Here is a 72,089-nt window from a genome sequence, read left to right on the forward strand (position 1 = left end):
ATGAAAGGTTGTTTGGGTAGTTTCTATGGAGATAAACAGTGACATCAGAGCACATGTATATAGCGCCAAATCACAACAAACAGTTGCCCCAAGGGGCTTTATATTGTAAGGCAATGGTGTGGTGGAAGTTACATTTACAAGGCCAATAGTGCCCGTAGTTAAAGAATCACCCGAATACGGAACATTACCGCCACCAACTGGACTGTAGTGTTGGTCAGGAGGGGCCGTCGGATAATGTGCGCATGCGTACAACAGAAAAGCGCCCACAATGATTCAAAATAAATACTTTTTTTTTAAATAAACATAAAATTTAAAAAAGAATTAATCTTTCAGTTTTCTTCATAAAAACATCTAATATTTAGATCGATGTGAACAAATAAACACAAAAGCTGACGTATCTGTCTCCGGGTCATAGGTCGTTATATCCCATGATGCCACGCACCCGTAGGATGCGCTATGTGAAAACGAGGGTGAGCTTGAAGGAGGAGCGTGTCACTTTCGTCTGTTTCCTTTACTTTGCATTTACGTTTGTGTTATGGCGAAATACGCCCTTTTTGAATTCTCTGAGGAAGATGGCGTTGAAGTAGGTGAATTCAAGTGACTTCAAAACCACGAAGAGACTGCAGAGGTATGTATTATGTTACGTTACATCACACAATAAGCGAGAATAGAGTTCCGAGTGCGCACGTGGGCTCACGAGTAGGAAAAACTCGGCTCGGGATAAATGCGACACGCTGCACCGCCGCCGCTTAATTCCGCAAAGTGGTTCGGTTCCTCCGCGCCCCCAGCCGAGTACCGACGCTGCTCTTCTGTCGTGTTTCCGTAACGACACGGAGCCGGGCATTGTTTCAGGAACGAGAAAAAAATAGTCACTTGCCCAGTTCCGGATCACTGCTTAGTATTTGCGCCGTCGTTTCTGGTAATCAGCGTGAAAAAAACTAATACTTGGTACCAATGGAAAGATTGATGTTTTGTCTACAAACGACCACAAGCTCGACCGGTTCCAGCCGTCCTTGTGATCAGCAGAGGAATCAAAACATCCCGGTGTCTGCGATGTGCGCGCTTTTTCTCTCTCACTCATTCCTGCAAGTTTGAAAGTAACGATGTCCAAGACGTAGCAAAGGTGAGTTAGCCATTCGGTGTTTTTGGTTCTAGAGTGGGAAAATACTTACTTGGATAGAAAATGTCAGTGTGTTATGTCTTGCTGTGTATTTATCTCCGACGCGAACATTTGACGGTTGTGGATCACTGAAGCAGCAGCCTGGTGTCAATACTTGTGATCCGTGTGTACTTTGGGGCTCATCTCAATATCACGAATGGTCATAATTCATTTTATTGTGTAAAATATTTGTATACATCACTGTATATAACGACACATCATAACATAATAAAAACAGCTATTAACAATTTTAAAATCTGGTGGCATTCATTATAATGTAATACAGATCATATAATTTGCTTTAAAAATATCTGGCATGAATGTGGGGGCTTTTACTTTTTAATTCGGGAGAAATCTCACCTCCACATTTCATTTTTTGCTTGTAAAAACGTATAACGGTGCCTTGCGAAACTAAGTAAATTCTCATTTAATAAGTATAATTTATATAATTTTGTGTTCAGAATGCATTCTCATAGATAGTGTGTATCATTCTGCATTAGAAGGGCTCCAGCCAGATGCCAGGAATGACCCCAAAGTGACACAGAGTGTCGTGATCCAGAACTGGGGAAAGTGATCCATTTCTGGCAAATATTTGCACCACACATAATGTGGCTTCACACTGTAAGTAGAAGGGCTACCCCATCCAGACTTTTTCAGCGAGATAATACCCAATACAACAATACCCAATAAAGGACATTCAGTTGCTTTACGGCTCTGTATACCGGGACCTTTTAAAAAAAAAGTGATCCGGAACTGGGCAACCGTCTGTATATATAATAAAGTGTCGATGTTCAACTCAGAGCAGCGCGATTCACGGCCATTAGCATGCGCAATCCTGTGCTCTGCACGCGCACAGTTGAGCAGGCCCGGTCCAGTCCAAACCAGATCAACCGCCGGGAGAAGAATAAAAGAATACCCGCGATTCTCTCTCTTTCGCTCAAAAATGTTTTTGTCCCCCCCCCCCCCCCCAAAACATAACCACACAATCAAATATTTGCGTTAAAAGTGGGGCTGAAGTGGTGCAGCGGTGTGAAGTAGCGCAGCAGCGCCCAGGACCTCACATGAACATAATGCAAAGTTCAATGTATATTGGTCTACATGTCTAGAACGACACTATCACTATCTAACAGTCCGCAAGTTAATTAGGTATACCAAATATGGGATGAATTGAAAACATATATATAAACATCACGCACTGTGGCAAACATAATAATAGCTGATAGCTACTACCAGTACCGTGAGTGCTCGGAGTAATTTACAGTATATGTGGCTTGCACTGATGTCACTGATTTCCCACGATCCTCTCTGTTTCACTAGTGTCCACCATGTTTAACCCTCTGGGGCCGACGCCGTCATATCCAACGGCTAAGACCAAGCGTTACTAAATTATAAATAACTTTTGAATGATATGAGATAGAAACGTACTGTTTTTTGCTGAAAAGTTGGACTTTCGAGCCAGCCATCGGCCATCTTTGTACTCCTCTTAGAAGCTGTGTGATGATGTGTGCAGTGCGAGTGTCCAATCGGAATTGGTTCACCGTCACATGGTTTTCCAAAGTCCAATCGTAGGGCAGATTTACCTCACGTGAAAAGCCAAAGATCGTTTTCAGGAGTGATGTGTTACTAGTTGGCCCGTTTGAATAGCCCCCTGGGTGCTCCAGTGAGTACATACTATTAGTACATACTCAGTGCGCCATTACGCACAGCGATCGGTGAAAGCAGTAGCACACGGAGAGCCTCTGACAATCTCACATGCTCAAACAAAGAGTGTGTAACTGTCAGGATTGCTCCACTAGTTTGCATGTGAATGTTACTGGATAACTGTGTTGCTTTCTCTGCGTAAAGCACTGTTTACCATATCAATGGACAACAAAACGCATAGACCATTTTGTATATATTGTTCAAAATGTGCATTTGTGTTTATTATTGTGTTCTTGTACAATCTTTCTCACAAGACTTCAAATTATCTTTATAAAGTGTCAAACAATTGCTTATTATAGTTTGCTGTGTGTTTTGAATAAATGTGTGGAAAATTATTTTTCGCTTTATTTTTTTCCTTCCTATTTTTGATTGTAAACCTTTATTACACTTATAACTTATTACTCAGCGTGACTGGAAGCCACACCCTCACAATCCAACGTTACCCGACGCCAATTTATGATTCCTGCTGTGTTCCATTGTTTCTGAAGTGTAAATCACTCAGGATTGTTTTTATACCGTGTACACAATGCAGTAAAACTACACGCTCAAAAGGGGCACAGAAAAAAATGCTGATTGCAGCCTGACTGCTGCTGCAGCACAACTGTGTTTATAAATAAAGTCCGTAAAAGTCCTCCTCACAGACTGATTGCCGGAGACAGGACATGTCCACATCCAGTAAAAAGTCCAGACAGCTCCAGTCCACTCATGGACGATTTGTTCGTGCGCGCACATGTGAACAATTAAAGGAAAAAAAAACTGGCGGCTGCTGCAACTCCTTGCTCTCCCCTCAGACTCTCTCATCACTGTGTTAAAGGGCAAAAAAGGACATAAGTCCTGCTCACAGACTGACTGCCAGACACAGGACATGTCCACATCAAGTATAACTCCAGACAAATATAAACTAGAAGAGAAAGGGGCGGCGTGAAAGGGGCTTAATAAGACCTCCTTCAAAACTAGTTCTGGACTTGGAAACTCATTTTACCATTGAATAAAACATACTCCATCTGTTTGCAACGATTGCCCTATTTATGCAAGGACACCCTCCTCCATTTTGTCATGTACAAGTTCCTGTGTCCTGTTGATTGGTTGTTTACTAACAGCACAAAAGATAAAATTCATGTTTTGTAAAACCAGGCACGTACAGCACAATTAAATTCCATAGCATTCATTCCTACTTTCCTATGTGAGTTCCATTACAAAATATAATCGCATTATGTTACCCCTAAGGTACAATGTGTGACTACATAGACCTCATCAATAAATTAATTTAAAATGCCCAGAATTATATATGTAATATTTTGTTACTTTGTGTTTCTTTTCCCTCAGGTTATTGTTAATTGGCCTTTAAACAAGAATTTGATGAAGAAACTTGGGAAAGAAGATATCCACTGGAAGAGTCACCAGGCAAAAAACTGCTGCGCATACATTCTGAAAACTGGTGGTGAGTTAAGTATTTTCATAATATATGACCAAAATGGGTGGTTCTAGTTTCCTTACTAGCTTAAGTTTTATTTAGGGGGCATCGTATTCTTTTTGGCCTTATTTAGGGATAACATGCTCCAGGAACATGCTCCTGGCGGAAGCAGCCCTGAGGCCAGGGCTGCCCTTTGTCACTGGTTCTGTTCATTATTTTTATGGACAGAATTTCTAGGTGCAGCCAGGGTGTAGAGGGGGTCTGGTTTGGGAACCACAGAATCTCGTCTCTGTTGTTTGCGGATGATGTGGTTCTGTTGGCTTCGTCAAATCAGGACCTTGCGTGCACTGGGCGGTTTGCAGCAGAGTGTGAGGCGTCCGGGATGAAAATCGGCACCTCCAAATCCGAGGCCATGGTTCTCAACCGGAAAAAGGTGCTTTGCCCTCTTCAGGTCGGTGGAGTGTCCTTGCCTCAAGTGGAGGAGTTTAAGTATCTCGGGGTCTTGTTCACGAGTGAGGGACGGATGGAGCGTGAGATTGATAGACGGATCGGTGCAGCGTCTGCAGTGATGCGGTCGCTGTATCGGACCGTCGTGGTGAAGAGAGAGCTGAGTAGGGGGGCAAAGCTCTCGATTTACCGATCGATCTACGTTCCGATCCTCATCTATGGTCATGAGATTTGGCTCATGACCGAAAGAACGAGATCGCGGGTACAAGCGGCCGAGATGAGTTTCCTCCGCAGGGTGGCTGGGCGCTCCCTTAGAGATAGGGTGAGGAGCTCGTTCACTCGGGAGGAGCTCAGAGTCGAGCCGCTGCTCCTCCATGTCGAAAGGAGTCAGTTGAGGTGGCTCGGGCATCTTTTCCGGATGCCCCCTGGACACCTCGCTGAAGAGGTGTTCCGGGCACGTCCCGTTGGGAGGAGGCCCCGGGGAAGACCCAGGACACGCTGGAAGGATTACATCTCTCGGCTGGCTTGGGAACGCCTTGGGGTTCCCCCGGAGGAGCTGGGGGAGGTGTGTGTGGATTGGGAGGTCTGGGTGGCTTTGCTTGAGCTGCTGCCCCACGACCCGACTCTGGATAAAGCGGAAGAAAATGGATGGATGCTCCAGGAATAAATGGTAAAAGAAAATAAATAATAATAACAAAGTAATGAAAAAGTTGCAGTAACCCCCAATAACCATACATTTTTATAAAACTTAAATACTTCTCTATTAAATAAAATAATTAAAAAATACCCTCCTAACATTTATTTTTTTGATTAATAAAAATCATGAGTTTTTGTATAAATTACACAGTACTTTATTATTGAGCGATTGTCGAGATCAATTCATGTTTGCTACTAATTTAAATTGTTTCAACTGAGATAACTGCTAATTTGCATATCAACAAGGTCATTGACCTTATTACTACTGTTGCAAGTTTAAATGCCAATATTATATAGAGTCATTGTATCTTAGATGTTTAAAAAGCTATGTGTATGTTTTGATTATGGTAAGCTATTAGATATATTTACACACCTGAGATTGCTTGTTAAGTATGCAAATTGGTCTGAAATGAAGAATTTTTGACATTTTCGACTCATTATGTTACACTTGGGTTGAAATTTTTACAGAAGTAAGATAGATATTTAGATTTAAAAAAATGCAAAATAATAAATTTGGCGAAAATAATTCAATTTCGCATCCTAATACCTTAAAGAATTAACCCTCTGGGGCCGTCGTTGTCGTATACGACGGCTGGGACCAAGCTTTACTTTATAACTTTCTAATGACATGAGATAGAAACTTATTTATTTATTTATTTTGCTGAAAAGTTAACTCTGCGGACTTTCGATGCACCATCGGCCATCTTTGTACTCTTCATAGAAGCTGTGTGATGATGTGCGCAATGTAAGTGTCCAATCGGAATTGGTTCACCGTCACATGGTTTTCCAAAATCCAATTGTAGGGCAGATTTACCTCACGTGATAAACCAAAGATCATTTTCAGGAGTGATATCTTACTACAACCCCTGGCAAAAATTATGGAATCACCGGCCTCGGAGGATGTTCATTCAGATGTTTAATTTTGTAGAAAAAAAGCAGATCACAGACATGACACAAAACTAAAGTCATTTCAAATGGCAACTTTCTGGCTTTAAGAAACACTATAAGAAATCAAGAAAAAAAAATTGTGGCAGTCAGTAACGGTTACCTTTTTAGACCAAGCAGAGGGAAAAAAAATATGGACTCACTCAATTCTGAGGAATAAATTATGGAATCATCCCGTAAATTTTCATCCCCAAAACTAACACCTGCATCAAATCAGATCTGCTCATTAGTCTGCATCTAAAAAGGAGTGATCACACCTTGGAGAGCTGTTGCACCAAGTGGACTGACATGAATCATGGCTCCAACACGAGAGATGTCAATTGAAACAAAGGAGAGGATTATCAAACTCTTAAGAGGGTAAATCATCACGCAATGTTGCAAAAGATGTTGGTTGTTCACAGTCAGCTGTGTCTAAACTCTGGACCAAATACAAACAACATGGGTAGGTTGTTAAAGGCAAACATACTGGTAGACCAAGGAAGACATCAAAGCGTCAAGACAGAAAACTTAAAGCAATATGTCTCAAAAATCGAAAATGCACAACAAAACAAATGAGGAACAAATGGGAGGAAACTGGAGTCAACGTCTGTGACCGAACTGTAAGAAACTGCCTTAAGGAAATGGGATTTACATACAGAAAAGCTAAACGAAAGCCATCATTAACACCTAAACAGAAAAAACAAGGCTAAGGAAAAGCAATCGTGGACTGTGGATGACTGGATGAAAGTCATATTCAGTGATGAATCTCGAATCTGCACTGGGCAAGGTGATGATGCTGGAACTTTTGTTTGGTGCCGTTCCAATGAGATTTATAAAGATGGCTGCCTGAAGAGAACATGTAAATTTCCACAGTCATTGATGATATGGGGAGATGGCTGTCATTACATCATCAATAAATGCACAAGTTTACGTTGATATTTTGGACACTTTTCTTATCCTATCAATTGAAATGATGAATTAATTTTTCAAGATGATAATGCATCTTGCCATAGAGCAAAAACTGTGAAAACATTCCTTGCAAAAAGACACATAGGGTCAATGTCATGGCCTGCAAATAGTCTGGATCTTAATCCAATTGAAAATCTTTGGTGGAAGTTGAAGAAAATGGTCCATGACAAGGCTCCAGCCTGCAAAGCTGATCTGGCAACAGCAATCAGAGAAAGTTACAGTCAGATTGATGAAGAGTACTGTTTGTCACTCATTAAGTCCATGCCTCAGAGACTGCAAGCTGTTATAAAAGCCAGATGTGGTGCAACAAAATATTAGTGATGTGTTGGAGTGTTCTTTTGTTTTTCATGATTCCATAATTTTTTCCTCAGAATTGAGTGATTCCATATTTTTTTTCCCCTCTGCTTGGTCTAAAAAAGTAACCGTTACTGACTGCCACAATTTTTCTTTCCTGATTTCTTATAGTGTTAAAGCCAGAAAGTTGCCATTTGAAGTGACTTTAGTTTTGTGTCATGTCTGTGATCTGCTTTTTTTCTACAAAATTAAACAACTGAATGAACATCCTCCGAGGCCGGTGATTCCATAATTTTTGCCAGGGGTTGTAGTTGGCCCATTTGAATAGCCCCTTAACTCCTCCAATGCGCCCTGCGCCATTACGCACAGCGAAAGTGAAAGCAGACGGAGAGCCTCGCATGACAATCTCACATGCTCAAACAAAGAGTGTGTAACTATCAGGATTGCTCCACTAGTTTGCATTTGAATGTTACTGGATTACTCTGTGGCTCTCTCCCTCTGGCGTAAAGCACTGTTTACCATATTTCTGAGGTGAGGGAGAGGGGCCACTCCTCAGACTGGAGCATAAACGCATAGACCATTTTGTATATATTGTTCAAAATGTGCATTTGTGTTTGTTTGAACTTTTTTGTTGTACTGTCTTTCACACAGGACCTCAAATTACCCTTATAAAGTGTCAGAACAGTTGTTTATTATAGTTTGCTGTGTGTTTTGAATAAATGTGTGTGGAAAAAAAATTTTCGCTTTACTTTTTCCTTTATTTTTGATTGCACTTATAAAACACAACAAAATCATATATATTATGAAAGAACAGGTTGTCCTGAAAACAAGAGACATAAAACTTGATTGTGGGATGCAGGGAGAGCTGTTAACAGCAATAATAAAACATTTATGCCAGGTGAGTGAACTGTCCAAAAAATGCCCTCGGACCCCAGAGGGTTAACATATTCATGTATCTTCTATTTCAGCTGATCTTCCAAGCTTGCGCCAAGCTGCAAATACGTATGCAAAGAACACAAATGTATGTTTGCAGACACCAAACCAGAAAAGGGTGAGAGTGAAAAACCCAAGATTTGACTCATCCTCAGAAGATGAAGATGATCGTCCACTATTGCAGGTACTGTTTTCTATATTTGCTTTAACTTCTTGAATCAATGATCTGTAAATTTCCTCCCTCAAATAGACACCCTCATTGTATGTGAAACAAAACAAACGATACTTGTGCCTATTTGCAGCAATTTATCATCATGGTATTTAAATTTACATGCTTTCATGTTCTGCAAATTTCACCACTATCTCTGTTGGGAAACTGAAAATAAGTTCACAGCATTTGTGCAGTTTTTGAAATACTTCTGGAATTTGATGGTGATTTTGACAGTGCACGCCCTGCAGTAACATTGCTCTCTTAATGGCAGTGTAGGGATTGTTTTCTTCATGAATATACTATGATAGTGTCTGTGTATGGCCTTGTCACATGTGTATTTCACTTTGTAAATGTTTCATGTATGACTCAGAATAGCATTTTGTCTCTGTAGATTAAGAAGAAAAAGAAAATGGTTTCAAGGAACAATGATGAAGAAGAGCTGGCAAGAGCTATAGAGAAGGAAATGAAAGAGAAGGTATGTATAAAGTAATATAATGATTGTTTCCAAGGAATGGTGTATTAGTAAATAGAGATAAAGTACATTTACTGCCATGCTTTACATGCACATCATATTAAACTGTTCTTTTTACCACACATGTACAGACCCTAGCGGCTTCACAAGAAGAAGAATGTATTTTGAGTCCTGATGTAAGCTATATCTACAATTCTTATTGTTCTTTGCTTGCTTTATTTATCATCACAACTCTGTTTATTTTCAGTAGGCTTTAATTAATCATGATTATTATTCTGTTACAGAGTGAAGATGATGATGAAGTAATGGACAAGAGCATTCAGATTGCATTGGTGACACCTCATTGTCCTTTTTAATTCATATAAAACACCCAGTGGCAATAGTGTCACTCATTTTAACTTTCTATAATTATTGAACAATCTGCATTTATTTACAGCTGGAAGAGAAGGTCAACAACCTGACAAAAGAAAATGCTAGACTTTTGGCAAGAAATAAGCGGTTGCATTTGGCGCTTGAGATTCTGAGAAGTAAGTACAAAATGTCCATGTGTATTCTTGATCAGTGTTGTGCAAGTTGAATGAATGAATACGTTTATTCAGCACGCACATGAACAAAATACCAACCTAAACTCTTACTAACATAACAAATCAAAAAACAAAAGAAAATACAACAATAACTCAAACAATTTCCCAAATTGGGTGCGCCCGAAAGGGCATGGGCTGAAGCAAATGCTTATAAACGCCCACCCCGTACACCAGTTACTATACACAGTTAAATACACTCAAAACGAGATAATCAGAAAATAACATAACTGAACAGAACAATCAAATATATGATGTGCAAGTAAACAAAAAGAAAAGAGAACCACAAAAACAGTTAGCTTAACATAACATACTTTAGTGAGAAATTGCATTATTTTTATAGAGCCTTTAACACCTACCAGTGAACCATGTGATTTAATACAATCTGCACAATTAATCCATATTCTAACACCTTTTACAGAAATACAGTGACTTTTAACAGTAGCTCAAATCTTTCTTCTTTCAAATCTCAGTGTTCCTCGCAAATGATAACTGGACTCCCTCATTTTAAACAACTCCTGAACATGTAGAATCAAAAGATTATTTTTAACTTTGTACATGATCTGTATTGTAAAATAATCAACCAAATCTTGAAATTTCAAAATACCCAGAGAAGCAAACAATTGGTTTGTTGGTTCGTAATATGGTTTTTACATATAACTCTTATAGCCCTCTTTTGTAACAGAAAAACTGAATTTGTTTTGTGTTTCCCCAAACTTTAATAGGTCATATATGGGACAAGTAATGAATGATACAGCATGACCAACGAATGTTGGGGGAGAAAATAATGTGCTTTGTACAAAATTAAAATAACGTTTGAAATTTTAGATTTGACATCATTTATGTGGGTTTTCCAACTTAATTTATCATCAATAAAAATGCCAAGAAATTTAGTTTCAGATACAGTTTCAGTTTCAACATTGTTCAATAAGTTTCTATTTTAATTCCTAGGCCATTTTCCAAATATAATACACTTAGTCTTGCCAAAATGAAGTGACAGTTTATTAGAATCAAACCAATATTTAAAATTTAATAATTCCCTCTCCATCGTTTCCAAAAGCTGTTCCAAATTGTCCCCACTACCGAACACAGTCGTGTCATCAGCAAACAAAATACAATGCACAGACTTTGACACCAAACCTATATCATTAACATACAACAAAAACAACGGCCCAAGGACTGACCCTTGGGGCACCCCACATGTGATCCTCAACAATTTTGAATTTGTCCCTCCAAAATAAACACTGATACCTGTTTGATAAATAACTGGCTAACCAATCAAATGCTAATCCTCTAATGCCATACTTCTGTAATTTGTCCAATAATAAAGAATGATCTATGGTATCAAATGCTTTCTGTAAATCAAAGAAAACCCCTACAGTATATTGCTTTATCTCTATTGCATTTGTAACTTGCTCAACAAAGTCAGTTATAGCCAGTGAAGTAGTGCGACTTTTTCTAAATCCATACTGCTGTTCACTAAGTATATGATGTTTGGATATAAAATCATTCAACCTCTTTACAAATATTTTTTCCAGAATTTTAGAAAACTGTGATAACAAAGAAATTGGCCTATAATTTGAAAATACATGCTTGTCACCAGATTTAAACAAAGGTATCACCTTAGCTATTTTCATTTTAGAAGGGAATTTCCCAGTCATTAGTGACAAATTGCAAATATAAGTTAAAGGTTTAATAATACAATGAATAATATGTTTGATCAAACACATACTAAAGTTATCACAGTCAGTTGATTTGTTTTTCCCTTTAATTTATACACAATGTTGATAATTTCATTTTCATCTACTTCTTTAATGTACATGAATCCAAAACAGAATTAATTAATTTACTGTTGTCCATAGAATGTGTTTTAGAAGACATATTTGAATTTGATAAAAAAAAAATTTTACCCACATTAACAAAAAATTATTGAAATGATCTGCAATAACTTTGTCTTTTACAGTTTTATCAGAACCTTTAGAAAAATAAGTTGGATAATCTTTAACTATTTTCCTGTTGTTAATAATTTCATTTAATATCTTACAGGTGCCAGTAATGTTGGTTTTATTTTTAACCAGTAAGTTACAATAATATTGCTTCTTATATAATCGCATGATATTCGTTAATTTATTTTTATATATCTTATATTTACTTTCAGTCTCCTTAGTTTTAAATTTTTCTGGAGTCCCTTTGTAACCTAAGGTTTGTCAGTTTTTTGAGCATTTTTACTTAATGGCAAAAGTTCACACTTTTCATGAACTAGTTCATAGTTCAGTTCACACATGTTAAAAGTGAACTGTTCATGTTCATAGATCACTTAAGTTCTGTCACACAAAATGGAAGTTTTGCATATATAGTATGCCTGAAACTTGAGAGACCACACATGTGGAGATAAAAAAAAATCATATGTCTAACAGTTTTGGTCGTAGGGGAAACCAGGGCACAATGAATCAGTAGCTATATCTGCAAAACTATATATATACAAATTTGCAGCAGTTATGCCATATTTTTATGCATAAAGACGTCCTCCTTATAACTTAGTTTTGTTTTTGGGTACACTAAGGGTAAAACTAAGTAGCAAGTGAAGTCAGTTTTTTCCTGTCAAAAGTAAATTTTGTGATGTCAGTGTCTTTGTGTTTATTTCTTACAACAGAGGAAAGGTGGCCCAAAAAAAATTTGTTAGAAGACTACGCCATCCAACTGATGGGCATGTGTCATGTCTTCTCCAGACTATCAGCTATTTGATAACATGACTCGTGTCACATGCACCTGGGGCACAGTGAATCAGTCTAGAAAGTGATTTACTAAGCCCCAGTATCAAGTGGATGACAAATATTACTTGTTGAAGTTTATACATTTATTTTTCCATGAATTATTTCTATAATTTGTGTAAATAAACAAATTTTCACATTTGAACAGAAATGATGACAGTTGTGTATATATAAATCATACAACAAGCAGTTGCAGGCCATCTTCAGTTGTCATGAACTTTTGGTGATTTTTGTAGTTTACCTTGAATTTATCCTCACAAATCTGTCTTTCCTTTAGACTTGCCTGATTTACTGGATGTGGTAAACAAGTTAAAAGCTGCACCATGCTCTTCACAGCATGCATCTCCTGCTCATGCTTCCACTTCATCTTCTGCTGCTTGTTCACCAGCTCATTCTGAAGACACAAGTGGTGAGGACGTGGTACGTGCTTGTTTTTAACTCCCTTGTTACATTTATGTGTGTCAATGATGTAAAAAAAAAAAAAAGACAATAATTGTACATTGTGTCAAATTTAAAGTGGCACTGCCACATAAACTGGAATTCTATTTTGGTTTCTTTAGCATAAGGATAAATGTATGCACACATACATGTATCTTTGCTTTCTTATTGGGTGGGGGGTGTCAGTTGTGATCAAAAATCATGTACTGTGCAAAAAGCCAAATTATTTGCTTGGTGTAATTTCCTGATAACACATACTCTATGGCAGTGTCTTTTATTTTGGTCACTTAATAAGAAAGAAAAAAATGGAATATTCAAAATTAAATCCAGGCAATAATATTTTTTCTTCATTTGTGCACATCAAGCCTGCCTGGTGAAAACAGGATGTTTTTCTTATTCTAGACAATGTTTTGTATTCTGTTTGTTGTAGGAAACTTTTCTTACTGTTGTACATCATCTCAAGCTTTATTTTGTGCCTAACCTAGTGTCTTTTAATGTCAGGTAACTTTGTGGCCAGGGGTGGCCATAACAGTTTGGCAAAAGAGGTTATTAAATGCAAAAAAAACTAAGGTTAAAGAATACACAAACACCCTCCTGCGGATGATTCACACACCAGAAGTGCTACAGTCATCTTCCCTCACTGGAAAGAAAAGCAACGCTTTTAAAGATGTGAGTGCCAAAAAGAAGCTGCCTGGTGTAGAGTTCGCAATTGGTAAGTTAACTGGCATAACAACATTATTAATGCAATGCCTTACATATAACGTATTTCCTCTAATACAACCCCTGGCAAAAATTATGGAATCACCGGCCTCGGAGGATGTTCATTCAGTTGTTTAATTTTGTAGAAAAAAAGCAGATCACAGACATGACACAAAACTAAAGTCATTTCAAATGGCAACTTTCTGGCTTTAAGAAATCAGGAAAAATAATTGTGGCAGTCAGTAACGATTACTTTTTTAGACCAAGCAGAGGGAAAAAAATATGGACTCACTCAATTCTGAGGAATAAATTATGGAATCACCCTGTAAATTTTCATCCCCAAAACTAACACCTGCATCAAATCAGATCTGCTCATTAGTCTGCATCAAAAAAGGAGTGATCACACCTTGGAGAGCTGTTGCACCAAGTGGACTGACATGAATCATGGCTCCAACACGAGAGATGTCAATTGAAACAAAGGAGAGGATTATCAAACTTAAAAGAGGGTAAATCATCATGCAATGTTGGAAAAGATGTTGATTGTTCACAGTCAGCTGTGTCTAAACTCTGGACCAAGTACAAACAACATGGGAAGGTTGTTAAAGGCAAACATACTGGTAGACCAAGGAAGACATCAAAGCGTCAAGACAGAAAACTTGAAGCAATATGTCTCAAAAATCGAAAATGCACAACAAAACAAATGAGGAACGAATGGGAGGAAACTGGAGTCAACGACTGTGACCGAACTGTAAAACGGCCTAAAGGAAATGGGATTTACATACAGAAAAGATAAACGAAAGCCATCATTAACAGCTAAACAGAAAAAAACAAGGTTACAATGGTGGAAAAAACTCACGCATGCGCACGAGGGTTCAAGCATGTCTGACGTAAAAACATATGAAGGAAATCCATATAGTTTTTGAAAAAAATAAAAAGGACCTATACTTTATTGACAGACCTCGTACTCTTCATCAGTCTGGCTCCAACTTTCTCTGATTGCTGTTGCCAGATCAGCTTTGCAGGTTGGAGCCTTGTCATGGACCATTTTCTTCAACTTCCACCAAAGATTTTCAATTGGATTAAGATCCGGACTATTTGCAGGCCATGACATTGACCCTATGTGTCTTTTTGCAAGGAATGTTTTCACAGTTTTTGCTCTATGGCAAGATGCATTATCATCTTGAGAAATGATTTCATCATCCCCAAACATCCTTTCAATTGATGGGATAAGAAAAGTGTCCAAAATGTCAACGTAAACTTGTGCATTTATTGATGATGTAATGACAGCCATCTCCCCAATGCCTTTACCTGACATGCAGCCCCATATCATCAATGACTGGAAATTTACGTTCTCTTCAGGCAGTCATCTTTATAAATCTCATTGGAAAGGCACCAAACAAAAGTTCCAGCATCATCACCGTGCCCATTGCAGATTCGAGATTCATCACTGAATATGACTTTCATCCAGTCATCCACAGTTCAAGATTGCTTTTCCTTAGCCCATTGTAACCTTGTTTTTTCTGTTTAGGTGTTAATGATGGCTTTCATTTAGCTTTTCTGTATGTAAATCCCATTTCCTTTAGGCAGTTTCTTACAGTTCGGTCACAGACGTTGACTCCAATTTCCTCCCATTCGTTCCTCATTTGTTGTGCATTTTCGATTTTTGAGACATATTGCTTTAAGTTTTCTGTCTTGACGCTTTGTCTTCCTTGTTCTACCAGTATGTTTGCCTTTAACAACCTTCCCATGTTGTTTGTATTTGGTCCAGAGTTTAGACACAGCTGACTGTGAACAACCAACATCTTGTGCAACACTGCGTGATGATTTGCCCTCTTTTAAGAGTTTGATAATCCTCTACTTTGTTTCAATTGACATCTCTCGTGTTGGAGCCATGATTCATGTCAGTCCACTTGGTGCAACAGCTCTCCAAGGTGTAATCACTCCTTTTTAGATGCAGACTAACGAGCAGATCTGCTTTGATGCAGGTGTTAGTTTTGGGGATGAAAATTTACAGGGTGATTCCATAATTTATTCCTCAGAATTGAGTGAGTCCATATTTTTTTTCCCTCTGCTTGGTCTAAAAAAGTAACCTTGACTGCAACAATTTTTTTTCCTGATTTCTTATAGTGTTTCTTAAAACCAGATAGTTGCCATTTGAAATGACTTTAGTTTTGTGTCATGTCTGTGATCTACTTTTTTATACAAAATTAAACAACTGAATAAACATCCTCTGAGGCCGGTGATTTCATAATTTTTGCCAGGGGTTGTAGAGGTGCACCTAGACCAAAAATGACATTCTTTCTATACAGAAATGTTAAAATATTACTTATTTTAACACATAAAAACACCCACTATTGACATTAGCCCATGCGCTTCTAATATCGGAAATACGGTAATGTTTTTCCCAAGCTTTGGGAACTGGTGGTATAATATTTAATAAATATTTCTTGGAGAATTATTTTTGAATAACCTTTTTAATTGCTGTTAAACCCTATGCTGGTTGGTTTTGCTTTTATCTGTATGCTGCATCCACAATTTACAGATTATTATTATTTTATTTATTTTTACATATGCAGATTATATCGAAGAACAGACCTGTTGTGATTACCAACCAGTCAGAACAGCCATCACTCACCTCTTGAACACCGAAGGCAAACGCTTACTGAAGTGTGATACTACTAAAGGCTTGCCCTAAAGTTAATGTTCAATATTTCATACAATAAAAAGTTAAATTTTGTCACTTTTGTGTATTGTTTATTGTGTATTTGTGAAATAAATTTTATATTTAAATGTTTAATTGTTCCTATTATTCTTTGTATATTTTATGGCATTATGACCTGTAGGTTCTTAAAGAGATTCTATAGGTTCTGTTAGAAATGCTATAGGTTGGCCGATATGTGAGGCTGGCAGACAGTTTCTGAGACTGTTACAAGCAATGTGGGTGCCCCACAGGGAACAGTTCTTGTGCCTTTCCTCTATATACTGCAGATTTCAGTTATCTGATACATGTCACATGCAGAGGTATTCGGATGACACAGCAACAGTGGCAGGCAAGCAGTGTCAGGAGGGTGAGTATAGGAACATAACATCAGATTTCTGTGACTGGAGCAAAAAGAACTGCCTCATATTAAACCTTAATAAGACAAAGGAAATGGTCATCAACTTCAACACGAAGAACAACACTTTGCAACCAGTCAAAATAAACGGACAAGACAGTACACACACATAAATATCTAGGTGTCCACTTAGATAATAATATAGACTGGAACATCAACACGGAGTGCCTCTACAAAAAGGGTCAGACTAGGCTCATTTTTCTGAGGAGACTGAAGTCCTTCAGTGTGTAATGTAATGTCAGTGTTTTGTAAATCTGTTGTAGCTGCTGTATGTTGGTGCAATAGTATCTCAGCCAAAAATTGTAAAATAATAGACAAGTTGGTTAAGGTGGTGGGCCAGTCACTGGAGAGGGTGGGGGATGTGGTGGAGAGGTGCACGAGGACCAAGACAGACCATCCTCAAGCACCAGACATCCTCTGCACCTGACTGTGCTCAGAGGAGCAGAAGAAATTATCGTCTCCTGTCAATGTGCTGTAGGACAGAGCGCTATAAGAGATCTTTCATCCCTTCTGCCATTAAGTTGTATAACACACTGATAATGTTAACGTTTGCTTATGTCTTTGTGTTTTGTGCTTGTACAGTAGTGTTCAGAATAATAGTAGTGCTATGTGACTAAAAAGATTAAACCAGGTTTTGAGTATATTTCTTATTGTTACATGGGAAACAAGGTACCAGTAGATTCTCACAAATCCAACAAGACCAAGCATTCACGATATGCACACTCCTAAGGCTATGAAATTCGGCTATTAGTAAAAAAAAAAAGGGGGTGTTCACAATAATAGTGTGGCATTCAGTCAGTGAGTTCATCAGTTTTGTGGAACAAACAGGTGTGAATCAGGTGTCCCCTATTTAAGGATGAAGCCAGCACCTGTTGAACATGCTTTTCTTTTTGAAAGCTTGAGGAAAATGGGACGTTCAAGACGTTCAGAAGAACAGCGTAGTTTGAAAAGTTGATTGGAGAGGGGAAAACTTACACGCAGGTGCAAAAAATTATAAGCTGTTCATCTACAATGATCTCCAATGCTTTAAAATGGAAAAAAAAAAAACGCGTGGAAGAAAACGGAAAACCATCAAAATGGATAGAGGAATAACCAGAATGGCAAAGACTCACCCATTGATCAGCTCCAGGATGATCAAAGACAGTCTGGAGTTACCTGTAAGTGCTGTGACAGAAGATGCCTGTGTGAAGTTAATTTATTTGCAAGAATCCCCCGCAAAGTCCCTCTGTTAAATAAAAGACGTGTGGAGAAGAGGTTACAATTTGCGAAAGAACACATCAACTGGCCTAAAGAGAAATGGAGGAATATTTTATGGACTGATGAGAGTAAAATTGTTCTTTGTGGGTCAAAGGGCTGCAGACAGTTTGTGAGACGACCCCCAAACTCTGAGTTCAAGCCACAGTGAAGCATGGTGGTGCAAGCATCATGATATGGGCATGTTTCTCCTACTATGGTGTTGGGCCTATATATCGCATACCAGGTATGGACCAGTTTGGATATGTCAAAATACTTGAAGAGGTCATGTTGCCTTATGCTGAAGAGGACATGCCCTTGAAATGGGTGTTTCAACAAGACAATGACCCCAAGCACTCTAGTAAATGAGCAAAATCTTGGTTCCAAACCAACCAAATTAATGCCTCGCAGATGTAAAGAAATGAAAAACTTGTTATACAACTAAATACTAGTTTAGTGATTCACATGATTGCTAAAAAAGCATTTTGAACATAATAGTTTTGAGTTTGTAGCGTCAACAGCAGATGCTACTATTATTGTGAACACCCCCTTTTCTACTTTTTTTTTACTAATAGCCCAATTTCATAGCCTTAAGAGTGTGCATATCATGAATGCTTGGTCTTGTTGGATTTGTGAGAATCTACTGGTACCTTGTTTACCATGTAACAATAAGAAATATACTCAAAACCTGGATTAATCTTTTTAGTCACATAGCACTACTATTATTCTGAACACTACTGTATGTCTCTCTTTGCTACTGGACAATGGAATTTCCCTCCGGGGGGGGGGGGGGGGGGATCAATAAAGTATTATCTATCAAGTTCTTAAAGAGATCCTATTCGCCCTAAGGTTTCAAATCCCACAAAACTTTGAAGAGGTCGCCGCGCTGCGAGATCTCCGTAACACTGAGAACTGCATTGAGACACTGATCGTGCTGCACTTTAACCGCTGCACACGGACAACAGCATTAACATCGCAACATAAAACTATTTTTATATTGTGCCTAAAACTCTCATGAATATATTCTCTGGGTTTCTAGACATTATTTCGTTTTTTTATGTAAACATGCAAGAATCACAGGCTCTGTCTCCGCTATTTTCAATGGGAGCTGCTGTGAGCTACACTTGCTTCCTGATCATGTCTTTCTGGGGGAAAGTGAAGTTTGCTCTTTAACGTCTCGATTATTGTTCTTTACAACACTGTTTGTCTTGCAGCTGGTCTGCTCTGTGTCAGCATGATCCTGTCAGATCTCAGAAGCTAAGCAGAGCGGGATCTGGTTAGTACTTGGATGGGAGACCTCTTGGGCATGGCTCATGACCCCACCAAGTCCCTATGGCTGATCCTGGGATTGATCAAAAAATGATTAAATGCAAGGACGCCCTCTGGTGTTGAAAGTACTGAAGACTTATTTACAGGAATGCCATGTATAAGGCCCACTTTGAAATCCACTTACCAGCTTTTTTTCATTATTTTCATAGTTTGAGTTTATGTAGACTGATGAGATTCACATAGTCAAGCAGAAAAGTGTACAATCATTGCATTTTTGGCATAAACTATACTCAACAAAAATATAAACGCAACACTTTTGGTTTTGCTCCCATTTTGTATGAGATGAACTCAAAGATCTAAAACTTTTTCCACATATACAATATTACCATTTCTCTCAAATATTGTTCACAAACCAGTCTAAATCTGTGATAGTGAGCACTTCTCCTTTGTTGAGATAATCCATCCCACCTCACAGGTGTGCCATACCAAGATGCTGATTAGACACCATGATTAGTGCACAGGTGTGCCTTAGACTGCCCACAATAAAAGGCCACTCTGAAAGGTGCAGTTTTATCACACAGCACAATGCCACAGATATCGCAAGATTTGAAGGAGCGTGCAATTGGCATGCTGACAGCAGGAATGTCAACCAGAACTGTTGCTCGTGTATTGAATGTTCATTTCTCTACCATAAGCCATCTCCAAAGGTGTTTCAGAGAATTTGGCAGTACATCCAACCAGCCTCACAACCGCAGACCACGTGTAACCACACCAGCCCAGGACCTCCACATCCAGCATGTTCACCTCAAAGATCATCTGAGACCAGCCACTCGGACAGCTGCTGGAACAATCGGTTTGCATAACCAAAGAACTTCTGCACAAACTGTCAGAAACTGTCTCAGGGAAGCTCATCTGCATGCTCGTCTTCCTCATCGGGGTCTCCACCTGACTCCAGTTCGTCGTCGTAACCGATTTGAGTGGGCAAATGCTCACATTCGCTGCTGTTTGGCACATTGGAGAGGTGTTCTCTTCACGGATGATGCGAAGGAGATGTGTTGCACTGCATGAGGCAAATGGTGGTCACACCAGATACTGACTGGTATCCCCCCCCAATAAAACAAAACTGCACCTTTCAGAGTGGCCTTTTATTGTGGACAGTCTAAGGCACACCTGTGCACTAATCATGGTGTCTAATCAGCATCTTGGTATGGCACACCTGTGAGGTGGGATGGATTATCTCAGCAAAGGAGAAGTCCTCACTATCACAGATTTAGACTGGTTTGTGAACAGTATTTGAGGGAAATGGTAATATTGTGTATGTGGAAAAAGTTTTAGATCGTTGAGTTAATCTCATACAAAATGGGAGCAAAACCAAAAGTGTTGCGTTTATATTTTTGTTGAGTATATAAAGGCACTACAAATCTATTCAGTACACGCTCACTGTGTGTGGAGGACAGTCTGAGCTCTTGTAGTGACCACCCAGGGGGTGGAAACCGCACACTGTGTATTGACACCCCTTTTCGTCAGGGAGAAGATACAGACTTCTAATCTGATGTATTGCTTGCTATGTCTCACTCTTGCCCCCGTATAGTGGTTTTATACAGATTATAAGTGGATTTATCCCAATAACTTAGGCAAGTATTCATATAGCTCAGGTAAGTATTCATAGTTATTTACAGGTTTTTACTTGTGATCTTATTACCAGGTTTGCCAGGTTGGCCCCAAGGAGCTTTCTTGATGAATTTGGAGGCATTGGGGCATCATAGCTAAAGTTTAACATTGCGCCATCACTTTATCACTTTTAATACAGTTATGCAAATGCCAAGTAAGAAGCACAGACACTTTCAAATACTACTAAGAGTTTTTATTAATAGTGTAAAATTATATTGTAAATGTATCAACATGTAATTTGTAATTATATGAATAATTTATTTATAGCATTTATTCAATTTTAAGGTATTAAGGTATTATTTTAATTGATTATAGTAACTAAAATATGTCAATAACATTTATAAATGAAGCAATTTATAAATATAATTTATAAACAACAGTATAATACAAATAAATGTATTTATTTATTTATTTTTAAAAGCAGGAATAGCTTTTGAACACAGCAACAAGAGTGCACTTTTTTTTAGCATCTCACACCTAAAGTGCGCAAAGTATCCAGGCATGAGATGAGGCAAGGGCACAGGAACAAGTATTAGAGGTACAGTATATGTCAATATTACATATTAATAAAAAAGCAACTTATAAATATAACATAAAAACAACAGTATTATATATATATATAATTTTTAAAAGTAGGAATAATATATGAACTAAAGTAACAATAGTGCACATTTTTTAGTATCTCACGCCCAAAGTGTGCAAAGTATCCAGGCATGAGATGAAGCAAGGAACAGGAACAAGTATTAGAGGTACAGTCAATTGTTTTTCCTCTTCTCCAGCTCCTTGTCCACCACACTTTTAAAGTGCTCATAACAGTTACATACTACGCCTTCAAAACCAGGCATAATTGATTTGTTGGTAGCAGCGCAAAATGTGAAAATTTTCTGGCTGCTTCCAGACGCTTTCTCCTTTGAAGGTGTGTACCTCTTTCATTGGCCACCACATTCAGGTACTTGGCAAGTCCCACAGGGCCTCTCGGATTTCTTGGGCATTATGGGTTTGACGGTGAGTGCAAGAGGTGGTAAAACAGGAACAAAGACCTGACTGCAGGATGGCCCAGTAAATCTGATGGATGGAGCCTGTTGCTGGGCTGGAACCACTGGGAGAATTGGTACTGCTGAAATGGCGGGTGACGTGGGAGGCAGCGGTGGCAGCAGCTGGCTTCGGCTGGATGGGCCGCTGCGAAGGTTCTGGCCCTGGCTCTTCAAAGTTCACCCTACCAATGTATAAAACACACAGGAGATGAGTATATATGTGGGTGCATTAAACCTTTGCTCTCCACACAAAACACAAGTGAAGGGCTTAAACAGCTTACCTCCGCTTCTCACCACGCTTTTGTCACCGCCGCCGGTTCTCTCCACGATGTACTGCATGGTGCCCTGGCCATCACGTAGATCTTCTTGAGAACCTTTAGTGAAAGACAAAAAATGTCATTAGAAAATCAAAATTCATTAGGTGGTCTTAATTAACAATATATTTTTTTTCTATGATGTACAATGTGATAACTGTATACATGCCTTTCTTGTGCCATCAATGCTCAGGATTTCACCGGTCACACTGAGGATTTGATTGCGGTAAACAGGCATCATTTCCATCTCCAGGATTAGGTGAGCACACCTCAGCATGCGAGCAGATGGAAGGGGAGACTGGGCAATGGGTGGGGTGTAGGTGCCAGCAGGTTTTACCATGGACAGGATGCCTCTCTGTGATGTCCATGAAGTTGACGATGCAAAAGATACAGCTGTGTGGGCCTCGTACAGCAGAGTCTAGTACAGAGTTGAGTTGGATACTGGTGCTGCTTTTGATGTAAGTGCAGTTGGGTTTTGGTGGTGAAACTCTTACCACAGATGTCACAGTCATTCTCCTTTGGAGCATGAATCTTCATGTGGCGAGTGAGGTTTGACTTCTCAGTGAACTTTTTATTGCACACATTGCATTGAAAGGTCTTGTGGTCCATATTGAAAATTAATGTTGGTTATCTGGTACAACAACAACAAAAAAAAATATGAGTCATTGGAGTGAAGCAGATAGTCATCCTCTCCCCTAACAAATGCATACATGTAAAAATTGATTACACACACACACACCATAGAATGATATCATACAAGACAGAGCAAATTTTTTTGTCAGAAATGACGATACCAGGTTTTTAAAAATTGCTTTGACATAAACATCAGACAGCCTAAACATAACACTGACAATTCATCTACACCATAGGCACCAACACACAAATACTGTTTCTAATTTGTGATTTCAAGGTGACACTCACCTAAGCAGTCAGAGACAGATCCGTTTTTATCATAACGATGGGATAACATAACACCAGCTATAGCATTTAATTTTCTGATGTTTGTTTTCATCTTGTTTTCACTGATCGCTATGTGAACTAGCCCAGGCAGCTACAGATGAACACCAGCAGCTGTGTGTGTTTCTCCGGGTAAAACTGGAGTTGCGTCAGGAAGGGCATCCGGCATAAAACTTGTGCCAATTACCAGTGCGGATCTGGCTGTATCCGCTGTGGCGACCCTGAACAATACCGGGAGCAGCCGAATGAACACCACCACCACCACAGCACTGTTTGTCCTCTTTGTTCCAGACTAATATACTCGTACATAATATGCCTGAAATTCGGTTTGCGTTTATTAAATTCCACGGAGATTAAACATAGCAGACATGGATTATTTGTTATAATTGTTTTAGCAAGTTTTCAGGGTATCATGCAGCAGTCTCTTATTAACGTGATGAAAAGCATAAAAAATTACGTTTTTTGGAGTATAATATTCATTTACAATTATCATGTGGATTCTCTGTTGTTTTGACTGCAGCAACTCTGGCGCGCAAGAGATTATGGGATTGTCAATAGGGCGAATAGGTTCTGAAAGAAATGCAATAGGCTGGCGTACAGATTCTTATAGAGATCCAATAGTCTTCAGTTGCCTATAGATACTAGCCTATATTAACCATGCCTATAGAATTACCTTTTTTCGTAGGGGAATGCTTTGAGTTTTGTGTCATGTGACTCTTGTCAGGAGCTTATTTCCGTTCGCTCCTGACTTGGCAGATTTCATGTTATTTGAGTTTTTGGTCATTTAACTTTCGTTTGCCTTATTTTTACACTTACGAATGGAATGATTTATTGTACTGTTGATTTATATGTTATAAACTGAGAGGTGGGGCAAAACACATTTCATTGCATTTTTATTGAATGTTGTTTTAAATGCACATGATAATAAATAGAAACTTGAACTTGCCAACAAACAAGAAAATTGATCCAAATTAACCTTGCAGACAAAAAGAGTTTAAATATTGGATGTAGCTCTCATGAATATATTTGATTAAATCAGTCCGTTTCTTTTTAGAGTACATTTTAATGGTTGTAGTTTCAGTTTTGTGTCATGTGACTCTTTATTTTCGCTTTGATTTCGTAAAGTCTTCTTTAAAACGTTTCAGTCCAGTTGGTTCTGGAAGTTTCTCAGAACGTCCGGAAAGTTATCGAACGTTCTGAAGGCACGTTGTGCTGACGTCATCACGTCAAGCCCGGCGATTGGACGATGGTGCAAGAGGAACCGCCTATTTGATCGGTCCAGCGCTGTGATTGGAGGAAAGGACCAGCAGAAAGCCCGAGAAGAAACCAGACCAAAATAAGAAAAATATAAAAAGAGGACGATAAAGATGAGCGACATTCAGACTGGAACAGAACCAGAACTAGAACTAGAAGATCCAGACATCAAGAGACAAACTTCTTCCTCGCTTTTTCATCAATTAATAGCAGTAAGTGCTTTAACAAATTTATTTTACTCTTTCAATGTAGAGTAATTTCTGATTTTAACTAATGATAATAATTTATGTTTATTAACATGACACATGGTTATTAGTGTATTTATTTCTTCTTGTTTGGTATAAATAACATCTTTTTTTGGTCAGCTTCTATCATATGGCCCTAATCCTCTGCAATATATAAACTTTTAGAAAATCTTTTTAGTAATATTAATATGAAATAGACACAGCAAATTATAAATTGTGGTTTTATCGGCAGCACCTACTTTGTTTATTCTTAATCAAACTCAGTCAGACAATACTGAATAATCATATTTTTCTGTGAATGAATATTTGTGTACAGTGTAGAATTCGTGCAAAAAAAGATAAACAAAGAAAGAAGAATGTCCATGTAGGTTTTCCAGATCCTTTTTAAATGTCTTTTGTCCAAACCTGATCCCCAAGTGTTTTAAAAACACTTTTTAGTTTCAACTAAGACTCCAGAAAAAAAAAAAAAAAAAACTGAAGAAAACTGTTGTTGACTGTCATCTTTTGCTTGTTCAAGCACTTACAGATTTTGAAGTCACAGCTGTGAAAGAATTTTATATTTCTAAATGCATTTTGCCTTTGTGTTTTCAGGTACCATATTTAAAACAATGTCTCCAGCTAAAGGCGTAGCTATCGGCATCGACCTGGGCACCACCTACTCGTGTGGGGGTTTACCAGCATGGGAAAGTGGAAATCATCGCCAATGACCAGGGTAACAGGACCACTCCCAGCTATGTGGCATTCACCGACTCTGAGAGACTTATCGGGGACGCAGCCAAGAACCAGGTGGCTTTGAACCCCAGCAACACCGTGTTTGATGCCAAGCGACTGATTGGAAGAAAGTTTGATGACTCCCTGGTGCAGGCGGACATGAAGCACTGGCCGTTCAAGGTGGTTTCAGATGGAGGGAAGCCTAAAATCAAAGTGGAATACAAAGGGGAGGACAAGACCTTCTCCCCTGAGGAGATCTCCTCCATGGTCCTCGTGAAGATGAAGGAGACTGCTGAGGCCTACCTGGGACACAAGGTGTCCAATGCTGTCATCACAGTCCCAGCGTACTTCACTGACTCCCAGCGACAGGCAACTAAAGATGCAGGAGTCATTGCAGGACTGAACGTGCTGAGAATCATTAATGAGCCAACAGCAGCTGCCATCGCATATGGTCTGGACAAAAGAAAGGCAGGAGAACATAACGTCCTGATCTTTGACCTGGGTGGGGGCACCTTTGATGTGTCAATCCTGACAATTGAGGATGGTATCTTTGAGGTGAAAGCCACGGCAGGAGACACTCACCTGGGTGGAGAAGACTTTGACAACCGCATGGTGAACCACTTTGTGGAAGAGTTCAAGCGAAAATACAAGAAGGACATCAGCCAGAACAAGAGAGCGCTGAGGAGGCTGAGGACAGCATGTGAGAAAGCCAAGAGAACCCTGTCCTCCAGCTCCCAGGCCAGCATCGAGATCGACTCTTTGTTTGAGGGCATCGACTTCTACACGTCCATCACCAGGGCTCGCTTTGAGGAGCTGTGTTCAGACCTGTTCAGGGGAACATTGGAGCCGGTGGAGAAAGCACTGAGGGATGCCAAAATGGACAAGACACAGATCCATAATATCGTCCTGGTTGGAGGCTCCACTCGAATCCCCAAAATCCAGAAACTCCTGCAGGATTTCTTGAATGGCAGGGAGCTGAACAAGAGCATCAACCCAGATGAGGCGGTGGCTTATGGGGCTGCAGTCCAGGCTGCCATTGTCTCTGGTGATACCTCAGGCAAAGTTCAGGACCTGCTGCTGCTGGATGTGACACCTTTGTCCCTGGGTATTGAGACGGCTGGAGGAGTTATGACATCCCTGATTAAACGCAACACCACCATCCCAACTAAACAAACTCAGACCTTCAGCACGTATTCTGACAACCAGCCCGGTGTTCTGATCCAGGTCTATGAAGGGGAACGAGCCATGACCAAGGACAACAATCTGCTGGGCAGGTTTGAGCTGACAGGAATCCTTCCTGCTCCTCGTGGGGTCCCACAGATTGAGGTCACCTTTGACATTGATGCCAATGGCATTTTGAATGTGTCCGCTGTGGACAAAAGCACCGGCAAAGAGAACAAAATCACCATCACCAACGATAAGGGCCGACTGAGCAAAGAAGAGATCGAGAGGATGGTGCAGGATGCAGAAAAATACCAAGCTGAGGACGAGCTTCAGAGGGACAAAATTGCTGCTAAGAACTTGCTGGAGTCGTACATCTTCCATGTGAAGAGCACCTTGCAGGATGAGAAGCTGAAGGGCCAAATCAGTGAAGAGGAGAAGAAGAAGCTGATGGAGACGTGTGACAAGACCATCAACTGGCTGGAGAACAACCAGCTGGCTGATAAAGACGAGTACCAACACAAGCAGAAAGAGCTGGAGAAAGTGTGGAACCTTGTTATCAGCAGGTTGTATCAGGGAGGAGCATCTGCACGCAGCTGTAGGGACCAGGCACGAGACGCTCCACAGGGACCTACAGTAGAAGAAGTGGACTAAAGAGACCCTTCAGATGGTCTATGAACACTGGATCTATTCTTTGCACATATGCAGTCACACAGTAAAAGGACAGGCCTCACGTCTCTGAGACCAATAACCACACTACATTACAAACAGCTTCTGTCTCCATGATGGACATTTCCAAAAGACCTTTGCAGTAAACACAACTTCACATAGATTCTATTCTGCACTTTACTAACAGTGTCTCAGTCCATCCTTGGGTGTACAAGTGTTCTTATGATGACAATTTCTTGTCATGAAAGTGGCTGAAACCACAAAAATTGATTGTTTCATAAGAAAGAATCTTGATTCTGACTTATATTAATAAAACTCAGGATTTTTGTTTGTATATATTTGTAACATATTTTGTACTCATCGTTTTATAAGAACCTGTAATGATTTAAATGTTTCTTAACTTGATGCAGTTTGTCTCGTTTGTATTGCTGGTCACTGCAATAAAGATGACTGTAAAATTATTTGTCTTCTGATGATTTTTGTTTATCATTTTAATTCACTCAGAATATTGGGAGTATGGAACTTTTTGTTGCATTATTGGGTTCTTGTGGGTCCTGGAAATTACAGGAACATTGCGGTTGAGACATTAATATAAAAAAGCTCATCAGTGTTAAAAATTTTCAACTTCTTGAATGAATTTGACATTAAAAACAGCAAAACAATCTTCATTTATTTTGGTATTTTTATCCTTTTTCATGTCAGTTTGCACATGGCTTAAATATTTTAGCCATACCCCCAGCCATGTCAGTGAAAATCTCTATATATTCCAAAAGAAACACTTTGTGAAATTCCATGTTTTTCGACAGTTATTCTAGAATTAGTGAATGTGAAAGCAGATATCACACTGATGAAACCCAGTTACAAACTAAATAGAATCTATAATGTAACATATTGTCAGAGTAAGCTTTTATGATTTCATTGCAGTCCAGTTTGTATTTAAATTTGTATTCAAAATTGCACTTTGTATATTTTGGTGCATCCATCTCTGCATTATGTATTTTTATTGGGGGCAGAGGGGGAGTATGTGACAAATAGTTGAGATGTGATAAATAGGGTGCTTTCTCATAGCATAAGAATAATGTAACAGCATAACTCAACTCATTTGCAAACATGTCTCATTTTATGGCTAAATCTTGCTATTTTTACTTAAATAGAAAATCTGAGTACTTCTTCCACGACTGCTGTTTATGGACAACACTTAAAAACTTATAAAATGATTTGAATACATTTTATTGTGGTAGCGGGACTTGGGTCAAGGAAGATTTTATTTGATTTTGAAAACAAATATTACTAAGAATGATTATAACAATAATATTCATTCTTTCATTCACTCATCTTCAACTGTTTATTTGGGATCGGGTTGCGGGGGGCAACAGCTCCAGCAGGGTGCCCCCCACTTCCAATAACAATATTATTATATTATTCAATATAATATTAGAATGTTATTTATTAGATTCCAAAAGTAATAATTAAAATAAAATAATTAATAATAAAATAAATAATAATAATAAAATATGAAGGAGATGTAGACATTTATTTTATATGAGTTTGCATATTTCATATCTATGGACAGCAATCTAGGTAGTAAGTAACTACCTGGCTGTCTATAAAGCCAAAAAAGGAACAAACATTACCTTTCCTGGTGTTTACAATGAATATAAAGTAAATTTGTATAATCCAAACAAATTAACACTGATTAGATAGAGGATTTCTGTGAGTTCTGTTAGAAAATATGGCATTATTTTGGTTCTCAGATTTTTTTTGTAAATAATAGTTTAATTGTTCCAGACGTTTTAGATGTAACTCAAATTTTACTGTGGACAGTCCATTTTTCAGGATCTGTGATTTTCAGAATCAAAAATTAATAAAAAAAAATTTTGAGAACCGAAAGAACTAGATCGCAGGTAAAAGCTGCTGAAATAGGCTTCCTTAGGAGACTGGCTGGTGTCTCCCTTAGAGATAGGGTGATAAGCTCAGTCATCTGTGGGGAGCTCGAAGTAGAGCCACTGCTCCTTCGTGTTGGAAGGAGCCAGCAGAGGTGGTTCGGGCATCTGATAAGGATGTCACCTGGGTGTCTCTGTAGGGATGTGTTCAGGCACGTCCATCTGGAGAAGACCCAGGTTGAGGTGGAGAGATTGTATCTCCACACTGACCTGGGAATGCCTCAGGATCCACCAGTCAGAGGTGGTCAATGTGATCTGTGAAAGGGAAGTTTGGGGTCCTCTGCTGGAGCTGTTGCCCCTGTGACCCAATCCCAGATAAGCACTGAAGATGAGTGATTAAGTAAGCTTTTGTAAAACGTAAGATGTCTTTTTCATGCCAATAAAGGGATTTCAATTAGATTAATTGATAGACACAAACATATAGTACGGCTGTGATAAGTGTGTGGTCACAGAATTGATGTTCCCAGGTAGAGCCACTGCCCTGGAATGAGATAAGAAAAAAAATTGACATCCTGTCCACTTATTCATATTTGAAGGAACACAATGCAAATGTGCATCAGAGCACACGGTACAAGCTGGAACATTAAAGCTTGATACATTTTACAACATAAGACAATGCACAAGCTGAATATGCTTCATGCAAAATCAACAGGAGGACCAAGAAATCTTCTCACCCTCACAGTAAGCGAATGAAGGAAAAACAATACAGATGTGGTCACATTTACTTCTAGTTAAACTCCAGCAGCAGTCAACATGTTCATAAAATACCTTTGCGATAAAATGAATCATTTATTTCATTATGAAGTAATGATCTAAAACACAGAACTTCATAAGGTGTATATCTGATAATGTAAACAGATTCATATTTTCAATAACACATTGTACATGGATATTAAATGACTGCGCAAAGTGGCATAAAGATAATACAGTGATCAAAATAAATGACTGTTGGTGGTGGTTCGAAATTCAATAAGACCAAAGTCTTCACATGCTTAAAACTGATTTCAGCAATTTTGTTTTTTTAAGTCATTCATTTGAGAAACTGATTAGAAATCAGAATTAAGACTGAGTATTTCTTGGATATCATGATTTTACACCCAGAAAAGTCACAATAATGTAACTAAAGGTTTTGACTGACTCAACATTCTGAAAGAATTAAACTATGAACAAAAATCAGAAGACAAAAGGTTTATTTATATGTAATGCAGTGTCCAGCAATGCAAAAATATAAAAGGCATCAAGTTAATAAAAATTTAATCCATGACAGCTCACAATAAAAGAAACGGGACCAAAAAATGTGAAAAAGGGGTAAAATAACAGTTCAAACATTTGCAGATGTCAAAGTGCATAATTTCTGAAAATATTAAATATTCCACCAAGTTTTAACTGACATCGCACAAAGTCAACTTCACAAGAATACTTCTACATATATACAAGGCTGTCCCACGAATTCTGTCCTTGTACTGTGTGGTTGTAGATGTACAAACATTATACTTGACAGCAGCTGTGACAAATGTCTTAAATACAGTCAGTGTTCATAGACCATCTGAAGGGTCTCTTTAGTCCACTTCTTCTACTGTAGGTCCCTGTGGAGCGTCTCGTGCCTGGTCCCTACAGCTGCGTGCAGATGCTCCTCCCTGATACAACCTGCTGATAACAAGGTTCCACACTTTCTCCAGCTCTTTCTGCTTGTGTTGGTACTCGTCTTTATCAGCCAGCTGGTTGTTCTCCAGCCAGTTGGTGGTCTCGTCACACGTCTCCATCAGCTTCTTCTTCTCCTCTTCACTGATTTGGCCCTTCAGCTTCTCATCCTGCAAGGTGCTCTTCACATGGAAGACATACGACTCCAGCGAGTTCTTAGCAGCAATTTTGTCCCTCTGAAGCTCGTCCTCAGCTTGGTATTTTTCTGCATCCTGCACCATCCTCTCGATCTCTTCTTTGCTCAGTCGGCCCTTATCATTGGTGATGGTGATTTTGTTCTCTTTGCCGGTGCTTTTGTCCACAGCGGACACATTCAAAATGCCATTGGCATCAATGTCAAAGGTGACCTCAATCTGTGGGACCCCACGAGGAGCAGGAGGGATTCCTGTCAGCTCAAACCTGCCCAGCAGATTGTTGTCCTTGGTCATGGCTCGTTCCCCTTCATAGACCTGGATCAGAACACCGGGCTGGTTGTCAGAGTGCGTGCTGAAGGTCTGAGTTTGTTTAGTTGGGATGGTGGTGTTGCGTTTAATCAGGGATGTCATAACTCCTCCAGCCGTCTCAATACCCAGGGACAAAGGTGTCACATCCAGCAGCAGCAGGTCCTGAACTTTGCCTGAGGTATCACCAGAGAGAATGGCAGCCTGGACTGCAGCCCCATAAGCCACCGCCTCATCTGGGTTGATGCTCTTGTTCAGCTCCCTGCCATTCAAGAAATCCTGCAGGAGTTTCTGGATTTTGGGGATTCGGGTGGAGCCTCCAACCAGGACGACATCATGGATCTGTGTCTTGTCCATTTTGGCATCCCTCAGTGCTTTCTCCACCGGCTCCAATGTTCCCCTGAACAGGTCTGAACACAGCTCCTCAAAGCGAGCCCTGGTGATGGACGTGTAGAAGTCGATGCCCTCAAACAAAGAGTCGATCTCAATGTTGGCCTGGGAGCTGGAGGACAGGGTTCTCTTGGCTTTCTCACATGCTGTCCGCAGCCTCCTCAGCACTCTCTTGTTCTGGCTGATGTCCTTTTTGTATTTTCGCTTGAACTCTTCCACAAAGTGGTTCACCATGCGGTTGTCAAAGTCTTCTCCACCTAGGTGAGTGTCTCCTGCCGTGGCTTTCACCTCAAAGATACCATCCTCAATTGTCAGGATTGACACATCAAAGGTGCCCCCACCCAGGTCAAAGATCAGGACGTTATGTTCTCCTGCCTTGCTTTTGTCCAGACCATATGCGATGGCAGCTGCTGTTGGCTCATTAATGATTCTCAGCACGTTCAGTCCTGCAATGACTCCTGCATCTTTAGTTGCCTGTCGCTGGGAGTCAGTGAAGTACGCTGGGACTGTGATGACAGCACTGGACACCTTGTGTCCCAGGTAGGCCTCAGCAGTCTCCTTCATCTTCACGAGGACCATGGAGGAGATCTCCTCAGGGGAGAAAGTCTTGTCCTCCCCTTTGTATTCCACTTTGATTTTAGGCTTCCCTCCATCTGAAACCACCTTGAACGGCCAGTGCTTCATGTCCGCCTGCACCAGGGAGTCATCAAACTTTCTTCCAATCAGTCGCTTGGCATCAAACACGGTGTTGCTGGGGTTCAAAGCCACCTGGTTCTTGGCTGCGTCCCCGATAAGTCTCTCAGAGTTGGTGAATGCCACATAGCTGGGAGTGGTCCTGTTACCCTGGTCATTGGCGATGATTTCCACTTTCCCATGCTGGTAAACCCCCACACATGAGTAGGTGGTGCCCAGGTCGATGCCGATAGCTACGCCTTTAGCTGGAGACATGTTGCTTGTTTTAAATATGGTACCTGAAAACACAGAGGCAAAATGCATTTAGAAATATAAAATTCTTTCACAACTGTGACTTCAAAATCTGTAAGTGCTTGAACAAGCAAAAAGAAGGCAGTCAACAACAGTTTTCTTCAGTTGTTTTTTTTCCTGGAGTCTTAGTTGAAACTAAAAGTAACCAAATCTAAAAACTAAAGTGTTTTACAACATATGGGGATCAGGTTTGGACAGAAGAAAACTTTTTTTTTTTTTTTGCAAAAATTCTACATTGTACACAAATATTCATTCATAAAGAAAAATATGATTATTCAGTATTGCCTGATTGAGTTTGATAATGAATAAACAAAGTAGGTGCTGCCTATAAAAACACACTTTATAATTGGCTGTGTCTATTTCATATTAATATGACTAAAAAGATTTGTTTTTGCACCAACACCTTCGATAGCTACTGTATTATAAAAACTCTTTCATATATTGTAGAGGATTAGGGCCGTATGATATATTAAATGCTGACAGAAAAAATAATTCTGGGATGTTAACTAATACCAAAGAAGAAGAAATAAGTACATTAATCACCATGTGTCATGTTAATAAACACATACATTATTATTATTTAAAATCAGAAGTTATAATAGATACAGATATTTAATCTATATTCAAAGAGTAAAATAAACTTGTTAAAGCACTTACTGCTCTTAATCGATGAGAAAACGAGGAAGCAGTTTGTCTCGATGTCTGGATCTTGTAGTTCTAGTTCTAGTTCTGGTTCTAGTTCTAGTTCTGGTTCTGGTTCTGGTTCTGTTCCAGTCTGAATGTCGCTCATCTTTATCGTCCTCTTTTTATATTTTCCTTATTTTGGTCTGGTTTCTTCTCGGGCTTTCTGCTGGTCCTTTCCTCCAATCACAGCGCTGGACCGATCAAATAGGCGGTTCCTCTTGCACTCTCTTCCAATCGCTGGGCTTAACGTGATGACGTCAGCACAACGTGCCTTCAGAAGCTTCGACAACCTTCCGGACGTTCTGAGAAACTTCCAGTCGCCAGCGTATAGCCTGCTGGAATCAACAACAACAACAACAAGAAGAAGAAGAAGAAGAACTCAAACGTTTGAAAGAAGACGTCACGACAAATAAATCAAAGAGAAAATAACGAGTCACGTGACGCAAAAAAAAAAATACAATGAAATGTGTTTCGCTCCAATTCTCAGTCTATAACATCTGCTTTCAACAGTACAATAAAATAAATAATTCCAATAGAACCTGAAATGTAAAATTCAGATGAGGTAAAACACACACACACACACACACACATATATATATATATATATACACACACACACACAACATAGAATCAAAACATTTATTTCAAAACAAAATGTATTTCATTTATATAGTGACAAATCACAACAAAGTTGCTTCAAGGCAGTTCACACAAGTAAGGTCTAACCTTACCAATCCGTAGAGCAAGCACACAGGTGACAGTGGTAAGGAAAAACTCCCTCTGATGATTTGAGGAAGAAACCTCAAGCAGACCAGACTCAAAGGGGTGACCCTCTGCTGGGCCATGCTACCAACACAACAGACATACAGGAAATTATAACAAATACATTATAATTTATCAGCATTTTGCAACAAGAAAAACAGAAGAAATAAGGTGTTCGCTGGCCACTAGCCCTAAGCTTCACTAAAAGACCCAGACTTTAGATAAAGTTGAGGCTGGGGCCCGCTCTATTTACTAATTAAATGAATTTAAAAGGGTGGAAAGCATAGTAACATACTATGCTATTATGCTAGCTATACGAAAGGGAAAATAAGTGCTTATTAAGTCTGGACTTGAAAGTCTCTACCGAATCTGCCTGTTTTATTGATGCAGGGAAATCATTCCACAAAGCAGGTGCACAATCAGAGAAAGCTCTGTGACCTGCTTTTTATTCACCCTAGGGACACAAAGTAGTAGAACACAGAGCCCGGGCCAGTATGTAGGGTTTAAGTAGGTCAGCTCAGAAGGGAGGGGCCAGTCCATTAATAATTTTGGTAACAGAACCGTAACTTTGATCTCACAGGGACAGGAAGCCAATGAAGAGACACCAAAATAGGTGTAATGTGGTCAAACTTTCTGTTTCCTGTCAAAAGTCTGGCAGCAGAATTTTGAACCAATTGAAGACCCCTAATGCTGGACTCTGGTAAACCAGAAAATAGAACATTGCAGTAGTCCAATCTAGAAGAAACAAATGCATGAATCAGGGTCTCAACATCAGCCATAGACAGGATGGGACGGATCTTCGCTATATTTCACAGGTGGAAAAAGGAAGTCCTCGTAATATCTCTAATATGGAGGTCAAAGGACAATGTAGGATCAAAAATTACCTCAAGTTTCCTCACTTTGTCAGTGTGACGTATGACACACGAACCTAGGCTATGTGTGAGCTGGTCAAATTGATGCCGATGTCTCACTGGACCAAGAACCATCATTTCAATCTTGTCAGGGTTTAAAAGTAGGAAATACTAGACATCCAGCTTTTCACTGATGCAAGGCAGTTGTCTCAGGATTTTATGTGGATGAGGTTACCAGCAGTTATCTGCATGTATAACTGGGTATCATCAGCATAGCAATGAAAGGTAATCCCAAAATGCCACAATAAGTGCCCAAGGGGTGCTATATAAAGGGAGAAGAGCAGGGGGCCTAAGACAGACCCCTGTGGAACCCCAAATTTCATGTCACTAAAGTTAGAGGTAGTGTTACTGTACAAAACACAATGAGAACAACTATCTATGATGTCAACCATAAAGGGCAGTCCCAGTAATCCTAAAATTATTCTCCATCCTGTCAAGTAGAATATGATGATCCACGGTATCAAACGCAGAACTAATATCTCACAGCACCAGAACCGTAGTGGTGTCCAAATCCATTGCAAGCAGAAGATCATTCACCACTTTAGTGAGAGCCGTCTCTGTGGAATGATATTTTCTAAAAGCAGACTGCAGTGGCTCAAAAAGATTATTCTCAGTAAGGTGGTCCACCAGCTGCTGTGAAACCGCCTTTGCCTTTGCCACCTTTGAAACATTTAGGAACAGATCCAAAGGTTAATGAGAGATTAATCATTTTCAGCACAGTCGGCCCAAGAGTGGGCCGACTGTGCTGTGCTAAACCATTCATAAAATAGTCCGCAGCAACCACACTGAATTAAGTGCTGCTGTTCAGAATCCAACAGCCTGGTGGTTAAAACTGTCTCTGAGGCAGGAGGTCTGTGATGCTCAAACAATTCCCTGAAGGAAGATATGAGAGAAGGTAATGTGATGGGTGTCCTTAAGTTTCCTCCTGCAGTGGGTGGTGTAGATGTTTTGTGACTATGGTATTTGTTGTCCTATGATTTTCGAAGATTTTTTTTGCTGTCATCATCAGGAGCCTATGCTCTTATCCTGAAATGCTGTACAACCATACCAGCATGCATCCACTGAAGCTGCTTTCTATTGTTGACAAGGGTTTTTGTGGACTTGATTTATTCAAATGTCTAAAAAAAACAAAAACAAAAGCATTATGAATACCAACCAACCATGAATACTTTCTGGATGCACTGTACGACTCAGAGGAAGTGACAACATTTTATACTGTGTCCTCTTTTACAATTTGAGTTACGTATAATGACTGGAAATATTTCACTTGTTAGACACTGCAGGTCTTTCTCCAGTTAGTGCAGGTGAGAGACAAAGTCAGGCACGACAAAAGATGAAGGAACAAACATCTTCAGAGAGAAAGGGAGAGCTGGAGGCAGAACCAAACAAGGAGGAAAAGTATTCATGAATTGAATGACTGAGACAGGTATAAAGTGCCGAGACGGTAACAACAAAGATGGCTGAAGAGAAAGGCCACAGTTTCACAGATACACCCTGGACCAGGACCACTGACATGGCCAGGGTCACAACTAGGGATGGGTATCAAGAACCGGTTCCTTTCGGGTATCGTTAAGAAATGATTCGATCCACCGACATCAATAAGCTTTGTGCTTAACAATTCTGTTATCGGTCCTTCAGAGTGGCCGTTGTTTTGGTGGGTGTTTGTCAGGAAAATTATCATTTCTCTACATTGATTATGGACCCTGCAGCGGGTCCGTAATCAACTTTTCTGCAGCGCGGCTTTGCTTTGAACCTTGAACCAATCGAAGCAGTGGTTTGCAGGTTGAAGCAATGCTTCGATCGATTGCTTCGTTTTTAAAACCTTAAAAAGCATACGTCTGTTGTATGGCTGGGGGGCCTGGCTGCCTTTTTGTTTCTGTCTTTTGTTTTTCCTTCCAGGTGGCTTGCATTTGGGACTGAGTGGCTGTGTTGCTGAGGTTATCAGGACCTCACCCTGATCACCTGCGGCTCGTCAGGACTCACAGCTGAGGTGCATCTATATGGATTGGAACATGGTGGCATTTAAGACTGGAGTATACAGTGTGTTTTTGCCAGAGACTCGACCTTGTGACCAGACGGGTGAGATCGTCATCTCGGGAGCCATCTCATCATCAGTGGATGCAGAGAACGTCCAGGGTTTGATGCACGGTCTGTGAAAGAGGAGGGGGTGAGGTCTCACGCTCGTCAGCACACTTCCTGAGGTACGTTAGATTTTGTGACTAACATTTATACAGTCAGTAAATGTGGTGTCCCTCACACCTTTATTATATTGAGCTGTATGTTAGTCATGTATCGGCTTCCACTGCAGTGGAGTTTTGTGAACTGGATGTTCCATGCCTGCAGGTTGGGAAGCTGATTAGTAATCAAGCCAGGAAGTGTTTGCTGTTTGTACACCTTTAAGTGTTCTCTCTGTGTGTAGAGTGTGGACTCACATAATGGTTCCTTCTTTCACAGACTCGGTTTGTTGCGGCCACCTGGGGGGTGTCGGCGGGGTCCTTGGGTCCGAACAGCTTCTGGCTCCGGACCGTTAGCGCTGCTGGGAGCGCACCACGCCAGACCGCACTTTCTTTTGTTATTTTTTGTATCACTGTTATGTATTAAATTCAGTTACCCTTTGTACCGTGCTCTGCTTATTTCATACTGGGTCCTTCAAACGGTGATCGGTTCTCCGAGCTGCGTCCGACACATAACAGTAGTCTCTGGCCAAACATCACAGACCCAGCGGTAGCAGAGACGGTAACGCGCCGGGAAGGCGGCAGCAGACGTTCAGTAGTTATCCGGATCAGTTGCGGGTGCTCTCCGCCCGGATGGTGCGTGTTTGAGACCCATTGCTGAATACTGATTTGTGCTCTCTTGCAGCCGTGTTCCTGTGTTTGTGCCTTATCCGTGGGTCGTGGTGGAGCGTGACTGGCGACGGCTTCGCGTCACGCTCCGACCGGATAAGAGGTTTAAACGGGAGCTGCAAGAGTGTGTCTGTAATGGGTGCACGCGCACGGCGGAGCTCTGTGGCACAGGTCGCTGAGCTTCCTGTGTTACAGTTGTAGCCCCGTTTCCCCGGATAAAGATAACTACTGCGTCTGTTGTATCAGCTCCGGCGTTATTTAGTTGAGCACATTTTGGTTGTGTGTTGCACACAGCTGCGTACGGAGATGCAGCTCGTTTGTTTTCTGTCACCAAAGGGGTTTTTTTCATTTTTAGCACTTTGGCTCCCTCTTTTGGTGACTTAGTCACATTACCGTTAAGCTCTTAAGTTAGAACAGGTGTGTTCGATTTGTTTGAGCTTAACGGTATACGTCACTTATTTGTTTTGTGTTCATTTTGTGTGGGTGTTTTTTGAGTTGGTTTTTGTGTGGGATTTTATTTTTTGTTTTTCACTATTTAGTGTCTGGGGTCGTGACCCTGCAGTTCTGCCAAAAAAAAAAAAAAAGAAAAGGACCCGAGCAACCTTATGTCAGTCTGTTAGTCTTTCTTTTTATTTTATTTTTTTCAGTTTCACCTCCCAGGGTTTGATGGGACGGTCCCCTGGGGGGTCATGGGGGGGGTATTTGGGTTGTTGTTTTTTCTTTCTTTTTTTTTGTCTTGTTTTTTGTTATGCCCTCTCTTCTCCTCTGACTCCAGCCGTGTGAGCCGTAGTGTCGGCGTTGCTGGAGTGGTGCAGTTAGGTTGTGCTGGGCGTTTCCCAGGTAACCTCTGCACCCGGGAGGGGAGGGGGGGGTTTGGGGTAGTTTCTTTTTGTTCCCTCTCTTCTCCTCTGGCTCCAGCCGTGTGAGCTGGAGTGGTGCAGTGTGGTTATGCTGGGCGTTTCACAGGTAACCTCTGCACCTGGGGGGGGGGGGGGGGGGTGTTTTCCCCCCAGTTTCCGCCCTCAGGGTTTGACTGTGGTGTCCTCTGGGGGGGAAAGGGCTGTGGGTCCATCTAGCCATAGACGGCCGGGGCTGGGTCCGTTGGTCGTGAGGCGTCTCCTGGGGTTGACGAGTGGTCCTCTGGGAGGCGCTGGGAGTCCCCGTGGGTGACGTTGGATCCCAGAGGGACCTCGGCTGTGGTTATTACTCCTGGAGCTGGCGGGAAGTCCTCTGGGGGGTGTTGGTCCCTACATGTCGTTTGGGGGGGGGGGGGGTGTTTTAGCGCTTTTATTTGTAAGCTTAAGTTTGGGGTTTTTCTTTTCTCCTCATCCCGGGGTTTGATAGGACGGTCCCCTGGGGAGGGGGGGGGGGGGTGGTTTGGTTGTTTGTGTTTGTCTTTTTTGTTTTATGACTAATGACCGCACATGGTTGGATAAAGGCTGACCGCACAGGTTTAAGAACTCCTGGCCACACCTGTGCTAAGTGACTGACTGAAACAAAGGCAAGGATGCAGCCAGAGGAGAGGACATCAACCATTCTATTGGAAGACGAATGCAGATGCGGTTTCCAGCCATGGTCCCTGGAGGGGGGTGTTTCTCCTGGGCCAGGTTTGTGTGGTCGCCGGGAGGCTTCCCGTGAGGGTGGGGTACTGTTGTATGGCTGGGGGGCCTGGCTGCCTTTTTGTTTCTGTCTTTTGTTTTTCCTTCCAGGTGGCTTGCATTTGGGACTGAGTGGCTGTGTTGCTGAGGTTATCAGGACCTCACCCTGATCACCTGCGGCTCGTCAGGACTCACAGCTGAGGTGCATCTATATGGATTGGAACATGGTGGCATTTAAGACTGGAGTATACAGTGTGTTTTTGCCAGAGACTCGACCTTGTGACCAGACGGGTGAGATCGTCGTCTCGGGAGCCATCTCATCATCAGTGGATGCAGAGAATGTCCAGGGTTTGATGCACGGTCTGTGAAAGAGGAGGGGGTGAGGTCTCACGCTCGTCAGCACACTTCCTGAGGTACGTTAGATTTTCTGACTAACATTTATACAGTCAGTAAATGTGGTGTCCCTCACACCTTTATTATATTGAGCTGTATGTTAGTCATGTATCGGCTTCCACTGCAGTGGAGTTTTGTGAACTGGATGTTCCATGCCTGCAGGTTGGGAAGCTGATTAGTAATCAAGCCAGGAAGTGTTTGCTGTTTGTACACCTTTAAGTGTTCTCTCTGTGTGTAGAGTGTGGACTCACATAATGGTTCCTTCTTTCACAGACTCGGTTTGTTGCGGCCACCTGGGGGGTGTCGGCGGGGTCCTTGGGTCCGAACAGCTTCTGGCTCCGGACCGTTAGCGCTGCTGGGAGCGCACCACGCCAGACCGCACTTTCTTTTGTTATTTTTTGAATCACTGTTATGTATTAAATTCAGTTAGCCTTTGTACCGTGCTCTGCTTATTTCATATTGGGTCCTTCAAAAGCTGGTCGGTTCTCCGAGCTGCGTCCGACACATAACAACGTCTGTGAGTATTATTTACCTTTTCTATGTTAAACCGACCTGTTATGGGCTTCTGAAACAGTTGATAGATGTATTTTATAACTTAAAAACGGGAGCGATGCTAATGCATTTTCAATGTTAAAAGTTAGCATTTAGCAATTGCAGCCGTCATCACGTTCGGGTGCATTTGTTTTCAAATTGTAATATTACTTACATTTATTTTTGCTTATATATTAATAATCTAATGATTATTATATACAATTTTAGAGAAAGAGACAAAAAGAACCTGAATAGAAACACAACAGAAAATATATAATAGCATCTAACAACGAACATAAATAAATACATAAATAAATAAATACATACAGAAATAAATAAGTGTTTCCTGTGAACACCAAGTGACTCTCACACCTCCATTTCATCCCTGTCTTATTTAAGTTTAATGACAGTTTTTTTTCGGTCAAACCATATTTTCAGTTTGTTAATTTCTTCAGTGATTTCCTCCAGAACTATCTGCCAAACTAGAAAACTGCTGCATCCTAGTAAGAGCAGAATACTACTGGAATGAATTTGAATAAGGAAAGTTGTATTTTTTTTTCTCACCTAAATGGATACTCCAGTTTATCGTCTGGAATAGTCCCAAATTGCATTTCAGAGCTTCTACAATTCAAACATTTTCATGCAGGTGGTGTTGGGGGGTAATTTTGGGTTTCATCTTTTTTAGTTTTTCACCACTTTCATCCCTGAATATGAGTTGTGATTCACTTTTGTGCAGATTAAAGTTACTAACTGGGACTCCTGTCTCGTTGCGAGAAAGAAACGAGAATCGTCCTCCGTTCTGTTCACACAGCTCCAAACGTTGCGCGGATCTCTGACAAGTCAAGATAGAACGATAGAATCCAGTCTGAATGAATAACTTCAAAGCGAAACACCATTTTGTTTATTTTTATTTATGTCCAGAGATCAAGGATACAGTGACTAATTTCATATTTATTTACTTTTAAGACTCAAGGAAATACATAGAAAACCTGTAAAGCCTACTTTTAGTACAAAATTCACGAGGTATCGATAAGGGAATCGATAAGGAATCGGATCGATAAGCAGAATCGATAATGGCATCGATATCGATAAAACCTTATCAATACCCATCCCTAGTCACAACCAAGGCCAGGACCACAGATAGGTCCAGGTTACAAGAACCAAGACTAGGACCACAGGGCCAGGATCACAATGGAGCAAGGGCCATAGACAGATCCAGAGTCACAGACAGGGACAGGGTCTCAACCAGGGCCAGGACCATGGACAGGACCAGGGTCACAACGTGGGCCGGGCAACAACCAGCCCCAGGACTATAGACAGGGCCAGAACCACAGCCAAAGCCAAGACCATAAACAGGGACAGGGTCACAACCAAGACCAGAACCATAGACAGGTTCAGGGTCACAACCAGGATGCTGGTATGGTTCTGCAGCATTGCAGGATAAGAGCATCAAGCCCCTGATGAGGACAGTAAGAAATTCTTCTAAAATCATCGGACAACGATTACCATTGTCAAAAATATCAACACCACCTGCTGCAGGAGGAAACATACTATGAAGGACACCCAGCACATCACCTTCTCTCATATCTTCCTTCAGGGAATCGTTTATTGAGTATTATTATCACTTTACCGAGGCGTTGCTTGGCCAGTATCGTAGACTTATGTCGATGCTACCTGGCTATGCCCGCCCGCTGTGCGCAAACAAATGATGCCATAGCCCAAGAACTGTCCGCAGAGGAAAAAAAAGAAACTGTCCGCAGAGGAAAAGATAAAAAGGTGAGAAGTGTGTGTTGGTCCCAATATGGATATTCCGGATGATTTTCTCATGGATAGTACGACAATGAACAGCAGCTAAAGCAGCCAGCTTGATGAAGACGCACTGCCGAATTTGGATATTCGCCCGAGTTAGACGAGGACGAATATCTTTGTCATTTTGGGTGACTGGGCATGAACGTCGGGCCTCTGAAAATGCATACCGCCCTCCAAAAGCATGTTATTATATTATCAAAGCTCAGACCTCCTTCCTCAGAGACAGTTTTAACTCTTCAGGCTGTTGGATTCTAAACAGCAGCACTTAAATCAGTGTGGCTGCTGCGGATTATTTTATGAATGGTATAAATGTTGTTTTGATTCTATGTTATTTTTTTATTTTTTTTTCGTTTGCCTTATTTTTACACTTACGAATGGAATGATTTATTGTACTGTTGATTTATATATGTTATAAACTGAGAGGTGGGGCAAAACACATTTCATTGCATTTTTATTGAATGTTGTTTTAAATGCACATGATAATAAATAGAAACTTGAACTTGCCAACAAACAAGAAAATTGATCCAAATTAACCTTGCAGACAAAAGAGTTTAAATATTGGATGTAGCTCTCCTGAATATATTTGATTAAATCAGTCCGTTTCTTTTTAGAGTACATTTTAATGGTTGTAGTTTGAGTTTTGTGTCATGTGACTATTTATTTTCTCTTTGATTTATTTGTCGTAAAGTCTTCTTTAAAACGTTTCAGTCCAGTTGGTTCTGGAAGTTTCTCAGAACGTCCGGAAGGTTGTCGAACGTTCTGAAGGCACGTTGTGCTGACGTCATCACGTCAAGCCCAGCGATTGGACAATAGTGCAAGAGGAACCGCCTATTTGATCGGTCCAGCGCTGTGATTGGAGGAAAGTCCAGCAGAAAGCCCGAGAAGAAACCAGACCAAAATAAGGAAAATATAAAAAGAGGACGATAAAGATGAGCGACATTCAGACTGGAACAGAACCAGAACTAGAACTACAAGATCCAGACATCAAGAGACAAACTTCTTCGTTTTCTCATCGATTAAGAGCAGTAAGTGCTTTAACAAATTTGCTCTTTGAATATAGCGTAAATATTTTCTCTGTTATGACTTTTAATTTTAACTAATGATAATAATTTATATGTTTATTAACATGACACATGGTTATTAATGTATTTATTTATTCTTGTTTGGTAGAAATTAACGTCCCAGAATTATTTTTTTTCTCTTTCAGCTTTTAATATATCATATGGCCCTAATCCTCTGCAATATATTAGCGAGTTTTTATAATACCTATTGTAGGTGTTTAAACTTTAAGAAAATCTAGCCCTATTACTATGAAATAGACAGCTAATTATAAATGGTGTTTTTATAGGCAGTAACTACTTTGTTTATTCATAATCAAAATAATCAGACAATTATTTTTTATTGAATAATCATATTTTTTTCTTTCTGAATTAATATTTGTGTTCAACATAGAATTTTTCTAAAAGAACAAAGAAGAATGTCCATGAAGGCTTTTCAGATCCTCTGTCAATGTCTTTAAATGTCTTGTTCTGTCCACACTTGATCCCCAAGTGCTTTAAAACACATTTTAGTTTAAAGTAAAACTCCAGAGAAAATGAAGAAAACTGCAAAAAAAAAAAAAAAAAAGAACAAAGAAAGAAGAATGTTTCCCCAAGTGTTTTTAAACACTTTTTAGTTTCAACTAAGACTCCAGAAAAAAAAACAAAAAAAAAAAACTGAAGAAAACTGTTGTTGACTGTCATCCTTTTGCTTGTTCAAGCACTTACAGATTTTGAAGTCACAGTTGTGAAAGAATTTTATATTTCTAAATGCATTTTGTCTTTTCAGGTACCATATTTAAAACAAACGAAATGTCTTCAGCTAAAGGCGTAGCTATCGGCATCGACCTGGGCACCACCTACTCATGTGTGGGGGTTTACCAGCATGGGAAAGTGGAAATCATCGCCAATGACCAGGGTAACAGGACCACTCCCAGCTATGTGGCATTCACCGACTCTGAGAGACTTATCGGGGACGCAGCCAAGAACCAGGTGGCTTTGAACCCCAGCAACACCGTGTTTGATGCCAAGCGACTGATTGGAAGAAAGTTTGATGACTCCCTGGTGCAGGCGGACATGAAGCACTGGCCGTTCAAGGTGGTTTCAGATGGAGGGAAGCCTAAAATCAAAGTGGAATACAAAGGGGAAGACAAGACCTTCTCCCCTGAGGAGATCTCCTCCATGGTCCTCATGAAGATGAAGGAGACTGCTGAGGCCTACCTGGGACACAAGGTGTCCAATGCTGTCATCACAGTCCCAGCGTACTTCAATGACTCCCAGCGACAGGCAACTAAAGATGCAGGAATCATTGCAGGACTGAACGTGCTGAGAATCATTAATGAGCCAACAGCAGCTGCCATCGCATATGGTCTGGACAAAAGCAAGGCAGGAGAACATAACGTCCTGATCTTTGACCTGGGTGGGGGCACCTTTGATGTGTCAATCCTGACAATTGAGGATGGTATCTTTGAGGTGAAAGCCACGGCAGGAGACACTCACCTGGGTGGAGAAGACTTTGACAACCGCATGGTGAACCACTTTGTGGAAGAGTTCAAGCGAAAACACAAGAAGGACATCAGCCGGAACAAGAGAGCGCTGAGGAGGCTGAGGACAGCATGTGAGAAAGCCAAGAGAACCCTGTCCTCCAGCTCCCAGGCCAGCATTGAGATCGACTCTTTGTTTGAGGGCATCGACTTCTACACGTCCATCACCAGGGCTCGATTTGAGGAGCTGTGTTCAGACTTGTTCAGGGGAACATTGGAGCCGGTGGAGAAAGCACTGAGGGATGCCAAAATGGACAAGGCACAGATCCATGATGTCGTCCTGGTTGGAGGCTCCACCCGAATCCCCAAAATCCAGAAACTCCTGCAGGATTTCTTGAATGGCAGGGAGCTGAACAAGAGCATCAACCCAGATGAGGCGGTGGCTTATGGAGCTGCAGTCCAGGCTGCCATTCTCTCTGGTGATACCTCAGGCAAAGTTCAGGACCTGCTGCTGCTGGATGTGACACCTTTGTCCCTGGGTATTGAGACGGCTGGAGGAGTTATGACATCCTTGATTAAACGCAACACCACCATCCCAACTAAACAAACGCAGACCTTCAGCACGTATTCCAACAACCAGCCCGGTGTCCTGATCCAGGTCTATGAAGGGGAACGAGCCATGACCAAGGACAACAATCTGCTGGGCAGGTTTGAGCTGACAGGAATCCCTCCTGCTCCTCGCGGGGTCCCACAGATTGAGGTCACCTTTGACATTGATGCCAATGGCATTTTGAATGTGTCCGCTGTGGACAAAAGCACCGGCAAAGAGAACAAAATCACCATCACCAACGATAAGGGCCGACTGAGCAAAGAAGAGATCGAGAGGATGGTGCAGGATGCAGAAAAATACCAAGCTGAGGACGAGCTTCAGAGGGACAAAATTGCTGCTAAGAACTCGCTGGAGTCGTACGTCTTCCATGTGAAGAGCACCTTGCAGGATGAGAAGCTGAAGGGCCAAATCAGTGAAGAGGAGAAGAAGAAGCTGAAGGAGATGTGTGACAAGACCATCAACTGGCTGGAGAACAACCAGCTGGCTGATAAAGACGAGTACCAACACAAGCAGAAAGAGCTGGAGAAAGTGTGGAAACTTTTTATCAGCAGGTTGTATCAGGGAGGAGCATCTGCACGCAGCTGTAGGGACCAGGCACGAGACGCTCCACAGGGACCTACAGTAGAAGAAGTGGACTAAAGAGACCCTTCAGATGGTCTATGAACACTGACTGTATTTAAGACATTTGTCACAGCTGCTATCAAGCGTAATGTTTGTACATCTACAACCACACAGTATAAGGACAGAATTCACGGGACAGCCTTGTATATACGTAGAAGTATTCTTGTGAAGTTGAGTTCCTGCAATGCCAGTTATTAAAAGTTGGTTGAATATTTAATATATTCAGAAATTATGCATTAGACGTCTGCAAATGTTTGAACTATGATTTTACCCCTATTTTCACATTTTTGGTCCTGTTTCTTTTATTGTGAGCTGTCGTGGATTAAATTTTTATTAACTTGATGCCTTTTATATTTTTGCATTGCTGGACACTGCAATAAAGATGACGGTAAATAAACCCTGTGTCTTAAGATTTTGGTTTATAATTTTAATTCTTTCAGAAAGTTGAGTCAGTCAAAAGTTTTACTTACACTGTGATTTTTCTGGGTGTAAAATCATGATAGCCTAGAAATAATCAGTCTTAATGCTGATTTCTAATCAGTTTCTCAAATGAATGACTTAAAAGAACAAAATTGCTGAAATCAGTTTAAGCATGTGAAGACTTTGGTCTTAAGGAATTTAGAACCACCAACAACAGTCATTTATTTTGATCACTATTATCTTTATGCGACTTTGCACAGTCATTTAATATCCATGTACAATGTGTTACTGAAAATATGAATGTTTACATTATCAGATATACACCTTATGAAGTGTTTCATATAATTATTCCATAAAGAAATAAATGACTCATTTTATCACACTGGTAAATTATGAACATGTTGACTGCTGCTGGAGTTTAACTAGAAGTAAATGTGACCACATCACATCTGTATTGTTTTACCTTCATTCACTTACTGTGAGGGTGAGAAAATATTTCTTGGTCCTGCTGTTGATTTGGCATTCAGCATATTCAGCTTGTGGATTGTCTTGTCTTGGAAAAGTTATCAAGATTTAATGTTCCACCTTGTACCGTGCAGTCTGATGCACATTTGTGTTGTGTTCCTTCAGCTATGAAGAAGTGGACAGGATGTCAAGCTTTTTCTTATCTCAGTCCAGGGCAGTCTACCTGGAATCATCAATTCTGTGACCACACACTTATCACAGCTGTACCGTATGTTTGTGTCTATCAATTAATCTAATTCAAATCCCTTTATTGCCATGAAAAAGACATTTTGTCATAGAGATTATAAAAATGCATAACATTCATTACATACGTTTATCTTGCATAGTTTCCATAGGTTACGTTTGCTATAGAGATAATTTGGTAGGTATACACTCACACAAACACACACACACACTGTTGGTATGATCTCACATTCAGGTTCCTCAGTGGAAAAAGGCCACAGAGTTGTTGGTAGTTGGCTACTTTACATGATAGGTCATGGGTTGTCTATCTTGGTGGTGGTTGGCTCAATTATGAAGTTTCCTCATTATATGCCCTTTGAGTTGGGTGAGCTACAAGATGATAGTTTTTATTGAGTTACTGTGTGGACAAAATGGAAGAGATGGTCTCATCAATCTACAGTCAGGCTTAAGGATGTTGAATAAACACCATTTTTGTAAGTTTACCTTTGTACACCACTACACTGATGTTGATATGAAACAATGAAGATGTGCTTGTAGCCTAGACTTTTAGCTTTAATTCCAGGGGTTTAACATTTCAGGATTATGTTCATTTTTATATTCAGTGCTCGTTTCCACACCCCATTAGTCAATCAATCAATCAATTTTTTTATATAGCGCCAAATCACAACAAACAGTTGCCCCAAGGCGCTTTATATTGTAAGGCAAGGCCATACAATAATTATGTAAAACCCCAACGGTCAAAACGACCCCCTGTGAGCAAGCACTTGGCTACAGTGGGAAGGAAAAACTCCCTTTTAACAGGAAGAAACCTCCAGCAGAACCAGGCTCAGGGAGGGGCAGTCTTCTGCTGGGACTGGTTGGGGCTGAGGGAGAGAACCAGGAAAAAGACATGCTGTGGAGGGGAGCAGAGATCGATCACTAATGATTAAATGCAGAGTGGTGCATACAGAGCAAAAAGAGAAAGAAACAGTGCATCATGGGAACCCCCCAGCAGTCTACGTCTATAGCAGCATAACTAAGGGATGGTTCAGGGTCACCTGATCCAGCCCTAACTATAAGCTTTAGCAAAAAGGAAAGTTTTAAGCCTAATCTTAAAAGTAGAGAGGGTGTCTGTCTCCCTGATCTGAATTGGGAGCTGGTTCCACAGGAGAGGAGCCTGAAAGCTGAAGGCTCTGCCTCCCATTCTACTCTTACAAACCCTAGGAACTACAAGTAAGCCTGCAGTCTGAGAGCGAAGCGCTCTATTGGGGTGATATGGTACTACGAGGTCCCTAAGATAAGATGGGACCTGATTATTCAAAACCTTATAAGTAAGAAGAAGAATTTTAAATTCTATTCTAGAATTAACAGGAAGCCAATGAAGAGAGGCCAATATGGGTGAGATATGCTCTCTCCTTCTAGTCCCCGTCAGTACTCTAGCTGCAGCATTTTGAATTAACTGAAGGCTTTTTAGGGAACTTTTAGGACAACCTGATAATAATGAATTACAATAGTCCAGCCTAGAGGAAATAAATGCATGAATTAGTTTTTCAGCATCACTCTGAGACAAGACCTTTCTGATTTTAGAGATATTGCGTAAATGCAAAAAAGCAGTCCTACATATTTGTTTAATATGCGCTTTGAATGACATATCCTGATCAAAAATGACTCCAAGATTTCTCACAGTATTACTAGAGGTCAGGGTAATGCCATCCAGAGTAAGGATCTGGTTAGACACCATGTTTCTAAGATTTGTGGGGCCAAGTACAATAACTTCAGTTTTATCTGAGTTTAAAAGCAGGAAATTAGAGGTCATCCATGTCTTTATGTCTGTAAGACAATCCTGCAGTTTAGCTAATTGGTGTGTGTCCTCTGGCTTCATGGATAGATAAAGCTGGGTATCATCTGCGTAACAATGAAAATTTAAGCAATACCGTCTAATAATACTGCCTAAGGGAAGCATATATAAAGTGAATAAAATTGGTCCTAGCACAGAACCTTGTGGAACTCCATAATTAACTTTAGTCTGTGAAGAAGATTCCCCATTTACATGAACACATTGTAATCTATTAGACAAATATGATTCAAACCACCGCAGCGCAGTCCCTTTAATACCTATGGCATGCTCTAATCTCTGTAATAAAATTTTATGGTCAACAGTATCAAAAGCAGCACTGAGGTCTAACAGAACAAGCACAGAGATGAGTCCACTGTCCGAGGCCATAAGAAGATCATTTGTAACCTTCACTAATGCTGTTTCTGTACTATGATGAATTCTAAAACCTGACTGAAACTCTTCAAATAGACCATTCCTCTGCAGATGATCAGTTAGCTGTTTTACAACTACCCTTTCAAGAATTTTTGAGAAAAAAGGAAGGTTGGAGATTGGCCTATAATTAGCTAAGATAGCTGGGTCAAGTGATGGCTTTTTAAGTAATGGTTTAATTACTGCCACCTTAAAAGCCTGTGGTACATAGCCAACTAACAAAGATAGATTGATCATATCCAAGATCGAAGCATTAAACAATGGTAGGGCTTCCTTGAGCAGCCTGGTAGGAATGGGGTCTAATAAACATGTTGATGGTTTGGATGAAGTAACTAATGAAAATAACTCAGACAGAACAATCGGAGAGAAAGAGTCTAACCAAATACCGGCATCACTGAAAGCAGCCAAAGATAACGATACGTCTTTGGGATGGTTATGAGTAATTTTTTCTCTAATAGTTAAAATTTTGTTAGCAAAGAAAGTCATGAAGTCATTACTAGTTAAAGTTAATGGAATACTCAGCTCAATAGAGCTCTGACTCTTTGTCAGCCTGGCTACAGTGCTGAAAAGAAACCTGGGGTTGTTCTTATTTTCTTCAATTAGTGATGAGTAGAAAGATGTCCTAGCTTTACGGAGGGCTTTTTTATAGAGCAACAGACTCTTTTTCCAGGCTAAGTGAAGATCTTCTAAATTAGTGAGACGCCATTTCCTCTCCAACTTACGGGTTATCTGCTTTAAGCTACGAGTTTGTGAGTTATACCACGGAGTCAGACACTTCTGATTTAATCAATCAATCAATCAATCAACTTTTTTCTTATATAGCGCCAAATCACAACAAACAGTTGCCCCAAGGCGCAAAGCTCTCTTTTTCAGAGGAGCTACAGCATCCAAAGTTGTCTTCAATGAGGATGTAAAACTATTGACGAGATACTCTATCTCCCTTACAGAGTTTAGGTAGCTACTCTGCACTGTGTTGTTATATGGCATTAGAGAACATAAAGAAGGAATCATATCCTTAAACCTAGTTACAGCGCTTTCTGAAAGACTTCTAGTGTAATGAAACTTATTCCCTACTGCTGGGTAGTCCATCAGAGTAAATGTAAATGTTATTAAGAAATGATCAGACAAAAGGGAGTTTTCAGGGAATACTGTTAAGTCTTCTATTTCCATACCATAAGTCAGAACAAGATCTAAGATATGATTAAAGTGGTGGATGGACTCATTTACTTTTTGAGCAAAGCCAATAGAGTCTAATAATAGATTAAATGCAGTGTTGAGGCTGTCATTCTCTAAGTCAGACAAAAGGTCTGAAAATTCACAGAGAAACTCACAGTAACGACCAGGTGGACGATAGATAATAACAAATAAAACTGGTTTTTGGGACTTCCAATTTGGATGGACAAGACTAAGAGACAAGCTTTCAAATGAATTAAAGCTCTGTCTGGGTTTTTGATTAATTAATAAGCTGGAATGGAAGATTGCTGCTAATCCTCCGCCCCGGCCCGTGCTACGAGCATTCTGACAGTTAGTGTGACTCGGGGGTGTTGACTCATTTAAACTAACATATTCATCCTGCTGTAACCAGGTTTCTGTTAGGCAGAATAAATCAATATGTTGATCAATTATTATATCATTTACCAACAGGGACTTAGAAGAGAGAGACCTCATGTTTAATAGACCATATTTAACTGTTTTAGTCTGTGGTGCAGTTGAAGGTGCTATATTATTTTTTCTTTTTGAATTTTTATGCTTAAATAGATTTTTACTGGTTATTGGTGGTCTGGGAGCAGGCACCGTCTCTACGGGGATGGGGTAATGAGGGGATGGCAGGGGGAGAGAAGCTGCAGAGAGGTGTGTAAGACTACAACTCTGCTTCCTGGTCCCAACCCTGGATAGTCACGGTTTGGAGGATTTAAGAAAATTGGCCAGATTTCTAGAAATGAGAGCTGCTCCATCCAAAGTGGGATGGATGCCGTCTCTCCTAACAAGACCAGGTTTTCCCCAGAAGCTTTGCCAATTATCTATGAAGCCCACCTCATTTTTTGGACACCACTCAGACAGCCAGCAATTCAAGAACATGCGGCTAAACATGTCACTCCCGGTCTGATTGGGGAGGGGCCCAGAGAAAACTACAGAGTCCGACATTGTTTTTGCAAAGTTACACGCCGATTTAATGTTAATTTTAGTGACCTCCGATTGGCGTAACCGGGTGTCATTACTGCCGACGTGAATTACAATCTTACCAAATTTACGCTTAGCCTTAGCCAGCAGTTTCAAATTTCCTTCAATGTCGCCTGCTCTGGCCCCCGGAAGACAATTGACTATGGTTGCTGGTGTCGCTAACTTCACATTTCTCAAAACAGAGTCGCCAATAACCAGAGTTTGATCCTCGGCGGGTGTGTCGTCGAGTGGGGAAAAACGGTTAGAAATGTGAACGGGTTGGCGGTGTACACGGGGCTTCTGTTTAGGGCTACGCTTCCTCCTCACAGTCACCCAGTCAGCCTGCTTTCCCGGCTGCCAGGGGGGAACTAACGGCGGCTAAGCTACCTTGGTCCGCACCGACTACAGGGGCCTGGCTAGCTGTAGAATTTTCCACGGAGCGGAGTCTCCAATTCGCCCAGCCTGGCCTCCAAAGCTACGAATAAGCTACACTTATTACAAGTACCGTTACTGCTAAAGGAGGCCGAGGAATAACTAAACATTTCACACCCAGAGCAGAAAAGTGCGGGAGAGACAGGAGAAGCCGCCATGCTAAATCGGCTAAGAGCTAGTAGCTACGCTAAGCTAGCGGATTCCTAAAAACACGCAAAGTGAATAATGTGTAAATAATTTAGAGGTGATTCAGCAGAAGGAGTGCTTTAGTTAAGGCACGTAAAGATTACACTGGGAAACAAATCGTAATCTAGATAACTAGATCAATCTAACTGCGCAGATTAAACAGCTAACAGATACAGAAAAACACCGCTGTGCTCCGGAACAGGAAGTGATACAATACCGCAGTGAGAGCCAACCACCAGTAGAGGCAAGCAAAGATGCTCCAATGAATTGTATGAAATAGTAATTGGACAAGCTAAATAGACAGATGGCTCACAGCTAGAAGGTGCCAGTTTTGCTTTCCACCTGGTTCTTTCTGTGTGGAGTTTGCATGTTCTCTCGGCATTCCCTCCTGGTGCTATGCCTTTCTCCCACTTCCAAAGACATGCAGGTTTAGTGAAATGGAAATGCTAAACTGACCGTAGGTGTGAGTGACAGTGTGAATGTATTTGTCTGTGTTTATGTATCAGCCCTGTGACAGACTGGTGGCTGGTCCAGGGTGTACCTCACCTCATGCCCAGTGATTGTTGCACTAGCCTCCCTGCACCCCAACCTCACCCTGTGACCCTTAACTGATGAATAAAGAAATACAAACACTATGGCATTGAACCATTGCATTGAGGCCTAGTATGTAAACGTTCCTGTGTAACTGGAGTTTGACAAGAATAGTTTTGCACAGAAGTACTTACTCAGATGACATGATATTGACCACACAGTTATAGTTGTGATACGTACACTGTAACAAGAAAAAATAGAGTGTTAAGGCCCTGTGGGTTACCAGCTCAGTTAAAGCCCAAGGCAAAAATGGCCATTTTCAGTATAAAATGGTCACCATTTCCAACCGAACGAATCAACACAAATAATTTTGGGATGGGAACAATGTCAATGACCAATATTGTGTCCTTGTTAAATTGAAAGAAAAGTTATCGGACAGTTTTTGGGAAAATTTGTTCCAAATACCCAAATTGGCTGTTTTCAACATAAAAATGGCCACCATTTCCAAACGAACAAATCTACAAATAGGATTTTTAGATGGGAACAATGTCAATGACCCATATTACGCACTTGCCAAATTAGGAAAAAAGTTATCAGACAGTTTTTGAGATTTCACAATAAATGGATGCTGATGACTGCAACACTGCACCATGACATGGGATTAGTGGCCGATAGGCAACAACAAAATAATATGGCCTTTCAGAAAAAAGATGAAACATGTCTTTGGCTCCTGCAATGTCTGACCAAAATTCAATGCACACTCAGCACTGGGAAGCCGACATCTCCTAATCTCCTACATGTTCTATCGTAAATCTATCTTGAGTAGCTTCTCAAAAAATTACGACGGCGTTTTAGGGCCACATTGAATTTTTTTTTTTTTTTTTTTAGGCTTCGAGAATAAAGTCGTAATATTCCGAGAATAAATTTGTAATATTACAAGAATAAAGTTGTAATTTTAAGACTTCAAGAATAAAGTCGTAATTTTACGAGAAAAAAAGTCGTAATTGTATGAGAATAAAGTCGTAATTGTATGAGAATAAAGTCATAATATTACGAGAATAAAGTCATAATATAACATTTCGACTTTTTCTTGTAATATTATGACTTTTTTCTTGTAATATTACGACTTTATTCTTGTAATATTACTTTTTTTTCTCGTAATATTCCGACTTTATTCTCTTAATATTCCGACTTTTTTCTCATAATATTACGACTTTATTCTCTAAGTCCAAAAAAAAAAGAAGAAATTCAATGTGGCCCTAAAACTCCGTTGTAAAAAATTGAGTGACTGTGCTTGAAGGAGATGTGCGGGAAGCCACCAAGACCCCCCAGACAACTCTGAAGGAGTAATAGGCTTCTGTGGCTGTGACTGGAGAAACTGAGGACAGTGCAACTTTTGTCTGTTATATTACCGGTTATGCTGTACACCAGTGTTTTTCAACCTTTTTTGAGTCGCGGCACCCTTTTTATATTTACAAAATCCTGCGGCACACCACCAACTAAAATAATATTATAATGCTATTACCTCTGGTTTTGCGCAAAACCCAATTATCGCAATAGAAAATCGATACAGAAAACATCGCATTTCGAAAATCCTCAAGCATTTTGCGCTCTGATCTCAAGTAGGGCTGTCACGATTAGAAATTTCTGGAGACGATTGTCAGACAAATAATTGCGATTGACGAATATATTGTCTATTTTTTTTTCTTTTTTCCCTTCTTTATATTCTACTATTGTAGTATAATTACACAACTCTGGAAGAACGTTTGGCTTCTGTAAGTGGAGAAACTGGGAATGGTGCAACATTTTTATTTTTATCTTCATTTTACATACAGTCCCAACTTTTTCTGATTTGTGGTTGTTTCTGTTGCATTTCTGAAATTGTTTCTCCTCATCAGTCACGTTTTGTGCTTAAACACTACATTAAGCTCAAGACTGAACAAATAAATACCTTTGGAAAATAACAGCTGTTAAAGTTCAGAGTTCTCACCTGCTTTTTGTGATCTGTGCGTCTGAACATTTTTTTTTGTGTATCTCAGTTCATTCATATATTCTCATTTTTTAAATATGTTTTTAAAGATATTTGACCGTTTATTTCATCTCATGATCTCATAAATTCAGCATACGACGCGCACATGGTGTGAACAGGACGGTAACGGCAGAATCACACCTTTAGAGAAAGTTCAGAGAGAAGTAAAAGCTTCACGTTTTCGTTTTGTTAACATGTTCACTCCATTTAAAATCCTCTCTCTGCTCCGCGCTCGCTGCGCACTGAACGTGTCGCGCCTCCATTCAGGAATCTCCCTCACCCACCCCCTCCCCTCCCCTCCCTCACCCACCCCCTCCCTCGCAGTCTGCAGCCTGTTAACTCCGCGCGCGTGCACACACAGGCACAGACACACACACCGACAGCTCCGCATTTTAGACGGCTTTTGAAGGAGACGGCACTGTTTTAATCGGCCGTCAGCCTCCTTGTTATTGTCCCGCCTTAAGACGAGAGCGAGGCTGCAGCACAATGACGTCAGATTCTGAGTCGTTTTATGCTTTGTGGATAAAATAAATAATTCACGGTAATCGCGAATATGAAAAATAATCACGAATATGAAAAATACCCACGGCACCCCTGACGATCGATCACAGCACCCTAGGGTGCCGCGGCACCCCGGTTGAGAATCACTGCTGTACACTACTACAGTAAGGTGACATTTCCCCCCCATAATGTCACAGAATGTGTTGGGTCACTGAATGGTGTGTAACACCTACGTTGAGCGGGTAGGCCCCGCCCACACTGCTGCTCAGGTGGCGGCTCCCCCTCCCCCGCCGGTGATGATGCTGCTGTCTGTGGATGAGAGCCAGAACCAGCCGACCGAAAGAAACGAGCTTACGGTCTTTTAGAAAGTAGTGCCAGCCATAAAAACGGAGCATTTCTTCCTAACATCCAGCGAAGCGCGTTGGCAGCGAAAGACGAGGTTCATCTCAACTCAGCTCGGCCGTTTCCCAGCAAAAAAACAACCTACCGCCTGAATGAAATGAGCGACTCGGCTCTGGACGGAAAACAAGCCACCAAATATGTCAAAGAGACGGAGAATGTGGCGGAGAAATACTCAGCGATGACCGTGAGCAAAAACAGCAGCGACGTGAACATGAACGTGGGAGAAATGTCTTCGGCAGCCTTCACTGCGGTCCACTCTCTGAAATCCGTCAAGAAGGTAAGAAACGAGCCGCAGACACACACCCACACTCACATTTGACTGCGGCACAGCGGCCTCAGTGCACACAGCACAGTGTGACAAGGTCCACGGAGAACTGATGCTGCAGTGCATCACTGAAGAAAAGTTACACCGCTGCTTCTTTATCCCATGTTCTGTGGTATCAAGTTTCTCATCCTTATGTCCAGAGCTGACATCAGTCTGTCTGTATATTAGTAGGGGAAACTGGGGCACGGTGAATCAGTAGCTATAGCTGCAAAACTAAATATATATTTGCAGCAGTTATATGCCATATTTTTATTCTTAAAGACATCCCCCTTATGAATTAGTGTTTTGTTTTTGGCTACACTAAGGGTAAAACTAAGTGGGATGTGGAGTCAGTTTTTTCCTGTCAAAAGTAAATTTTGTGGATGTCAGTGTCTTTGTATTTATTTCTCACAACAGAGGAAAGGTGGCCCCAAAAAATTGTTATTAGTTAGTAGACTACCCGTCTAACTGATGGGCATGTGTTATGTCATTTATTTCTCACAACAGAGGAAAGGTGGCCCCAAAAAATTGTTATTAGTTAGTAGACTACCCGTCTAACTGATGGGCATGTGTTATGTCTTCTCCAGACTATCAGCTATTTGATAACGGAGTGGCTATACGCCCAACTGTAAATTTGCAAGCATATACGCCCAACCACAACCAACCCTTGAGCGCGCTTGTAAGATCACTTCCGGTTTCAACGCAGGAGGGAAAAAAGGCGGATATTTTCTCACCGGCTGCAGGAGGGTTCGCAGCCCACAGAGGAGCTGTGATCTAAAGTGGTTCTGTTTGGCTCATCACACCCAGGGAACTGTGTCAAACTAACACCATCTTACAGCCAACAAGCAGCATTTTGTTCAAAAACTGTTTTGTCATTAACAGGCTTCCATTCAAAATGCTTATGAAGTTTGTCTGTTTTCATCCATTGCGGTGTTTTCACAGTAATTAAAGACAGCGCCATTAAATGTGTCAAACATACACCGCAATAGAGCCTTAAAAAGTGGTGTAAAAAATGTAGTTTAGACGCACAAAACATGTAAAATACACGATCACGGTTGGGCAAATAAGATAAGACATTATATTTATCTGCTCAACAGTTGGGCTTATAGCTTTTGCCATTTGAAAAAGCCTCGTTCATATGGCAGGATTTTAAAATTATCTGTTGGTTTCCAAAAACTGAGAAGACCACACACATGGAGATAAGAAAATCATAGATCTAACAGGTTTGGTCCTACAGTGTGTGGTGTTGAGCCACACGGTAAGGACAACAACACCACACATGAGCAGATTTCACACACGAACATTCCCAGGTCAGACAGGAAATCTCGCAAAATCTCTCGAGATTAAACGTGACTTCAGAGTAAACAGCCGGTGATAGTTTGTGGACTATTTAAAACAGAGGGAAAAAAAATGACACAAAAAGAAAAGGCGTTCTTTAAAGGAGTGGAGACAGTGTGACCACCGGACTTTCTGGTAAGTCAGAACAGCTGTTTTGATTTTATTGTCCGCTCCATACGTCTGTCACCTCCCTTTCTGATTGGCTGCACGTCACATTCAGCAGCACATTCATGCTCGTTTGTGTTCGGAGGACACAACACACGCTGTGATATTGAGCCAAGACAATCCAACATGTTGAATATCCCCGATTTGTGATTTGAGCACCCCTAACATCGTTGCAAGCAGATCAGAGCGCTCAACACACCACACACGGCAGGAATATCTGATAAGATTATCTTTGGCATCATCACGATCATTGGGGCGTCCTTAAGATTGTCGGAAGGGGAAGATCGGGTCCGATAGCGACCTAATTATCTTGTTGTGTGAACCAGGCTTAACATAACTCGTGTATCATATGAATCAGTCTAGACAGTGATTTACTAAGCCCCAGTATCAAGTGGATGACAAATATTACTTGTGGAAGCTTATACTTTTTTTTTTCCCATGAATTATCCTCGGAGGATGTTCATTCAGCAACCATAGTCAATTGTCTTCCGGGGGCCAGAGCAGGCGACATTGAAGGAAATTTGAAACTGCTGGCTAAGGCTAAGCGTAAATTTGGTAAGATTGTAATTCACATTGGCAGTAATGACACCCGGTTATGCCAATCGGAGGTCACTAAAATTAACATTAAATCGGTGTGTAACTTTGCAAAAACAATGTCGGACTCTGTAGTTTTCTCTGGGCCCCTCCCCAATCGGACCGGGAGTGACAGTTTAGCCGCATGTTCTCCTTGAATTGCTGGCTGTCTGAGTGGTGTCCAAAAAATGAGGTGGGCTTCATAGATAATTGGCAAAGCTTCTGGGGAAAACCTGGTCTTGTTAGGAGAGACGGCATCCATCCCACTTTGGATGGAGCAGCTGTCATTTCTAGAAATCTGGCCAATTTTCTTAAATCCTCCAAACCGTGACTATCCAGGATTGGGACCAGGAAGCAGAGTTGTAGTCTTACACACCTCTCTGCAGCTTCTCTCCCCCTGCCATCCCCTCATTACCCCATCCCCGTAGAGACGGTGTCTGCTCCCAGACCACCATTAACCAGCAAAAATCTATTTAAGCATAAAAATTCAAAAAGAAAAAATAATATAGCACCTTCAACTGCACCACAGACTAAAACAGTTAAATGTGGTCTATTAAACATTAGGTCTCTCTCTTCTAAGTCCCTGTTGGTAAATGATATAATAATTGATCAACATATTGATTTATTCTGCCTTACGGAAACCTGGTTACAGCAGGATGAATATGTTAGTTTAAATGAGTCAACACCCCCGAGTCACACTAACTGTCAGAATGCTCGTAGCACGGGCCGGGGAGGAGGATTAGCAGCAATCTTCCATTCCAGCTTATTAATTAATCAAAAACCCACACAGAGCTTTAATTCATTTGAAAGCTTGACTCTTAGTCTTGTCCATCCAAATTGGAAGTCCCAAAAACCAGTTTTATTTGTTATTATCTATCGTCCACCTGTAGTTACTGTGAGTTTCTCTGTGAATTTTCAGACCTTTTGTCTGACTTAGTGCTTAGCTCAGATAAGATAATTATAGTGGGCGATTTTAACATCCACACAGATGCTGAGAATGACAGCCTCAGCACTGCATTTAATCTATTATTAGACTCTATTGGCTTTGCTCAAAATGTAAATGAGTCCACCCACCACTTTAATCATATCTTAGATCTTGTTCTGACTTATGGTATGGAAATAGAAGACTTAACAGTATTCCCTGAAAACTCCCTTCTGTCTGATCATTTCTTAATAACATTTACATTTACTCTGATGGACTACCCAGCAGTGGGGAATAAGTTTCATTACACTAGAAGTCTTTCAGAAAGCGCTGTAACTAGGTTTAAGGATATGATTCCTTCTTTATGTTCTCTAATGCCATATACCAACACAGTGCAGAGTAGCTACCTAAACTCTGTAAGTGAGATAGAGTATCTCGTCAATAGTTTTACATCCTCATTGAAGACAACTTTGGATGCTCTGAAAAAGAGAGCTTTAAATCAGAAGTGCCTGACTCCGTGGTATAACTCACAAACTCGTAGCTTAAAGCAGATAACCCGTAAGTTGGAGAGGAAATGGCGTCTCACTAATTTAGAAGATCTTCACTTAGCCTGGAAAAAGAGTCTGTTGCTCTATAAAAAAGCCCTCCGTAAAGCTAGGACATCTTTCTACTCATCACTAATTGAAGAAAATAAGAACAACCCCAGGTTTCTTTTCAGCACTGTAGCCAGGCTTTACAAAGAGTCAGAGCTCTATTGAGCTGAGTATTCCATTAACTTTAACTAGTAATGACTTCATGACTTTCTTTGCTAACAAAATTTTAACTATTAGAGAAAAAATTACTCATAACCATCCCAAAGACGTATCGTTATCTTTGGCTGCTTTCAGTGATGCCGGTATTTGGTTAGACTCTTTCTTTCCGATTGTTCTGTCTGAGTTATTTTCATTAGTTACTTCATCCAAACCATCAACATGTTTATTAGACCCCATTCCTACCAGGCTGCTCAAGGAAGCCCTACCATTATTTAATGCTTCGATCTTAAATATGATCAATCTATCTTTGTTAGTTGGCTATGTACCACAGGCTTTTAAGGTGGCAGTAATTAAACCATTACTTAAAAAGCCATCACTTGACCCAGCTATCTTAGCTAATTATAGGCCAATCTCCAACCTTCCTTTTCTCTCAAAAATTCTTGAAAGGGTAGTTGTAAAACAGCTAACTGATCATCTGCAGAGGAATGGTCTATTTGAAGAGTTTCAGTCATGTTTTAGAATTCATCATAGTACAGAAACAGCATTAGTGAAGGTTACAAATGATCTTCTTATGGCCTCGGACAGTGGACTCATCTCTGTGCTTGTTCTGTTAGACCTCAGTGCTGCTTTTGATACTGTTGACCATAAAATTTTATTACAGAGATTAGAGCATGCCATAGGTATTAAAGGCACTGCGCTGCGGTGGTTTGAATCATATTTGTCTAATAGATTACAATTTGTTCATGTAAATGGGGAATCTTCTTCACAGACTAAAGTTAATTATGGAGTTCCACAAGGTTCTGTGCTAGGACCAATTTTATTCACTTTATACATGCTTCCCTTAGGCAGTATTATTAGACGGTATTGCTTAAATTTTCATTGTTACGCAGATGATACCCAGCTTTATCTATCCATGAAGCCAGAGGACACACACCAATTAGCTAAACTGCAGGATTGTCTTACAGACATAAAGACATGGATGACCTCTAATTTCCTGCTTTTAAACTCAGATAAAACTGAAGTTATTGTACTTGGCCCCACAAATCTTAGAAACATGGTGTCTAACCAGATCCTTACTCTGGATGGCATTACCCTGACCTCTAGTAACACTGTGAGAAATCTTGGAGTCATTTTTGATCAGGATATGTCATTCAAAGCGCATATTAAACAAATATGTAGGACTGCTTTTTTGCATTTACGCAATATCTCTAAAATTAGAAAGGTCTTGTCTCAGAGTGATGCTGAAAAACTAATTCATGCATTTATTTCCTCCAGGCTGGACTATTGTAATTCATTATTATCAGGTTGTCCTAAAAGTTCCCTAAAAAGCCTTCAGTTAATTCAAAATGCTGCAGCTAGAGTACTAACGGGGACTAGAAGGAGAGAGCATATCTCACCCATATTGGCCTCTCTTCATTGGCTTCCTGTTAATTCTAGAATAGAATTTAAAATTCTTCTTCTTACTTATAAGGTTTTGAATAATCAGGTCCCATCTTATCTTAGGGACCTCGTAGTACCATATCACCCCAATAGAGCGCTTCGCTCTCAGACTGCAGGCTTACTTGTAGTTCCTAGGGTTTGTAAGAGTAGAATGGGAGGCAGAGCCTTCAGCTTTCAGGCTCCTCTCCTGTGGAACCAGCTCCCAATTCAGATCAGGGAGACAGACACCCTCTCTACTTTTAAGATTAGGCTTAAAACTTTCCTTTTTGCTAAAGCTTATAGTTAGGGCTGGATCGGGTGACCCTGAACCATCCCTTAGTTATGCTGCTATAGATGTAGACTGCTGGGGGGTTCCCATGATGCACTGTTTCTTTCTCTTTTTGCTCTGTATGCACCACTCTGCTTTTAATCATTAGTGATCAATCTCTGCTCCCCTCCACAGCATGTCTTTTTCCTGGTTCTCTCCCTCAGCCCCAACCAGTCCCAGCAGAAGACTGCCCCTCCCTGAGCCTGGTTCTGCTGGAGGTTTCTTCCTGTTAAAAGGGAGTTTTTCCTTCCCACTGTAGCCAAGTGCTTGCTCACAGGGGGTCGTTTTGACCGTTGGGGTTTTACATAATTATTGTATGGCCTTGGGGCAACTGTTTGTTGTGATTTGGCGCTATATAAAAAAAAAAATTGAAAAATTGAATTGATTATTTGTAATTATTTCTGATTTGTGTAACTTGTGTAAACTGATGTCACGTTTGAACAGAAATTATTACAGTTGTATTTGTAATAGTTTCTAAAGGACTTAGTGACTTAGTGACACAGTGAATCAAAAATTTTAAAATCGATTTTAAACACCTGTAAATTACACTTGTATTACTATTGTAAATTACAATAAATAACACAGCCTTGTAAACAATAACTTGCTGTATTAAATCCACAATAGAATGACTTAAACCTGTGCATAGTGTGTTTATGCTGCTATAAAACAACATTTATGATCCACTGTGCCCCGGCTTCCCCTACCATAAAAAGCCTGTTGTCCTTACGTCTGAAGCCTCCTGACGTCATTAACCACTGTCCTGACATCATTAGGCACAAACGTCTATTTACTGGATGGGGTCACACCACACATTTAATGACACTTTGTATGTATGTTGATTGCATTTTGCAAATTTGAACCATTCCGGAATGGGACCTGGGTCATATTGGAATTGTCCTATTACACAAGACTCCCAGAAGTGTGCAAAACCATGGCCTGGAATTGGAAGTGTTGTTCAGATTTCCAAAGCTTTCTGTATTTTACAAAAAAATGTACTCTACCCCAGACCCTTATTGTGACACCCACCCTAACCATAAACCATAAAATAATTTGCAAAGATGCTCAGGAGGTGAGACAGATTCACAGCTTTGTTCTGACAGTGTAAGCACTTCCAGAAATGGAGGTCATATTTGAGAGTTAAATAAATATCAAATCTCACTTTGCACTGTTTCACAAACTGCTCAACACATGGTTCATGCAGTATACAAAGGTGGACAAAGCCTGAACATTTTGCGCTTCTGAAAATTATCTGTTTTGGAAGGTTACTGTACACTTCCAGTTTTGATACCTCAGTTGCCCTGCAAATTACTTTCTCTTAAATGGGTTTGGGTTTGAGTTAGGGTAGGAAAAGGGTTTGGGGTTAATTTGTCTGAAGATGGGGAAAAAAATCAGAAATTTAAACAGTGCTTCTGCATCCAGGCCATAGCTTTACATCCTTAGTCTTGCACAGCAGCAGAATTCCAATATGATGCGTGTCCATTTCCAGAATTTTCCTACCTTTGCACCAATTTTGTTTTCAGTTTTGGCTTCTCCCTTTTGCTAGGGTGTATTCACAGCAGATCTGATGTTGATTTGGGACAAGTTTGTGCTGGATGCCCTTCAGAAACTTCAGATGTATATGGAGAATGGGGCACAGGTGCTCTTGAATGAAGAACCTCTTCTGTAAGCGCAGCACACTAGCTGATTACAATACCATGTGCTTTTTACCACATGGGATATAAGCCCAATCTCTGTCATGGTTTTCAACATAATCAATAGCAAAGTATAACAAAATTCGATTTAGTTAAATGGAGAGTTGATTTTATTTGGTATTTCTGACATATACGGATATGTGATATGAGAATCTTCTGTCAGCGGTGAAGGATATGACAAGTTGTTTGGATATTAATCACAAGCGAATGTAAATGTTTTCTCATTAAAGATGAAAACAAAAATCATAGGCTCACAAAAACATGAAAAGCTAGTTTAGCTAGTCTGTTGTTCATCATGATGGAAGTCATGAGTAACGTTGCCTCCAGTGAGAGTGAGGAGGGCAAGAGTTACAGAATTATAGAAGTATTTAGTTACTAGGAAAAGTAACTATTGCATTACTTTAAAGAAATGTTCAAATATGTCAATGAATTTGGATCCTCCCCCTTACTGAACTTTAAATTCAACTGTATGTTCAGTTATTTATTATAAAACGTAATATTAAATATGTTCAGTGAATAAAATAGACACTTAATAGAATAAATTATTGACAGAAAACTGTACACTTATCTAGACTATTTTAATGTTGCTGTGGGACAATGTGAGACAAGACACCTATCAACTTTAATGTATTACAGCCCCTGGCAAAAATTATGGAATCACCGGCCTCGGAGGATGTTCATTCAGTTGTTTAATTTTGTAGAAAAAAAGCAGATCACAGACATGACACAAAACTAAAGTCATTTCAAATGGCAACTTTCTGGCTTTAAGAAACACTATAAGAAATCAGGAAAAAAAATTGTGGCAGTCAGTAACGATTACTTTTTTAGACCAAGCAGAGGGAAAAAATATGGAATCACTCAATTCTGAGGAAAAAATTATGGAATCATGAAAAACAAAAGAACGCTCCAACACATCACTAGTATTTTGTTGCACCACCTCTGGCTTTTATAACAGCTTGCAGTCTCTGAGGCATGGACTTAATGAGTGACAAACAGTACTCTTCATCAATCTGGCTCCAACTTTCTCTGATTGCTGTTGCCAGATCAGCTTTGCAGGTTGGAGCCTTGTCATGGACCATTTTCTTCAACTTCCACCAAAGATTTTCAATTGGATTGAGATCCGGACTATTTGCAGGCCATGACATTGACCCTATGTGTCTTTTTGCAAGGAATGTTTTCACAGTTTTTGCTCTATGGCAAGATGCATTATCATCTTGAAAAATGATTTCATCATCCCCAAACATCCTTTCAATTGATGGGATAAGAAAAGTGTCCAAAATATCAACATAAACTTGTGCATTTATTGATGATGTAATGACAGCCATCTCCCCAGTGCCTTAACCTGACATGCAGCCCCATATCATCAATGACTGTGGAAATTTACATGTTCTCTTCAGGCAGTCATCTTTATAAATCTCATTGGAAAGGCACCAAACAAAAGTTCCAGCATCATCACCTTGCCCAATGCAGATTCGAGATTCATCACTGAATATGACTTTCATCCAGTCATCCACAGTCCACGATTGCTTTTCCTTAGCTCATTGTAACCTTGTTTTTTTCTGTTTAGGTGTTAATGATGGCTTTCGTTTATGGCTGGGTATCGTTTAGGACAAGCCGATTCGATACGATTCTCGATACATAGCTCACGATTCGATACGATTCTCAATATAGTGCAGCTCGATTCGATTCGATATCGATATTTAAACTTTAAAATTTATGCTCAAAGCCATTCAATCAACAAAACCAACCAAATATATTTATGTTCAATTTATTGAACAGTGATACATTAACTAACAGTAATAATAACTGTAACTTTAATAGAAAAATAAAGTGCATTTGGTTTAATGCTTTTAACATATGAAACCAAAAAGGGCCCATTTTTAACATAGATAAAAAAAAAAATAAAGTGCATCTATAATGCTTTTAACCAAACATTGAAAACCATGAGTAGTGTCCACTCAGCTTATTAAAACTCCTGGCTGAAACATCAGTATTTTTTAACATAGATAAAAAAAAAAAAAAAAAATGCATCTATAATGCTTTTAACCAAACATTGAAAACCATGAGTAGTGTCCACACAGCTTATTAAAACTCCTGGCTGAAACATCAGTATTGAACATAAATAGAACACAATGTTAAAGAACTCCTGTCAGTAATGTGGACTTCACAAATGCCACTCTACTCCATTATATTTTTGTGTAGAAACAGTAGTTGGTCAACATGCTCTGGGTTAAGTGCACTTCTCTGTGCAGTGACTATATCTCCTGCAGTGGAAAATACTCGCTCTGAAGAGACACTAGTCCCTGGAATACACAGGTAGGTTTTTGCAAGACGTGACAAAAGTGGATACTCGGTCTGGTGCTCTTTCCACCAGCTGAGTGGATTGCCACCTACAAGGGACATGGGAGCAGTTTCTTTGTATCGAGTCATTTCCTCCTAAGCGCGATCCTGTGTGGTTCTATGTCTCGCTGCAGTACCTGTACTGTATGTTTGACCAAGAAGATCAGCCAGACTGCATGATGACCTTGCTCTCTTGGTGGGTGGACCAGTAGAGATGTCTTGCTTGTTGTCATCCTGCACTAGCACCTCATCGGGGTCTGCTGTCTCCGTTTCAGCCTGTTCCTATAGAAGTAAATCAGAAAGAGAAAAAGCAGGTTTAATATAACTTGTGTTTTGCCATTATTAAATTCACCATTCTAATTTAACATAATCTGCCAAATGTGTATTTTCCTCAACTTTAACATTATAAAAGTATCCATTATAAGCATTTTCTTTTAAACCTTAACATATGACGTATGTGACATACACAAAAAATATTTTTTATAAGTCAGTAACTTAGTGATAATTTAAAGAAAGATATTACCTGAAATGGTTGTTGGATCCCTCCTGCCTCTGCAATGACCCTCATGTAGATGTCCTGGTGTTCATCATCGGAGAGGAAGGGAAGTGCCTTGAATCTTGGATTCATAGCTGCACACACATATAAAGTCTCTTTCTGCTCGTCCTTGTATCTCTTGCTCAGGTCCTCACAAATGGCTGATTTTATTTCTTTCACTAATGCAGAATCAGATGGGTTTTCTTGAAGATCATGGAGGAGCTGAGCATGAAGTGGTGCCACAACTGATAAGGTTGGGATGTTTTCCTGAGACATCACAAGTGTAGCTACCTTCATGGGCTTCATGGCATCCACAATCTCCTCAGCAGATGTTATGTCTGACTCACTGAGAGTGCAGACTTCTTTTTCTGTCTTCCTTATTTCACCAGACAGTAGAGAGGCAGATATAGCGGGTTGCTGCTCAAGAAAACGTTGGAGCATATCATGAGTGCTATTCCACCTAGTTACGACATCAGTTAGCAGTTTATGTTCAGGCAACTGCAGTAGCTTTTGTTTTTGTCGCAGTACATGGCTCGCTGTAGCACTGCGCCTGAAGAAGCTGGTTATGCGCCTCACTCGACCCAACAAACAGGCAACATTAGGGAGCTTCAGTGCGCGTTATGATGCCAACTTGAGAGTATGGGCAAAACACTTGAAATGCAACATACCGGTTAGCTCAGCTGCGACGCTCATGTTAGCGGCGTTGTCTGTGACAATAGCCGGGTTTTTGGATGCTATGCTCCACTCATCCAGCGCCGTTTTCAGTAACTCCGCTATGTTGGTCCCCGTATGGCTCTCATGCATGGCTTGTGTTTGTAAAACGAACGCCATTAGCTCCCAGTCATCGGTAATGAAATGACAGGTGATCGTTACATATGACTGTGTGGCTCGAGATGTCCACCCGTCGCACGTAAGGGCAACTCTTGCAGCTGAAGTCAGTGAAGTTTTGACACGTTCTTTGACCTCTTCGTATTTCCTGGGCACAGCTATTTCAGTTATATAGCGACGGGTTGGGATAACTAACGTGGCTCCAGCGTATTTACCATGTAGCGAAAGCCTCTGTTTTCAACCACGCAGTAGGGACGCAAATCCAGGCTTGGTCTAAAAAAGTAACCGTTACTGACTGCCACAATTTTTTTTCCTGATTTTTTATAGTGTTTCTTAAAGCCAGAAAGTTGCCATTTGAAATGACTTTAGTTTTGTGTCATGTCTGTGATCTGCTTTTTTTTCTACAAAATTAAACAACTGAATGAACATCCTCTGAGGCCGGTGATTCCATAATTATTGCCAGGGGTTGTATTCAAGATATTATCATTACTATGTTTATGTAGTAGAACAATCAATCATAATAAATATTTTAAAACATTTGACATTTATTGCACCTCAACAGGCCATGACCCATCAAATAAATCTAAAATTAAATTCTGCCCGTTCACATGTACATTCTTGCCTTTTGTCTCAGTGAGAGGAAAGTAATGTCTCTAGTTCAAGTTTAAAAACATAAATGATGTGTGTGTGTGTGTGTCAGTGTCGTCCGTGTGTAAGTGAATGCCTTTGTATTTGTCCGTGAACTCCTGCCTACCTCTGCCTCTGGTTGGGTTACCATAACATTTTACTCTTCATTAGCCAGTCACCATCACTTATGTGGTTGTCGCCCCCTTCACCAAAAAACCCAAAACTTTGCAGTTCCACTGTGGCTGAGAGATGAAAATGGCTTCACTGAGCTTAATTATAGTAACACGCTGCAGTTTATTGTCAGTAACAATAACGGTGTTGTAAAGATGGAACAGTAATTAGTTGATTACCCATTACTGAAAAAATAACGCCGTTAATAACAGCGCTTATTTTAATTCCGTTATTACCATCAGTGGGCATGACTGCAAATGTGCTTTCCACACAGTTTTCAAGAATAACTTTTATTGAAGAGTTGGAGTTAATTGGCAAAGGAATGCTGTGATCAGTCAGAAAATCCCGACAGTGAAAAACAAGAGCTGAGTAAAGGGCAGGTTTATGACACAACTGTGTTACTGGATCAGTCAGTATAGTCAGAGGAAGGACTGCATTTCTGTAGCGCTTTTCCATCTAGCATATGTTCAAAGTGCTTTACAGTGATGCCTCACATTTACTTCCCCAAGCATTGCTGGTACCCTTTTTACATCTGAATGGACTGAGTCAATGCAGATTAAGTGTCTTGTCCAAGAACACAGACAGGTGGCATGAGCTGAATTCGAACCCAGGTCAACATATTGGCAGGCCAGCTCCTTATCTGCTGAACTACCTGCTCAGCATGAGTCTGTGCCGTCATGGTGTCCGGATAGGGATACGCACAGGGAGAGGTTGACCATACAGGCTTGGGTTTTCTACACAGGAAATCAGTCCTATAGGTGACATTGTTCAAGGGAGCTACAGAAAAGGAGCATTCCAGATAATCAAAGAGCGATCCAGCGCAAACGGATCCAGAAATGGCAGGCAACACTCAGGAGAAATGGGGAGGCAGCACGAGTCGGCAGCTGTGGAACAAACATGGGAAATAAAACGGAAATGCGTCCAGCTTACTGCTGAGGACCCAAATACAGCTCTTGCTTTGTGAGTGCAGAAATTGGATGGCCCTGAGAAGGGACCCCCTCACTCCATACTCCCGCAGCACCTCCCACAGCATCTCCAGTGGTACCCGAACATGTGCCTTCTCCAAGTCCACAAAACACATGTAGACTGGATGGGTATACTCCCAGGCCCCCACCAGGATCCTTGTGAGAATGAAGAGCTGGTCGGTTGTTCCACAGCCAGGGGGGAGCCCACATTGTTTCACTTCAATCTGAGGTTTGACTATCAGCCAAACCCTCCTTTCTAGCACCCTGGAGAAGACTTTACCAGGGAGGCTGAGTAGTGTGATACCCCTGTAATTAGCACACACTCTCTGGTCTGCTTTTTTAAATATGGGTACCACCACCCCAGTTTGCCACTCCTTTGGCACTGTCCCAGACCTCCACACAATGTTGAAGAGACGTCTCATCCAAGACAGCCTCTCCACACCCAGTTCCTCCCATTCCACCAAAATTGGCATCCTTTACTCCCTTACCCCAATGGCACAAAGCCAGGAGACGTTTCACACTGAAGGCTGGTGACCCATCTGCAATCCAGGTGGGGGGGCACCACACGGAGGACAAAAAGGACTAGGCTTAATCGGTTTCAGCTGTGAAATGTGGAACAGAGGATGGCCATGAATTGCGATCATGTGGGGCAGTGCCAGATGTAACGTGGTGGGACTAACAACCTTGGAGATGGGAAATAATAAAATGAGGGACCATGTTCTGACAAGGAATCCGCAAGGGCGTTTTGCTCATTGAATGCCAGACTCAATGCCCCACCATGTAGCAAGGGGTGACCAAAAGATACTTGTTGGCTGGTTGGTCATAAGCCAGTGAAGAGCGCAATAAGGCCACCTGGGCACCTCTGCCACATGAGGTGACAGTGACAAACAAAAGCATAGGCCAAGGGCACCGCCATCACATCCTCTAACGTGGTAAACAAAGGAGTCTGAAACCCACAGATCCAACAGAACACCAACAATCAGGTGGTAAAGGGTATTGACGTATGTGCATATTCTACTCAGACCAGGTTTTGGGCCCACAAAATGGGATACTTCGCCACCAAGCAGCAAAACACCATCTCCAACTCCTGATGATACTGCTTTGTTTGTCCATTGGACTGGGTGTGGTAGTTGGACAACAAGCTGAGAAAGAAGAAAATTTGTCTTCAGTGCTCTCTCAAAAATTGAACCCCCCTCCCCCCCAAAAAACAAAAATAAAAACAAATTGGGAGGCATGGTAGGACAGTATGTCAGGAGGTAGTCTGTTCTGAATCATGACCTCAGCTAATTGTTTGCCTTATGGCAATTTAGGAAGATGAGCAAAGTGCACCATCTTTGAAAATCGGTCAGCGATGATCAAAATGACTGTGTTCTCCATAAACAAACCCATTTCAAGCAACATGTAACACAGACGTATTTGAGAATGTATAAGGACAGTGTGACAGAGGTGGGATGCGCAGTTAGAATGAGAGATGCATTCAAGTTGGAGGTGGGATTGCACCAAGGATCAGAACTGAGCCCTTTCTTGTTTGCAATGGTACTGCTACTAATTCATCATCAAACCAGCATCCACGAACCATCCAGCAGGTGGCAGACATGTCTGTGGGATGTTACATAGGAAAAACAAAGTTGCTTTTAGGATTTAGCTGATTCATAAAAGTTAGCCAAATTTCATAGGGGTTATCCTCATTATTTTCCCTTTGAAAGTTGTCCATTTAAAACATAACATTCTTTGTTATTGAGTTATAATGTTAACAGTCTGTTGGGGACAGAGTCATTTGTCCCTCAGTGTATCCACACACTCACTGCATTTTTGAGAGTAGGTTTTTCCAGACGATCAGAAAAATTACCATCACATGACAGTCTCCAAGCAAACTGCCCTTTACTGAAGGACTGTTGCGTTTTAGTGTGCATCTGGCATTTTGTACACATCATGGAGCATTAACTGCCATCAGTAATATGGTTTGTAATTTGTGTGTTTTGCCTGTGTGTAGCTACTTTTGTGATTCAAACCTGATAAAGTTAAATTCCTTTTTCATAAGGTGGACACACAGGGGATGTAAAAAATATTCAAAACAATAAGAAAACGGTCTTTTTCCCAGCAGCAGGCCTTAGAGTATTTCATCCACTCCGCCGTCTGAAGGGGGTGTTTGTACTGTGAGTCGCCCCAGGGATCCAGATATAAAATGTATTGGATAGTAGGAATGTAACTGTGCTTATGAAAACACTGCAGTGTGTTCGGAGGAAATGTGAGAGCCCGATGTCATACTGAGACATCGGATTACAAGAAAAAATAAACAATGGTAAAACAAACACTTGACACATTAGGAAGAAACATTATAAAATGTAACCAATATGTAGATGTCTTATTGAAGTGAAGATTCTAATATTTGTGTTACTGAGTCATAGGATGACACTCTCCTCTGCTCTCCTTCAATCCATCCAGTATTTCCGTGATATACCTGCTAGGAACAGGATTCACTGGCCGTGAACCTATTCATGCATTATGATTGCAAACAACAGTGGCCTTAGTGACCATCAGGTCCCTGCGATTAGCAATAACGCTCCATAAATCACATGCAGACAAACAGTCTGCTTCACACGTGCCCACCTGGACAAGTCCAGACATGACCCACTGTGTGTCAGCATTCTTATTTAAGCTAATATATAAAAGCCTGACTGCAAATTCTAACATGGCCCAAAATAGGAGGTTCACTGATTCTCACTTGTATCTTTCAGAACAAAAAATTTCAGAACTGAATATGCAGTCGTTTTTGTGGTTTTAATGAAATTTTGTGACTCCACTGACTCACACATTCACTGACTCCATTAATCATATCCGTTTCCTCCTAATCACAAGGTAAAAATGAACCTTTATGGTCCCATCTCCTCACACTGCAGAGCTGATAGCTCAGTGAGATAAGGAGTTTGGGCGTCTTGGACAAGACACTTCATGTGCGTTGTCCCAGGGAAGGACTGGCATCCTGTTCGGTGTACTGATGGACTCTCATCTGCTTCATACTACAGTACCTGGGGATTAAAAACCAACACCAACAGAATTCAGGGACAGTATAGCACTTACTTACTTTCCTATTAATTAAAAACAAATTGCAGAATAGAATAGAGTAGCAATTTATTGTCATTGTATGGGGGGGTACCACGAAATTGGGGGTCCTCCCACAGAGCTTCTGTACACCACAAAAAAAACAAAACAAAAAACCAAGCTATCTTATACGCCACAAAAAATATAAATTTTCAGCTAGGGGGCCAGCTGGTTCTCAAGTCAAAAAATTTAGGAGCCAGTCAGAAGTTCAAGGAGCCATGAAGTGATGTTAAAAAAAATGTTTTCAGGGGTCTTCCTGGAGTTAAATGTCATTGAGGGAGTGGGGGGGGGGGGGGGGGTCTCATCCTCCCATGGTTCAATGTATTGTTTT

General features: G+C 40.6%; 4 protein-coding genes and 1 pseudogene across 7 annotated transcripts in view; 4 read left to right on the plus strand and 1 right to left on the minus strand.

The window, feature by feature from the left end:
* Nucleotides 1-447: 447 nt before the first annotated feature.
* On the plus strand, nucleotides 448-16,503 carry LOC117511633. Of its 2 annotated transcripts, none has more exons than XM_034171583.1 (10): nucleotides 448-628; nucleotides 4,187-4,301; nucleotides 8,573-8,721; nucleotides 9,140-9,223; nucleotides 9,352-9,396; nucleotides 9,505-9,552; nucleotides 9,657-9,747; nucleotides 12,850-12,992; nucleotides 13,512-13,722; nucleotides 16,286-16,503. In XM_034171583.1, exons 2-10 carry the CDS (start codon nucleotides 4,220-4,222, stop codon nucleotides 16,402-16,404), a joined length of 972 nt encoding a protein of 323 aa, XP_034027474.1. In that variant the 5' UTR covers nucleotides 448-628; nucleotides 4,187-4,219; the 3' UTR covers nucleotides 16,405-16,503. The 2 variants fall into 2 exon arrangements, with proteins under 2 accessions (XP_034027474.1, XP_034027475.1); XM_034171584.1 differs by having other exon boundaries at nucleotides 9,505-9,522.
* Nucleotides 16,504-24,576: 8,073 nt separating this feature from the next.
* LOC117512256 (heat shock 70 kDa protein 1-like) lies at nucleotides 24,577-46,209 on the plus strand. Of its 2 annotated transcripts, none has more exons than XM_034172263.1 (2): nucleotides 24,577-24,769; nucleotides 44,160-46,209. In XM_034172263.1, the coding sequence occupies exon 2, from the start codon at nucleotides 44,183-44,185 to the stop codon at nucleotides 46,100-46,102; it is 1,920 nt and encodes a 639-aa protein (XP_034028154.1). In that variant the 5' UTR covers nucleotides 24,577-24,769; nucleotides 44,160-44,182; the 3' UTR covers nucleotides 46,103-46,209. The 2 variants fall into 2 exon arrangements, with proteins under 2 accessions (XP_034028154.1, XP_034028153.1); XM_034172262.1 differs by lacking the exon at nucleotides 24,577-24,769 and adding an exon at nucleotides 43,202-43,357.
* Nucleotides 25,411-46,659, plus strand: LOC117512258 (annotated as a pseudogene).
* Nucleotides 30,526-33,716, minus strand: LOC117512255 (heat shock 70 kDa protein 1-like). The gene is made up of 2 exons (XM_034172261.1): nucleotides 33,459-33,716; nucleotides 30,526-32,788 (listed from the first exon to the last, which is right to left on the minus strand). Exons 1-2 carry the CDS (start codon nucleotides 33,589-33,591, stop codon nucleotides 30,846-30,848), a joined length of 2,076 nt encoding a protein of 691 aa, XP_034028152.1. The 5' UTR covers nucleotides 33,592-33,716; the 3' UTR covers nucleotides 30,526-30,845.
* An 8,960-nt stretch (nucleotides 46,660-55,619) lies between the features above and the next one.
* ahcyl1 (adenosylhomocysteinase-like 1) overlaps nucleotides 55,620-72,089 on the plus strand; it is a 136,572-nt gene continuing 120,102 nt past the window's right edge. Inside the window, exon 1 of one of the 2 annotated variants that reach the window (XM_034172267.1) lies at nucleotides 55,620-55,975. In XM_034172267.1, coding sequence (XP_034028158.1) covers nucleotides 55,796-55,975 — 180 coding nt within the window. In that variant the 5' untranslated portion in view covers nucleotides 55,620-55,795. The remainder of the gene's footprint in view (nucleotides 55,976-72,089) is intronic. The other variant, XM_034172265.1, reaches the window with a different exon arrangement.

Source organism: Thalassophryne amazonica, chromosome 6 (assembly GCF_902500255.1).
Source record: "Thalassophryne amazonica chromosome 6, fThaAma1.1, whole genome shotgun sequence".
Taxonomy (NCBI): Eukaryota; Metazoa; Chordata; class Actinopteri; order Batrachoidiformes; family Batrachoididae; genus Thalassophryne; species Thalassophryne amazonica.

What these genes read in the sequence shown, in the direction of transcription:
- LOC117512256 (XM_034172263.1), top strand. Translation starts at nt 44,183, where the DNA reads ATGTCTTCAGCTAAAGGCGTAGCTATCGGCATCGACCTGGGCACCACC.
- LOC117511633 (XM_034171583.1), top strand. Translation starts at nt 4,220, where the DNA reads ATGAAGAAACTTGGGAAAGAAGATATCCACTGGAAGAGTCACCAGGCA. An exon ending in AGAGCATTCAGATTGCATTG is followed by an intron (nt 9,553 to 9,656) that starts GTGACACCTCAT and finishes ATTTATTTACAG; the next exon opens with CTGGAAGAGAAGGTCAACAA. An exon ending in ACACAAGTGGTGAGGACGTG is followed by an intron (nt 12,993 to 13,511) that starts GTACGTGCTTGT and finishes TTTTAATGTCAG; the next exon opens with GTAACTTTGTGGCCAGGGGT.
- LOC117512255 (XM_034172261.1), bottom strand. Translation starts at nt 33,591, where the DNA reads ATGAGCGACATTCAGACTGGAACAGAACCAGAACCAGAACCAGAACTA. An exon ending in TTTCTCATCGATTAAGAGCA is followed by an intron (nt 32,789 to 33,458) that starts GTAAGTGCTTTA and finishes CTGTGTTTTCAG; the next exon opens with GTACCATATTTAAAACAAGC.